The 72089-nt window shown below is 46.0% G+C and overlaps 3 pseudogenes; 1 reads left to right on the top strand and 2 right to left on the bottom strand.

The window, feature by feature from the left end:
- Positions 1-28821: 28821 nt before the first annotated feature.
- Positions 28822-40122, top strand: LOC120841276 (annotated as a pseudogene).
- A 1902-nt stretch (positions 40123-42024) lies between these two features.
- Positions 42025-43404, bottom strand: LOC115325894 (annotated as a pseudogene).
- Positions 43405-48277: 4873 nt separating this feature from the next.
- Positions 48278-48902, bottom strand: LOC121835318 (annotated as a pseudogene).
- Between the last annotated feature and the right edge of the window lie 23187 nt (positions 48903-72089).

Here is a 72089-nt window from a genome sequence, read left to right as displayed (position 1 = left end):
CCGTGTTGCAAACACGCCACTCAATAAATGCGGAGGAAACTACAAGCACCAAAATCTCCATTTAGCGGCGGAGGCGCATGCCCGCGTTAATGGACGTGCGGTGGGAGACACAGGTCGAAGCAGTCGATGCTTCTACGTCCGCCATATTGATGACTGTTGTAAGTGAAAACGCTTCATTCCACAGGTACGACGACGTGAATTCTTCATACCATACGCATTGCGTCGAGGTGAATTAGCTGGAACGCGCCTTTGCAGGTTATAGCGGTAATTCTGCTAAATTCTTTATAATCCGGAAGAGTTAGTCGGTCTCTTAAAGCTTGAATTAGAGACAATCGATGCACTTCGGCCGACGGCGTGACGTGAGATCCTGAACAGGCGTACTCCAAAGCCAAGCACATGAACGTCATCCTGCACACAATCGTCTCCCGATCGAGTCCTGCGTCGAGTTAGCGTAGGTTACGGACGACCTAGAGGGAGCTTCGCTTTTTAGGGCAGTTAGGCTGTGACAACGGCGGTACACTGCTCGAAGCTTAATCGAATACCTTGAAATGTAACTGCTTCAACGGGATTCGCTCGACAGAGGTGCATCGAGGCAATGCGCTCCCCAGGTAATCAAACACCTGTTGAGAGCCGAGTGATAGGTCAGTAGCAGTGCGTCACTATAATAGCCTTCACTGGGGAAGCCCACGACCTCTTGGTATTGTAGGGAAGAAGCTGCGCATTTCCATCCAAAACAGTTTTCCCAACTCGGGAACTTAATGTTTCCAATTTTAAACTTGCAACTACTCCGATCGCAAACGATTTCGGAGCTGGTCGTGCTAATGGAGCATCATATCGGCGACGTAGCCTTTCCACAAACATTAAAGGCTCTTGGAGAAAAAACAAACAAACTAAGGGTATATAAACAGTGGAAGGTAGCGATGCACCTTGATAAGCACGGATCGTTACTCCGATTTTACCAGCTCGTGTACAATCCGGCCTGATTTGGTTCGAAGCTAAGGTACTCACCTCGCAGTACGACGTCGAGAGAGGAAGTTAGTCCGCCGGGGAGTCGAACGCACCGCGATCTGGGGGCAGTCGTCCTTGGACGGTGTATCGGCGGCGCTCGAACGTGGCCTCTGGCTCTCCCCCCTCTGCGTCCCTTCCACGCACTCAACCCTCTCTTTCCCAATCTCTCTTCTTGACCCTCTGGATGGCGTCACACCTTCCTCCATGGACTCCTGCCGACGCTTCGCTGTGACGTCACACCCTCAATCAGGAATCGGCAGCAGCATGGCAACAGTTACCACCCCTATACTCGTCGTTACACCGCTCGGTCTACTAGAAAGGGGTTCATGTGCACCTCTAAGAACACCCTTAATTACCGCATGGGGTGTGCAGGTACTCATTTATTTATTTAAATACCTACAACGCCTAAAAAGGCATTACAGAGGGGGGGGGGGGGGGCATACAAAACACAGTATACATGATCAAGAAGAAGAAGAAAGGGGGATCGGTGGCCGAGTGGTCTAGCGCACACCAGCTCGGAGCACGTGGAGCGAAAGCTCGCGCTGCAGAACCCAGGGATCCTGGGTTCGAGCCCCACCCCTGCCCGTTTCGATCTGGATGAGCATCGTACCGGCGTGCGGTCGTGTATCACTACTGCGTGATGCACGTTAAAGACCCCAGGCTAGCGGCTGTACCGCACTGGCTAAATTTCTCATCTACAGCTGCGAGACTCGTCGCCCCTGTGAGGCAGACCAAGTTCTAGGCTGTATAAACACACACACAACCCAATTATTATTAAGAAGAAGAAAATAGATGGTGCTATGGAGAATTTGACATGATAAAAAAATTAGAACAAATATGAAATGCCATTACACACGAAAAAAAAAAAAAAACACAAGTCTATGAGACATCTGAACACGAGTTTTAAACATACAACTGGACTTCGTCAAAAAACAGCTCTGGCCTTGAAATTTCTACAACCTCATTTGGTAATTTATTCTACACATCAATTGACCGCAGAAAAAAAAAATTAAAAATATCAGTTCTACATTTATATGGACGAATTTTTTAAAATTATATTTTCTGAGCGACACTTAAGCAGGCTGTAAAAGAAATGTTGATTTAGATATACAAGTATTTTCGTGAAGAATGTTAAATAAAAGTTTCAAATGGAGGCATTGACGTCTCGGACTCAGAAACCTGCAACCCAGAGACGACTTAAGTCCAGTAACATAATGGTTAAAAAGCGCGACAGGACAACGGACACAGAAGGAGACACAGACACAGCTCTACTTACAACTGAACTTTATTTCCGCTCCAGCTCGGTATATATTACCGGCAACAACACAAACAAGTTAGGAAGATATAAGAATACACATCGTAAAAATCTTTAAAAACAGCATAAAAAGACTAAAATTCCTGCATCAATCATCGGCACCCACCCAAAACTAGTCATGCTTGGTCAAGAAACTGCAATTCTTATTCGGATAATGATAAAGAGGGTGCGCTGACACATTGCAGCCCTATCTAGCAATTTCTCGAGCCTCGAGTATTTCCCTTGTGGTTTTGTTTCTGTTTTTGCTCAGTACTGTACAATCTGTGAAAATCAGAGTACACCCACAATCCCGGCAAAGCACACCGAGGTGTCCTGATATGACGGCATCAACGTTGTAACGGTGTTCCCTCAATCTTTCATTTAGGCAGCGACCAGTCTGCCCCACATAATGACGCCCGCACGATAATGGCACGGAGTACACAACCTCTTCTGTACACTCAACAAAGCAAGTTTTGTGCTTTTTCGTGCAGCCGGTTCTGCTTATGATGTTCGAGGGGGAATTTACCGTTTTACATAAACTAGCCAACTTGACAGGTGCTGAAAAAACAACGTTAACCCCTGCGTGCAAGCCCACTCTTTTCAGGTTATGGGACACTTTATGTAGGTGTGGTATGACCACTGGTTTCTCTTTTTTCTTTCTCTGTACTTCCGTTCTCTCCCTATTTTTATTCTTTAACTTCTTGAGAGTGTTCTCTGCTACGGCTGATAGAAGGGAGACTGGATACCCCGCGGACTTGAGTCTTGACAACTGATTTTTAAAACTTTCGTTGATCTTGAGAGTGCACGACTTCTTTAGAGCGTTACCGAAGCAGAGATTGATTATCCCCCTTTTCACGAGCTTTGAGTGCGCCGACGCGAATGGCAGGATTGGCTTGTTCCCCCTTGGTTCATAAATCCAACATACATGCCCCGGTAGGAAGTCAAGCCTCAGGTCTAAAAACCTAATGGAACCCCCCTCCGGCGCTTGATGGGTTAGCACCAGGGGCCTCAGACAGTCACTAAAAGTGGACAGGGTCACGGACACCAGCTCCTCAAAGACATTCGAGCCGCAGTCCGAGAGGACTAAAAATCGTCCACAAATCTAAAAATGCTTACAACGCTAGAACCCTCAAGTTTGCTAGCCAGGATCCGATCAAGGGCCGCTAGAAAAATGTCGCTAAGTACCGGTGCTATACGCGAACCGATACACACACCAGTCTTCTGAATGCCTTCGTCCCACGTGGCAAACGTAGACCTTAGATAAAACGCCAGGTGTGTATCGGTTCGCGTATAGCACCGGTACTTAGCGACATTTTACACAACATAACAAACCTGGCAGCGCGATTCTGGATTTTTTTCAATCCGATCATCTAAATTTAGTTTATAAGGGTCCCAGATTGTACACACATAATTAAGAATAGATCATACATGTGAAAATCACAAGTTTTCTTATAGCGATGATGAAGCAAACCTAAACTTACGTTTAATGAAACGGTAGCCTGCGGTAACAAACTTTCTATCAATAACCATAGAGCAGTTTGATTATGTGTTGCAATACACTAAAACCGAGACGGCGAGCAGCGAGTTGTGCGGCTGTGACGCGAAGACACCAACACTGTGAACGCTGCTCTTCCGAAGCTTGACGGTCACCGTTCGCGGCTTTCTTTTTAGAGCACTAGAGGCCAGGCAAAGCGCAAACATATCTTCATCACCCTCAAAAATATTCTGCCACAAACAGTAGAGTGGCCGGTGCCTAAAACGCGCTCGCTCACTACAAAGCTTCGCAATATTTGAGGTTTCTGCAACTTTTAAATAACAGCATGCTCATTTTCCTAACGTGCATCAGCATCTCTGTCACCTGTTATATGATCCCTCCTTAACCGCTTCGCATTTGTAGACAAATAAATAATTTTAGCGCGCTGAACAGCGTCAGCGAGAGCAGGCGCACGGGATATCCTGGAGAATCTATCCCTGTCTTTTCTGCCATCTTGGAACTACCGCCCCGCCACCTATAGGGCGTTGGAGTTGCGAATAGAGGACGCTATGTCAGTACACTCTTGCCGAGGCGACGCATGTGGACACGACCGGTCGACCACTCGCGTCGCATTCTCATGTTTAAACAAATGTAAAATGTCACTCTGAACCAAAAATCTTGTTTTTTCTCAAGTTACAGCATTTCGCGTGTGAAATAAAAATCGTGACTGTATCTTGGTGGCGTTGCAAGCGCGAGACGCTTGGGCTTTTGCGTCGCGGCGGAGAAACGTTATTAAAACTCTCTTGCGTCGCGTGCGCTAACGCAAACGCTAAATTTAGCGCTAGCTTGCGCTAAAATTGCGTACGTTATTCTAAAACTCTCTATTTAGTAAGTTTTGCTTGCCGCTGGTTCGAGGCGTTTACTGACAGTTGGAGGCATTTAGTGCTGGTTCGCGTGTAAGTCCGTTGCAACGGATTTATGACCGCATCATCACGTTTGCTCCGCATGGTGAAAGAAAGGGTTGAAAGTTATTGAGCTTGGTTTGGAGGCTTCAAGATTGGGCTGTTTGCCAACACTTCATACTGGAAATTATCGCATCGCGAAGAAATCTGCTTAAGGATGCATGCATTGTGGTCCATTTCTAATGCGCATGTCTGAAAATATTTAGCCGCGCGTGTTCCGTTTCGCCAGCGATCGCTTGATGTGAGCACTCTCGCTAATGAATTTTTGAGGGCTGCCGCTCGCTTATAATTCGTGCATGCTCGTGCGCGCAGCTGCTCGTACTAGGTTGTCGTGCCGGTATTTTGCGAAGAAATGACGTTTCGGGAGTTTTCGTAGATCGTTTCCGACTTCTTGCATCGATCTTCGCGATTTACTGACCCCGAACAACATTGCGGACAAGACTTTTGGCGCATGCGTAGTTGCCACGTCTGTTTTGCGGAGACCTTAACGGATGTGAAAAGACGGTTTGAAAAGTCCCTATTTATTGCACACTTTACAATCTTGCGGTGAATGGTCCCTCTCTTACTTTAAGTGCCTGAAAAAATGCGACATTTTTGTGGAAATAATTTTTCCAGACCTCTGGGCTACCAGGATTGAGGGTGAGCTCTTTCCAGTTCTTTGAATCTTAATATGACCTTTTTACGATAGTCTGCTGCTACGTAAGTTTTTCTGGGGAAGCTCCAGCTGCCTGCCGAAGTTTTATCAAAATCTTTAAAACCTCGGCAAATGCTCAACCAAACCAGAACGGACGGCAATAGCGCCTGCTGGAGACGAAAATTCTTCTGTAGATTGTATGTTATAACAGATTAGAGTTCTGCTGGGCACATGCACAGCTGAACTCTAGCTGGTACGTCCCATCACAGGACATGCCAGGTCAGCTTCAAGTGTTCCGGAATAAACAAACGGGTGTAGAGCTTTATGTTTAATTGTGCCTCGCACCTGAGTTTGCGCCGTGTTGCGATGGAACCAACTCACCTGAGTGAGGCCCAATCCATGCCAACAGATTCAAGCACAATTAGGACAGATTCAAGCACAATTAGAAAGGGTAAAAACTAATTTAATAATAATAATCATAATATTGATAATAATAATAATTTTTATTGCATGTAAAGTACACAAACAAATAGAGACCTGCCAAAGCCTCATTGGGCTTGTCTGGCAGCGTCTGGCAGTCGGCAAACGAAACACACACAAATAGAGTACATTAAAAAAAAAACGAAAAAAAAAACGAAATCAAAATTGAAACTAAAAAACAACCAAAGTGTGTGTGTGTGTGTGTGGGGGGGGGGGGAGGTTATACAGTAATGTTTCTCAGCGCTTTCTTCAGTTTGCTCTTTGTTGTGGCATCAATAACACACGACGGGAGTTTATTAAAGCATGCTGGAACATAATACAATTGGGTTCTTTTACCATATCTTGTAGAACTCCGAGGTGTCCAATATCGCTCTTTCGGTCTGAAATTACGGGCAGAGACGTAGGGAGTCTTAAAACTGCTATCCCAGAAATGTCTATGCACGACAGTTTCAATGAATAATGAGTTAAAATTTGGCTTAGATAGAGTCGCGAACACATCAATGTTTTTATCGAAGCCTAAGTCATAGGAAATGTTGTATAACATAGAACGTAGTATTGTGTTAATTCTGGTATGGCAACGTTGGGCACAATGACCGTACACAGATATGCCATAACGAAGTACACTGTAGCCCAGAGCATGTATAATAACTTTTCGGACTGATAACGGCATATAGTATCGAATTTTGTACATCAGACAAGACACTGAACGAATCTTCTTACAAATATAACCAAGGTGGGAGTTCCAGGAAAGATCACCGTCGAAAAAAATACCAGGATACTTCACAGTTGATGTATATTTTACCGGCTCACAAGCGCACGGTAAACAATTGGACGCATGCAACAGTAAAGGATAGGTGGGTCTAACATTTTTTAAGGGGTTATGAAAACAAATGAGCTGCGTTTTCGAAGCATTAACAATAATTAAATTAGCAGCAAACCAGTCCATAGTTTTATTCGCAGCAGCTTGCAGAGAAGAGATTGCATCTAAATAATTGGTAGCTCTGGATAAAATAACCGCATCGTCAGCATATTGAAATAACGAAACTGGCACAGCGTTGTGGAGGTCACTAACATAAATATTGAACAGTAATGGGCTCAAAACTGACCCCTGCGGTACACCAGCTTTGATTGACGAAAATGGGCTCTGAAAACGCCCAATTGAAACACACTGTCGTCGATCGCTTAGGAAGTTTTCTAGGAGCACTAAAAAGGAGCCACGAAATCCTAATTTAGAAAGTTTTATTAGCAAAAGTCGATGGCATACGCTGTCAAATGCTTTGCTGACGTCCAAGAACAGTGCGCAAGCAACCTGATTCCGTTCAAAAGTTGAATTCAGTATATCAGAAAAATCCTCTAGAAGCGTCTGTGTCCCTCGACCTTGAATGAAACCATACTGATGAGGTGAAAGAATACTGTGCTTGTCTACAAAACTTTCTATAGAAATGTACAGATGTTTCTCCAACACCTTACTAATACAAGGCAAAATTGAAATAGGTCGGTAATTTTCTGTTTTTACGCGCACCACCCTTAAACAGCGGAGTAACCACCGCAGTTTTCATTTGTATCGGAATGATTCCAGTTGAGATAACGTTGTTCAAAAGCGAAATCATATGAATAGCCAAAACAATAGAAGTATTGCAGCAGCAATCGGGCAATTATCGGCTACGGTAGTGCCTCTTCCGAGGGGTGTAGGTTGCGGCAAATTGCGCCGCTGGCTTCTTGATGTCGGCCACCTTGAGAAACTGGTGGATGCACAGCCAGTTGTCCAGACCGATCTGGTCGTTCATGTTTAATCGTGTCTCGCCCCTGAGTTTGCGCCATGTTACCGTGGAACCAACTCACCTGAGTGATGCCCAATCCATGCCAACAGATTCAAGCACAATTAGGACAGATTCAAGCACAATTAGAAAGGGTAAAAACCAATTTAATCATATAAACAGTCAAAACAATAGAAGTATTGCAGCAGCAATCGGGCAATTATCGGCTACGGTAGTGCCCCTTTCGAGAACTGTAGGTTGCGGCAAGTTGCGCCGGTGGCTTCTTGATGTCAGCCACCTTGAGAAACTGGTGGATGCAGCCAGTTGTCCAGACCGATCTGGTCGTTCATGTTTAATCGTGTCTCGCCCCTGAGTTTGCCCCATGTTGCCGTGGAACCAACTCACCTGAGTGATGCCCAATCCATGCCAACAGATTCAAGCACAATTAGGACAGATTCAAGCACAATTAGAAAGGGTAAAAACCAAGTTAATCATATAAACAGTCAAAACAATAGAAGTATTGCAGCAGCAATCGGGCAATTATCGGCTACGGTAGTGCCCCTTTCGAGGACTGTAGGTTGCGGCAAGTTGCGCCGGTGGCTTCTTCATGTCGGCCAACTTGAGAAACTGGTGGATGCACAGCCAGTTGTCCAGACCGATCTGGTCGTTCATGTTTAATCGTGTCTCGCCCCTGAGTTTGCGCCATGTTGCCGTGGAACCAACTCACCTGAGTGATGCCCAATCCATGCCAACAGATTCAGGCACAATTAGGACAGATTCAAGCACAGTTAGAAAGGGTAAAAACCAATTTAATCATATAAACAGTCAAAACAATAGAAGTATTGCAGCAGCAATCGGGCAATTATCGGCTACGGTAGTGCCCCTTTCGAGGACTGTAGGTTGCGGCAAGTTGCGCCGGTGGCTTCTTGATGTCGGCCACCTTGAGAAACTGGTGGATGCACAGCCAGTTGTCCAGACCGATCTGGTCGTTCATGTTTAATCGTGTCTCGCCCCTGAGTTTGCGCCATGTTGCCGTGGAACCAACTCACCTGAGTGATGCCCAATCCATGCCAACAGATCCAAGCACAATTAGGACAGATTCAAGCACAATTAGAAAGGGTAAAAACCAATTTAATCATATAAACAGTCAAAACAATAGAAGTATTGCAGCAGCAATCGGGCAATTATCGGCTACGGTAGTGCCCCTTTCGAGGACTGTAGGTTGCGGCAAGTTGCGCCGGTGGCTTCTTGATGTCAGCCAACTTGAGAAACTGGTGGATGCACAGCCAGTTGTCCAGACCGATCTGGTCGTTCATGTTTAATCGTGTCTCGCCCCTGAGTTTGCGCCATGTTGCCGTGGAACCAACTCACCTGAGTGATGCCCAATCCATGCCAACAGATTCAAGCACAATTAGGACAGATTCAAGCACAATTAGAAAGGGTAAAAACCAATTTAATCATATAAACAGTCAAAACAATAGAAGTACTGCAGCAGCAATCGGGCAATTATCGGCTACGGTAGTGCCCCTTTCGAAGACTGTAGGTTGCGGCAAGTTGCGCCGGTGGCTTCTTGATGTCAGCCACCTTGAGAAACTGGTGGATGCACAGCCAGTTGTCCAGACCGATCTGGTCGTTCATGTTTAATCGTGTCGCGCCCCTGAGTTTGCGCCATGTTGCCGTGGAACCAACTCACCTGAGTGATGCCCAATCCATGCCAACAGATTCAAGCACAATTAGGACAGATTCAAGCACAATTAGAAAGGGTAAAAACCAATTTAATCATATAAACAGTCAAAACAATAGAAGTATTGCAGCAGCAATCGGGCAATTATCGGCTACGGTAGTGCCCCTTTCGAGGACTGTAGGTTGCGGCAAGTTGCGCCGGCGGCTTCTTGATGTCGGCCACCTTGAGAAACTGGTGGATGCACAGCCAGTTGTCCAGACCGATCTGGTCGTTCATGTTTAATCGTGTCTCGCCCCTGAGTCTGCGCCATGTTGCCGTGGAACCAACTCACCTGAGTGATGCCCAATCCATGCCAACAGATTCAAGCACAATTAGGACAGATTCAAGCACAATTAGAAAGGGTAAAAACCAATTTAATCATATGAACAGTCAAAACAATAGAAGTATTGCAGCAGCAATCGGGAAACTATCGGCTACAGTAGTGCCCCTTTCGAGGACTGTAGGTTGCGGCAAGTTGCGCCGGTGGCTTCTTGATGTCGGCCACCTTGAGAAACTGGTGGATGCACAGCCAGTTGTCCAGACCGATCTGGCCGTTCATGTTTAATCGTGTCTCGCCCCTGAGTCTGCGCCATGTTGCCGTGGAACCAACTCACCTGAGTGATGCCCAATCCATGCCAACAGATTCAAGCACAATTAGGACAGATTCAAGCACAATTAGAAAGGGTAAAAACCAATTTAATCATATGAACAGTCAAAACAATAGAAGTATTGCAGCAGCAATCGGGCAATTATCGGCTACGGTAGTACCTCTTTCGAGGACTGTATTTTGCGGCAAGTTGCGCCGGTGGCTTCTTGATGTCGGCCACCTTGAGAAACTGGTGGATGCACAGCCAGTTGTCCAGACCGATCTGGTCGTTCATGTTTAATCGTGTCTCGCACCTGAGTTTGCGCCATGTTGCCGTGGAACCAACTCACCTGAGTGATGCCCAATCCATGCCAATAGATTCAAGCACAATTAGGACAGATTCAAGCACAATTAGAAAGGGTAAAAACCAATTTAATCATATGAACATTCAAAACAATAGAAGTATTGCAGCAGCAATCGGGCAATTATCGGCTACGGTAGTGCCTCTTCCGAGGGGTGTAGGTTGCGGCAAATTGCGCCGCTGGCTTCTTGATGTCGGCCACCTTGAGAAACTGGTGGATGCACAGCCAGTTGTCCAGACCGATCTGGTCGTTCATGTTTAATCGTGTCTCGCCCCTGAGTTTGCGCCATGTTACCGTGGAACCAACTCACCTGAGTGATGCCCAATCCATGCCAACAGATTCAAGCACAATTAGGACAGATTCAAGCACAATTAGAAAGGGTAAAAACCAATTTAATCATATAAACAGTCAAAACAATAGAAGTATTGCAGCAGCAATCGGGCAATTATCGGCTACGGTAGTGCCCCTTTCGAGGACTGTAGGTTGCGGCAAGTTGCGCCGGCGGCTTCTTGATGTCGGCCACCTTGAGAAACTGGTGGATGCACAGCCAGTTGTCCAGACCGATCTGGTCGTTCATGTTTAATCGTGTCTCGCCCCTGAGTCTGCGCCATGTTGCCGTGGAACCAACTCACCTGAGTGATGCCCAATCCATGCCAACAGATTCAAGCACAATTAGGACAGATTCAAGCACAATTAGAAAGGGTAAAAACCAATTTAATCATATGAACAGTCAAAACAATAGAAGTATTGCAGCAGCAATCGGGAAACTATCGGCTACAGTAGTGCCCCTTTCGAGGACTGTAGGTTGCGGCAAGTTGCGCCGGTGGCTTCTTGATGTCGGCCACCTTGAGAAACTGGTGGATGCACAGCCAGTTGTCCAGACCGATCTGGCCGTTCATGTTTAATCGTGTCTCGCCCCTGAGTCTGCGCCATGTTGCCGTGGAACCAACTCACCTGAGTGATGCCCAATCCATGCCAACAGATTCAAGCACAATTAGGACAGATTCAAGCACAATTAGAAAGGGTAAAAACCAATTTAATCATATGAACAGTCAAAACAATAGAAGTATTGCAGCAGCAATCGGGCAATTATCGGCTACGGTAGTACCTCTTTCGAGGACTGTAGGTTGCGGCAAGTTGCGCCGGTGGCTTCTTGATGTCGGCCACCTTGAGAAACTGGTGGATGCACAGCCAGTTGTCCAGACCGATCTGGTCGTTCATGTTTAATCGTGTCTCGCACCTGAGTTTGCGCCATGTTGCCGTGGAACCAACTCACCTGAGTGATGCCCAATCCATGCCAATAGATTCAAGCACAATTAGGACAGATTCAAGCACAATTAGAAAGGGTAAAAACCAATTTAATCATATGAACATTCAAAACAATAGAAGTATTGCAGCAGCAATCGGGCAATTATCGGCTACGGTAGTGCCTCTTCCGAGGGGTGTAGGTTGCGGCAAATTGCGCCGCTGGCTTCTTGATGTCGGCCACCTTGAGAAACTGGTGGATGCACAGCCAGTTGTCCAGACCGATCTGGTCGTTCATGTTTAATCGTGTCTCGCCCCTGAGTTTGCGCCATGTTACCGTGGAACCAACTCACCTGAGTGATGCCCAATCCATGCCAACAGATTCAAGCACAATTAGGACAGATTCAAGCACAATTAGAAAGGGTAAAAACCAATTTAATCATATAAACAGTCAAAACAATAGAAGTATTGCAGCAGCAATCGGGCAATTATCGGCTACGGTAGTGCCCCTTTCGAGGACTGTAGGTTGCGGCAAGTTGCGCCGGCGGCTTCTTGATGTCGGCCACCTTGAGAAACTGGTGGATGCACAGCCAGTTGTCCAGACCGATCTGGTCGTTCATGTTTAATCGTGTCTCGCCCCTGAGTCTGCGCCATGTTGCCGTGGAACCAACTCACCTGAGTGATGCCCAATCCATGCCAACAGATTCAAGCACAATTAGGACAGATTCAAGCACAATTAGAAAGGGTAAAAACCAATTTAATCATATGAACAGTCAAAACAATAGAAGTATTGCAGCAGCAATCGGGAAACTATCGGCTACAGTAGTGCCCCTTTCGAGGACTGTAGGTTGCGGCAAGTTGCGCCGGTGGCTTCTTGATGTCGGCCACCTTGAGAAACTGGTGGATGCACAGCCAGTTGTCCAGACCGATCTGGCCGTTCATGTTTAATCGTGTCTCGCCCCTGAGTCTGCGCCATGTTGCCGTGGAACCAACTCACCTGAGTGATGCCCAATCCATGCCAACAGATTCAAGCACAATTAGGACAGATTCAAGCACAATTAGAAAGGGTAAAAACCAATTTAATCATATGAACAGTCAAAACAATAGAAGTATTGCAGCAGCAATCGGGCAATTATCGGCTACGGTAGTACCTCTTTCGAGGACTGTAGGTTGCGGCAAGTTGCGCCGGTGGCTTCTTGATGTCGGCCACCTTGAGAAACTGGTGGATGCACAGCCAGTTGTCCAGACCGATCTGGTCGTTCATGTTTAATCGTGTCTCGCACCTGAGTTTGCGCCATGTTGCCGTGGAACCAACTCACCTGAGTGATGCCCAATCCATGCCAATAGATTCAAGCACAATTAGGACAGATTCAAGCACAATTAGAAAGGGTAAAAACCAATTTAATCATATGAACATTCAAAACAATAGAAGTATTGCAGCAGCAATCGGGCAATTATCGGCTACGGTAGTGCCTCTTCCGAGGGGTGTAGGTTGCGGCAAATTGCGCCGCTGGCTTCTTGATGTCGGCCACCTTGAGAAACTGGTGGATGCACAGCCAGTTGTCCAGACCGATCTGGTCGTTCATGTTTAATCGTGTCTCGCCCCTGAGTTTGCGCCATGTTACCGTGGAACCAACTCACCTGAGTGATGCCCAATCCATGCCAACAGATTCAAGCACAATTAGGACAGATTCAAGCACAATTAGAAAGGGTAAAAACCAATTTAATCATATAAACAGTCAAAACAATAGAAGTATTGCAGCAGCAATCGGGCAATTATCGGCTACGGTAGTGCCCCTTTCGAGGACTGTAGGTTGCGGCAAGTTGCGCCGGCGGCTTCTTGATGTCGGCCACCTTGAGAAACTGGTGGATGCACAGCCAGTTGTCCAGACCGATCTGGTCGTTCATGTTTAATCGTGTCTCGCCCCTGAGTCTGCGCCATGTTGCCGTGGAACCAACTCACCTGAGTGATGCCCAATCCATGCCAACAGATTCAAGCACAATTAGGACAGATTCAAGCACAATTAGAAAGGGTAAAAACCAATTTAATCATATGAACAGTCAAAACAATAGAAGTATTGCAGCAGCAATCGGGAAACTATCGGCTACAGTAGTGCCCCTTTCGAGGACTGTAGGTTGCGGCAAGTTGCGCCGGTGGCTTCTTGATGTCGGCCACCTTGAGAAACTGGTGGATGCACAGCCAGTTGTCCAGACCGATCTGGCCGTTCATGTTTAATCGTGTCTCGCCCCTGAGTCTGCGCCATGTTGCCGTGGAACCAACTCACCTGAGTGATGCCCAATCCATGCCAACAGATTCAAGCACAATTAGGACAGATTCAAGCACAATTAGAAAGGGTAAAAACCAATTTAATCATATGAACAGTCAAAACAATAGAAGTATTGCAGCAGCAATCGGGCAATTATCGGCTACGGTAGTACCTCTTTCGAGGACTGTAGGTTGCGGCAAGTTGCGCCGGTGGCTTCTTGATGTCGGCCACCTTGAGAAACTGGTGGATGCACAGCCAGTTGTCCAGACCGATCTGGTCGTTCATGTTTAATCGTGTCTCGCACCTGAGTTTGCGCCATGTTGCCGTGGAACCAACTCACCTGAGTGATGCCCAATCCATGCCAATAGATTCAAGCACAATTAGGACAGATTCAAGCACAATTAGAAAGGGTAAAAACCAATTTAATCATATGAACATTCAAAACAATAGAAGTATTGCAGCAGCAATCGGGCAATTATCGGCTACGGTAGTGCCTCTTCCGAGGGGTGTAGGTTGCGGCAAATTGCGCCGCTGGCTTCTTGATGTCGGCCACCTTGAGAAACTGGTGGATGCACAGCCAGTTGTCCAGACCGATCTGGTCGTTCATGTTTAATCGTGTCTCGCCCCTGAGTTTGCGCCATGTTACCGTGGAACCAACTCACCTGAGTGATGCCCAATCCATGCCAACAGATTCAAGCACAATTAGGACAGATTCAAGCACAATTAGAAAGGGTAAAAACCAATTTAATCATATAAACAGTCAAAACAATAGAAGTATTGCAGCAGCAATCGGGCAATTATCGGCTACGGTAGTGCCCCTTTCGAGAACTGTAGGTTGCGGCAAGTTGCGCCGGTGGCTTCTTGATGTCAGCCACCTTGAGAAACTGGTGGATGCAGCCAGTTGTCCAGACCGATCTGGTCGTTCATGTTTAATCGTGTCTCGCCCCTGAGTTTGCCCCATGTTGCCGTGGAACCAACTCACCTGAGTGATGCCCAATCCATGCCAACAGATTCAAGCACAATTAGGACAGATTCAAGCACAATTAGAAAGGGTAAAAACCAAGTTAATCATATAAACAGTCAAAACAATAGAAGTATTGCAGCAGCAATCGGGCAATTATCGGCTACGGTAGTGCCCCTTTCGAGGACTGTAGGTTGCGGCAAGTTGCGCCGGTGGCTTCTTCATGTCGGCCAACTTGAGAAACTGGTGGATGCACAGCCAGTTGTCCAGACCGATCTGGTCGTTCATGTTTAATCGTGTCTCGCCCCTGAGTTTGCGCCATGTTGCCGTGGAACCAACTCACCTGAGTGATGCCCAATCCATGCCAACAGATTCAGGCACAATTAGGACAGATTCAAGCACAGTTAGAAAGGGTAAAAACCAATTTAATCATATAAACAGTCAAAACAATAGAAGTATTGCAGCAGCAATCGGGCAATTATCGGCTACGGTAGTGCCCCTTTCGAGGACTGTAGGTTGCGGCAAGTTGCGCCGGTGGCTTCTTGATGTCGGCCACCTTGAGAAACTGGTGGATGCACAGCCAGTTGTCCAGACCGATCTGGTCGTTCATGTTTAATCGTGTCTCGCCCCTGAGTTTGCGCCATGTTGCCGTGGAACCAACTCACCTGAGTGATGCCCAATCCATGCCAACAGATCCAAGCACAATTAGGACAGATTCAAGCACAATTAGAAAGGGTAAAAACCAATTTAATCATATAAACAGTCAAAACAATAGAAGTATTGCAGCAGCAATCGGGCAATTATCGGCTACGGTAGTGCCCCTTTCGAGGACTGTAGGTTGCGGCAAGTTGCGCCGGTGGCTTCTTGATGTCAGCCAACTTGAGAAACTGGTGGATGCACAGCCAGTTGTCCAGACCGATCTGGTCGTTCATGTTTAATCGTGTCTCGCCCCTGAGTTTGCGCCATGTTGCCGTGGAACCAACTCACCTGAGTGATGCCCAATCCATGCCAACAGATTCAAGCACAATTAGGACAGATTCAAGCACAATTAGAAAGGGTAAAAACCAATTTAATCATATAAACAGTCAAAACAATAGAAGTACTGCAGCAGCAATCGGGCAATTATCGGCTACGGTAGTGCCCCTTTCGAAGACTGTAGGTTGCGGCAAGTTGCGCCGGTGGCTTCTTGATGTCAGCCACCTTGAGAAACTGGTGGATGCACAGCCAGTTGTCCAGACCGATCTGGTCGTTCATGTTTAATCGTGTCGCGCCCCTGAGTTTGCGCCATGTTGCCGTGGAACCAACTCACCTGAGTGATGCCCAATCCATGCCAACAGATTCAAGCACAATTAGGACAGATTCAAGCACAATTAGAAAGGGTAAAAACCAATTTAATCATATAAACAGTCAAAACAATAGAAGTATTGCAGCAGCAATCGGGCAATTATCGGCTACGGTAGTGCCCCTTTCGAGGACTGTAGGTTGCGGCAAGTTGCGCCGGCGGCTTCTTGATGTCGGCCACCTTGAGAAACTGGTGGATGCACAGCCAGTTGTCCAGACCGATCTGGTCGTTCATGTTTAATCGTGTCTCGCCCCTGAGTCTGCGCCATGTTGCCGTGGAACCAACTCACCTGAGTGATGCCCAATCCATGCCAACAGATTCAAGCACAATTAGGACAGATTCAAGCACAATTAGAAAGGGTAAAAACCAATTTAATCATATGAACAGTCAAAACAATAGAAGTATTGCAGCAGCAATCGGGAAACTATCGGCTACAGTAGTGCCCCTTTCGAGGACTGTAGGTTGCGGCAAGTTGCGCCGGTGGCTTCTTGATGTCGGCCACCTTGAGAAACTGGTGGATGCACAGCCAGTTGTCCAGACCGATCTGGCCGTTCATGTTTAATCGTGTCTCGCCCCTGAGTCTGCGCCATGTTGCCGTGGAACCAACTCACCTGAGTGATGCCCAATCCATGCCAACAGATTCAAGCACAATTAGGACAGATTCAAGCACAATTAGAAAGGGTAAAAACCAATTTAATCATATGAACAGTCAAAACAATAGAAGTATTGCAGCAGCAATCGGGCAATTATCGGCTACGGTAGTACCTCTTTCGAGGACTGTAGGCTGCGGCAAGTTGCGCCGGTGGCTTCTTGATGTCGGCCACCTTGAGAAACTGGTGGATGCACAGCCAGTTGTCCAGACCGATCTGGTCGTTCATGCTTAATCGTGTCTCGCACCTGAGTTTGCGCCATGTTGCCGTGGAACCAACTCACCTGAGTGATGCCCAATCCATGCCAATAGATTCAAGCACAATTAGGACAGATTCAAGCACAATTAGAAAGGGTAAAAACCAATTTAATCATATGAACATTCAAAACAATAGAAGTATTGCAGCAGCAATCGGGCAATTATCGGCTACGGTAGTGCCCCTTTCGAGGACTGTAGGTTGCGGCAAGTTGCGCCGGTGGCTTCTTGATGTCGGCCACCTTGAGAAACTGGCGGATGCACAGCCAGTTGTCCAGACCGATCTGGGCGTTCATGTTTAATCGTGTCTCGCACCTGAGTTTGCGCCATGTTGCTGTGGAACCAACTCACCTGAGTGATGCCCAATCCATGCCAACAGATTCAAGCACAATTAGGACAGATTCAAGCACAATTAGAAAGGGTAAAAACCAATTTAATCATATGAACAGTCAAAACAATAGAAGTATTGCAGCAGCAATCGGGCAATTATCGGCTACGGTAGTGCCCCTTTCGAGGACTGTAGGTTGCGGCAAGTTGCGCCAGTGGCTTCTTGATGTCAGCCACCTTGAGAAACTGGTGGATGCACAGCCAGTTGTCCAGACCGATCTGGTCGTTCATGTTTAATCGTGTCTCGCCCCTGAGTTTGCGCCATGTTGCCGTGGAACCAACTCACCTGAGTGATGCCCAATCCATGCCAACAGATTCAAGCACAATTAGGACAGATTCAAGCACAATTAGAAAGGGTAAAAACCAATTTAATCATATAAACAGTCAAAACAATAGAAGTATTGCAGCAGCAATCGGGCAATTATCGGCTACGGTAGTGCCCCTTTCGAGGACTGTAGGTTGCGGCAAGTTGCGCCGGTGGCTTCTTGATGTCGGCCACCTTGAGAAACTGGTGGATGCACAGCCAGTTGTCCAGACCGATCTGGTCGTTCATGTTTAATCGTGTCTCGCCCCTGAGTTTGCGCCATGTTGCCGTGGAACCAACTCACCTGAGTGATGCCCAATCCATGCCAACAGATTCAAGCACAATTAGGACAGATTCAAGCACAATTAAAAAGGTAAAAAACAATTTAATCATATAAACAGTCAAAACAATAGAAGTATTGCAGCAGCAATCGGGCAATTATCGGCTCCGGTAGTACCTCTTTCGAGGACTGTAGGTTGCGGCAAGTTGCGCCGGTGGCTTCTTGATGTCGGCCACCTTGAGAAACTGGTGGATGCACAGCCAGTTGTCCAGACCGATCTGGTCGTTCATGTTTAATCGTGTCTCGCACCTGAGTTTGCGCCATGTTGCCGTGGAACCAACTCACCTGAGTGATGCCCAATCCATGCCAACAGATTCAAGCACAATTAGGACAGATTCAAGCACAATTAGAAAGGGTAAAAACCAATTTAATCATATGAACAGTCAAAACAATAGAAGTATTGCAGCAGCAATCGGGCAATTATCGGCTACCGTAGTGCCCCTTTCGAGGACTGTAGGTTGCGGCAAGTTGCGCCGGTGGCTTCTTGATGTCAGCCAACTTGAGAAACTGGTGGATGCACAGCCAGTTGTCCAGACCGATCTGGTCGTTCATGTTTAATCGTGTCTCGCCCCTGAGTTTGCGCCATGTTGCCGTGGAACCAACTCACCTGAGTGATGCCCAATCCATGCCAACAGATTCAAGCACAATTAGGACAGATTCAAGCACAATTAGAAAGGGTAAAAACCAATTTAATCATATAAACAGTCAAAACAATAGAAGTACTGCAGCAGCAATCGGGCAATTATCGGCTACGGTAGTGCCCCTTTCGAGGACTGTAGGTTGCGGCAAGTTGCGCCGGTGGCTTCTTGATGTCAGCCACCTTGAGAAACTGGTGGATGCACAGCCAGTTGTCCAGACCGATCTGGTCGTTCATGTTTAATCGTGTCTCGCCCCTGAGTTTGCGCCATGTTGCCGTGGAACCAACTCACCTGAGTGATGCCCAATCCATGCCAACAGATTCAAGCACAATTAGGACAGATTCAAGCACAATTAGAAAGGGTAAAAACCAATTTAATCATATAAACAGTCAAAACAATAGAAGTATTGCAGCAGCAATCGGGCAATTATCGGCTACGGTAGTGCCCCTTTCGAGGACTGTAGGTTGCGGCAAGTTGCGCCGGCGGCTTCTTGATGTCGGCCATTTTGAGAAACTGGTGGATGCACAGCCAGTTGTCCAGACCGATCTGGTCGTTCATGTTTAATCGTGTCTCGCCCCTGAGTCTGCGCCATGTTGCCGTGGAACCAACTCACCTGAGTGATGCCCAATCCATGCCAACAGATTCAAGCACAATTAGGACAGATTCAAGCACAATTAGAAAGGGTAAAAACCAATTTAATCATATGAACAGTCAAAACAATAGAAGTATTGCAGCAGCCATCGGGAAACTATCGGCTACAGTAGTGCCCCTTTCGAGGACTGTAGGTTGCGGCAAGTTGCGCCGGTGGCTTCTTGATGTCGGCCACCTTGAGAAACTGGTGGATGCACAGCCAGTTGTCCAGACCGATCTGGCCGTTCATGTTTAATCGTGTCTCGCCCCTGAGTCTGCGCCATGTTGCCGTGGAACCAACTCACCTGAGTGATGCCCAATCCATGCCAACAGATTCAAGCACAATTAGGACAGATTCAAGCACAATTAGAAAGGGTAAAAACCAATTTAATCATATGAACAGTCAAAACAATAGAAGTATTGCAGCAGCAATCGGGCAATTATCGGCTACGGTAGTACCTCTTTCGAGGACTGTAGGTTGCGGCAAGTTGCGCCGGTGGCTTCTTGATGTCGGCCACCTTGAGAAACTGGTGGATGCACAGCCAGTTGTCCAGACCGATCTGGTCGTTCATGTTTAATCGTGTCTCGCACCTGAGTTTGCGCCATGTTGCCGTGGAACCAACTCACCTGAGTGATGCCCAATCCATGCCAATAGATTCAAGCACAATTAGGACAGATTCAAGCACAATTAGAAAGGGTAAAAACCAATTTAATCATATGAACATTCAAAACAATAGAAGTATTGCAGCAGCAATCGGGCAATTATCGGCTACGGTAGTGCCCCTTTCGAGGACTGTAGGTTGCGGCAAGTTGCGCCGGTGGCTTCTTGATGTCGGCCACCTTGAGAAACTGGCGGATGCACAGCCAGTTGTCCAGACCGATCTGGGCGTTCATGTTTAATCGTGTCTCGCACCTGAGTTTGCGCCATGTTGCCGTGGAACCAACTCACCTGAGTGATGCCCAATCCATGCCAACAGATTCAAGCACAATTAGGACAGATTCAAGCACAATTAGAAAGGGTAAAAACCAATTTAATCATATGAACAGTCAAAACAATAGAAGTATTGCAGCAGCAATCGGGCAATTATCGGCTACGGTAGTGCCCCTTTCGAGGACTGTAGGTTGCGGCAAGTTGCGCCAGTGGCTTCTTGATGTCAGCCACCTTGAGAAACTGGTGGATGCACAGCCAGTTGTCCAGACCGATCTGGTCGTTCATGTTTAATCGTGTCTCGCCCCTGAGTTTGCGCCATGTTGCCGTGGAACCAACTCACCTGAGTGATGCCCAATCCATGCCAACAGATTCAAGCACAATTAGGACAGATTCAAGCACAATTAGAAAGGGTAAAAACCAATTCAATCATATAAACAGTCAAAACAATAGAAGTATTGCAGCAGCAATCGGGCAATTATCGGCTACGGTAGTGCCCCTTTCGAGGACTGTAGGTTGCGGCAAGTTGCGCCGGTGGCTTCTTGATGTCGGCCACCTTGAGAAACTGGTGGATGCACAGCCAGTTGTCCAGACCGATCTGGTCGTTCATGTTTAATCGTGTCTCGCCCCTGAGTTTGCGCCATGTTGCCGTGGAACCAACTCACCTGAGTGATGCCCAATCCATGCCAACAGATTCAAGCACAATTAGGACTGATTCAAGCACAATTAAAAAGGTAAAAACCAATTTAATCATATAAACAGTCAAAACAATAGAAGTATTGCAGCAGCAATCGGGCAATTATCGGCTCCGGTAGTACCTCTTTCGAGGACTGTAGGTTGCGGCAAGTTGCGCCGGTGGCTTCTTGATGTCGGCCACCTTGAGAAACTGGTGGATGCACAGCCAGTTGTCCAGACCGATCTGGTCGTTCATGTTTAATCGTGTCTCGCACCTGAGTTTGCGCCATGTTGCCGTGGAACCAACTCACCTGAGTGATGCCCAATCCATGCCAACAGATTCAAGCACAATTAGGACAGATTCAAGCACAATTAGAAAGGGTAAAAACCAATTTAATCATATGAACAGTCAAAACAATAGAAGTATTGCAGCAGCAATCGGGCAATTATCGGCTACCGTAGTGCCCCTTTCGAGGACTGTAGGTTGCGGCAAGTTGCGCCGGTGGCTTCTTGATGTCGGCCACCTTGAGAAACTGGCGGATGCACAGCCAGTTGTCCAGACCGATCTGGTCGTTCATGTTTAATCGTGTCTCGCCCCTGAGTTTGCGCCATGTTGCCGTGGAACCAACTCACCTGAGTGATGCCCAATCCATGCCAACAGATTCAAGCACAATTAGGACAGATTCAAGCACAATTAGAAAGGGTAAAAACCAATTTAATCATATAAACAGTCAAAACAATAGAAGTATTGCAGCAGCAATCGGGCAATTATCGGCTACGGTAGTGCCCCTTTCGAGGACTGTAGGTTGCGGCAAGTTGCGCCGGTGGCTTCTTGATGTCGGCCACCTTGAGAAACTGGTGGATGCACAGCCAGTTGTCCAGACCGATCTGGTCGTTCATGTTTAATCGTGTCTCGCCCCTGAGTTTGCGCCATGTTGCCGTGGAACCAACTCACCTGAGTGATGGACAGTCCATGCCAACAGATTCAAGCACAATTAGGACATATTCAAGCACAATTAGAAAGGGTAAAAACCAATTTAATCATATAAACAGTCAAAACAATAGAAGTATTGCAGCAGCAATCGGGGCAATTATCGGCTACGGTAGTGCCCCTTTCGAGGACTGTAGGTTGCGGCAAGTTGCGCCGGTGGCTTCTTGATGTCAGCCAACTTGAGAAACTGGTGGATGCACAGCCAGTTGTCCAGACCGATCTGGTCGTTCATGTTTAATCGTGTCTCGCCCCTGAGTTTGCGCCATGTTGCCGTGGAACCAACTCACCTGAGTGATGCCCAATCCATGCCAACAGATTCAAGCACAATTAGGACAGATTCAAGCACAATTAGAAAGGGTAAAAACCAATTTAATCATATAAACAGTCAAAACAATACAAGTACTGCAGCAGCAATCGGGCAATTATCGGCTACGGTAGTGCCCCTTTCGAGGACTGTAGGTTGCGGCAAGTTGCGCCGGTGGCTTCTTGATGTCGGCCACCTCGAGAAACTGGTGGATGCACAGCCAGTTGTCCAGACCGATCTGGTCGTTCATGTTTAATCGTGTCTCGCCCCTGAGTTTGCGCCATGTTGCCGTGGAACCAACTCACCTGAGTGATGCCCAATCTATGCCAACAGATTCAAGCACAATTAGGACAGATTCAAGCACAATTAGAAAGGGTAAAAACCAATTTAATCATATAAACAGTCAAAACAATAGAAGTATTGCAGCGGCAATCGGGCAATTATCGGCTACGGTAGTGCCCCTTTCGAGGACTGTAGGTTGCGGCAAGTTGCGCCGGTGGCTTCTTGATGTCGGCCACCTTGAGAAACTGGTGGATGCACAGCCAGTTGTCCAGACCGATCTGGTCGTTCATGTTTAATCGTGTCTCGCCCCTGAGTTTGCGCCATGTTGCCGTGGAACCAACTCACCTGAGTGATGCCCAATCCATGCCAACAGATTCAAGCACAATTAGGACAGATTCAAGCACAATTAGAAAGGGTAAAAACCAATTTAATCATATAAACAGTCAAAACAATAGAAGTATTGCAGCAGCAATCGGGCAATTATCGGCTACGGTAGTACCTCTTTCGAGGACTGTAGGTTGCGGCAAGTTGCGCCGGTGGCTTCTTGATGTCGGCCACCTTGAGAAACTGGTGGATGCACAGCCAGTTGTCCAGACCGATCTGGTCGTTCATGTTTAATCGTGTCTCGCCCCTGAGTTTGCGCCATGTTGCCGTGGAACCAACTCACCTGAGTGATGCCCAATCCATGCCAACAGATTCAAGCACAATAAGGACAGATTCAAGCACAATTAGAAAGGGTAAAAACCAATTTAATCATATAAACAGTCAAAACAATAGAAGTATTGCAGCAGCAATCGGGCAATTATCGGCTACGGTAGTGCCCCTTTCGAGGACTGTAGGTTGCGGCAAGTTGCGCCGGTGGCTTCTTGATGTCGGCCACCTTGAGAAACTGGTGGATGCACAGCCAGTTGTCCAGACCGATCTGGTCGTTCATGTTTAATCGTGTCTCGCCCCTGAGTTTGCGCCATGTTGCCGTGGAACCAACTCACCTGAGTGATGCCCAATCCATGCCAACAGATTCAAGCACAATTAGGACAGATTCAAGCACAATTAGAAAGGGTAAAAACCAATTTAATCATATAAACAGTCAAAAGAATGGAAGTATTGCAGCAGCAATCGGGCAATTATCGGCTACCGTAGTACCTCTTTCGAGGACTGTAGGTTGCGGCAAGTTGCGCCGGTGGCTTCTTGATGTCGGCCACCTTGAGAAATTGGTGGATGCACAGCCAGTTGTCCAGACCGATCTGGTCGTTCATGTTTAATCGTGTCTCGCACCTGAGTTTGCGCCATGTTGCCGTGGAACCAACTCACCTGAGTGATGCCCAATCCATGCCAACAGATTTAAGCATAAGTAGGACATATTCAAGCACAATTAGAAAGGGTAAAACCCAATTTATTCATATGAACAGTCAAAACAATAGAAGTATTGCAGCAGCAATCGGGCAATTATCGGCTACGGTAGTACCTCTTTCGAGGACTGTAGGTTGCGGCAAGTTGCGCCGGTGGCTTCTTGATGTCAGCCTCCTTGAGAAACTGGTGGATGCACAGCCAGTCGTCCAGACCGATCTGGTCGTTCATGTTTAATCGTGTCTCGCCCCTGAGTTTGCGCCATGTTGCCGTGGAACCAACTCACCTGAGTGATGCCCAATCCATGCCAACAGATTCAAGCACAATTAGGACAGATTCAAGCGCAATTAGAAAAAGTAAAAACCAATTTAATCATATGAACAGTCAAAACAATAGAAGTATTGCAGCAGCAATCGGGCAATTATCGGCTACGGTAGTACCTCTTTCGAGGACTGTAGGTTGCGGCAAGTTGCGCCGGTGGCTTCTTGATGTCGGCCACCTTGAGAAACTGGTGGATGCACAGCCAGTTGTCCAGACCGATCTGGTCGTTCATGTTTAATCGTGTCTCGCACCTGAGTTTGCGCCATGTTGCCGTGGAACCAACTCACCTGAGTGATGCCCAATCCATGCCAACAGATTCAAGCACAATTAGGACAGATTCAAGCACAATTAGAAAGGGTAAAAACCAATTTAATCATATGAACAGTCAAAACAATAGAAGTATTGCAGCAGCAATCGGGCAATTATCGGCTACCGTAGTGCCCCTTTCGAGGACTGTAGGTTGCGGCAAGTTGCGCCGGTGGCTTCTTGATGTCGGCCACCTTGAGAAACTGGTGGATGCACAGCCAGTTGACCAGACCGATCTGGTCGTTCATGTTTAATCGTGTCTCGCCCCTGAGTTTGCGCCATGTTGCCGTGGAACCAACTCACCTGAGTGATGCCCAATCCATGCCAACAGATTCAAGCACAATTAGGACAGGTTCAAGCACAATTAGAAAGGGTAAAAACCAATTTAATCATATAAACAGTAAAAACAATAGAAGTATTGCAGCAGCAATCGGGCAATTATCGGCTACGGTAGTGCCCCTTTCGAGGACTGTAGGTTGCGGCAAGTTGCGCCGGTGGCTTCTTGATGTCGGCCACCTTGAGAAACTGGTGGATGCACAGCCAGTTGTCCAGACCGATCTGGTCGTTCATGTTTAATCGTGTCTCGCCCCTGAGTTTGCGCCATGTTGCCGTGGAACCAACTCACCTGAGTGATGCCCAATCCATGCCAACAGATTCAAGCACAATTAGGACAGATTCAAGCACAATTAGAAAGGGTAAAAACCAATTTAATCATATAAACAGTCAAAACAATAGAAGTATTGCAGCAGCAATCGGGGCAATTATCGGCTACGGTAGTGCCCCTTTCGAGGACTGTAGGTTGCGGCAAGTTGCGCCGGTGGCTTCTTGATGTCAGCCAACTTGAGAAACTGGTGGATGCACAGCCAGTTGTCCAGACCGATCTGGTCGTTCATGTTTAATCGTGTCTCGCCCCTGAGTTTGCGCCATGTTGCCGTGGAACCAACTCACCTGAGTGATGCCCAATCCATGCCAACATATTCAAGCACAATTAGGACAGATTCAAGCACAATTAGAAAGGGTAAAAACCAATTTAATCATATAAACAGTCAAAACAATAGAAGTATTGCAGCAGCAATCGGGCAATTATCGGCTACGGTAGTGCCTCTTTCGAGGACTGTAGGTTGCGGCAAGTTGCGCCGGTGGCTTCTTGATGTCGGCCACCTTGAGAAACTGATGGATGCACAGCCAGTTGTCCAGACCGATCTGGTCGTTCATGTTTAATCGTGTCTCGCCCCTGAGTTTGCGCCATGTTGCCGTGGAACCAACTCACCTGAGTGATGCCCAATCCATGCCAACAGATTCAAGCACAATTAGGACAGATTCAAGCACAATTAGAAAGGGTAAAAACCAATTTAATCATATAAACAGTCAAAACAATAGAAGTATTGCAGCAGCAATCGGGCAATTATCGGCTACGGTAGTACCTCTTTCGAGGACTGTAGGTTGCGGCAAGTTGCGCCGGTGGCTTCTTGATGTCGGCCACCTTGAGAAACTGGTGGATGCACAGCCAGTTGTCCAGACCGATCTGGTCGTTCATGTTTAATCGTGTCTCGCCCCTGAGTTTGCGCCATGTTGCCGTGGAACCAACTCACCTGAGTGATGCCCAATCCATGCCAACAGATTCAAGCACAATAAGGACAGATTCAAGCACAATTAGAAAGGGTAAAAACCAATTTAATCATATAAACAGTCAAAACAATAGAAGTATTGCAGCAGCAATCGGGCAATTATCGGCTACGGTAGTGCCCCTTTCGAGGACTGTAGGTTGCGGCAAGTTGCGCCGGTGGCTTCTTGATGTCGGCCACCTTGAGAAACTGGTGGATGCACAGCCAGTTGTCCAGACCGATCTGGTCGTTCATGTTTAATCGTGTCTCGCCCCTGAGTTTGCGCCATGTTGCCGTGGAACCAACTCACCTGAGTGATGCCCAATCCATGCCAACAGATTCAAGCACAATTAGGACAGATTCAAGCACAATTAGAAAGGGTAAAAACCAATTTAATCATATAAACAGTCAAAAGAATGGAAGTATTGCAGCAGCAATCGGGCAATTATCGGCTACCGTAGTACCTCTTTCGAGGACTGTAGGTTGCGGCAAGTTGCGCCGGTGGCTTCTTGATGTCGGCCACCTTGAGAAATTGGTGGATGCACAGCCAGTTGTCCAGACCGATCTGGTCGTTCATGTTTAATCGTGTCTCGCACCTGAGTTTGCGCCATGTTGCCGTGGAACCAACTCACCTGAGTGATGCCCAATCCATGCCAACAAATTTAAGCACAATTAGGACATATTCAAGCACAATTAGAAAGGGTAAAACCCAATTTATTCATATGAACAGTCAAAACAATAGAAGTATTGCAGCAGCAATCGGGCAATTATCGGCTACGGTAGTGCCCCTTTCGAGGACTGTAGGTTGCGGCAACTTGCGCCGGTGGCTCCTTGATGTCTTCCACCTTGAGAAACTGGCGGATGCACAGCCAGTTGTCTAGCCCGATCTGGTCGAGCTGGACCCCCCCCCCCCCCCCCCCCCCCCCAATCAGTGTTAGCGCACACCACAGCGCCCCTGACAACCCAACTTTCAGCCAGAAGTTTCGGTCGAGGTAGTTCTTGTGACTTCTCACCCTCTGTGGCTGCCTCTTCAGACTCCGAAGCATACTTCATCACCTCCTTCATCAGGGTGGCACTCGCACAGACCCAATCGAAGGCATCGGCGCAAAATCTCCCACGGCAGCCCGTCACAAAAAGTACCGCACGGTACAGCGTTGACCAGTTCCAACGTGTCAACTCCTGGAGCTAGCAGGTGACGGGATAGTTGGCTAGCAAGGGAATCATGTGAACCCGAAGCAAGTGGTTGTTGTCAAGCAGGTATTTGGGTAGCAGTTCTAGCAGTGGACTTTTCTCGTTTTTTTTTTTTATGTTTTTGTTAAGCATCAACTCCCCCCCCCCCTCCCCCCCCCCCCCCCCCTCCCCCGGTTCCGTCCCATCCCTTGTAGTTTGCCCCAATAACTTGTTCCGAGTATGAGTCAAGTCGCCCATGTCTCTTGCTACAAGTTTCTTGTGTTACTTATCGCATATTTTTTGCCCTATTAACGTTTTTCTATGTATTGCCTTTCGCCGCATCTACATTTGCATCGTACATATAATAAATACAAACGGGGGACACACATTGAAATCATTAGTTAGATCTACTAATTATCGAAACGCAAAAATCGACCGGAGTGATATATACATCATTGTCTTGGTCGCCCAAGCTGCCGCCCTTTAGAGGCATGGCAGCCTGATCCATTCGTTCGGTTGCGTTTGCTCTTTTTGTGAGAAAATGTTTTCAAGTAGTGCAGGTGTGCTTAATTAATCATATTATTAATAAGTAAAGTAAGTAAATAATAATAATACAATTATATAACAACCACTGCCTTGCGGCAGAATTATCTTGATTTTATTTCTAGAATTACACCTGAGAACCTTAGGCCTCTGGAAACAGTGATACAAATGTTTGAGACGCAGTCGAGAACCCTGGCCAAAATTAATGAAGCGATCACCCAAAGGAACCAACCTCCTCGGTTCGTATCCACAAGTGACTTACCCCTGACTCTTCCTCTGCATGCATTTGATGAAATGGATGCATTGGAACATTATCTATGCACCAAAGAAAACAAAGATAGCCCGGTAAATTCTAAAAAAATTCTTGGGCCTAGCACCTTGTCATTAAATCACCATAATCTCAATCTTAATTGTCCATAAAGTGCCAAAGCGGTAAAAATGTTTTGTTAGCTTGCGAAAAAAAAAAATAGTACCTTTAGAAGCCTAAACCTTTGCTAAGCTATATACGACAAGAAAATAAGTATCAAGTTCCTACGAGCGCGTCTATCTTCGCAAGTTTAACCGAAACCCTGGAGTATCTGTAAGGCTGAATGTGATTATGTTTTGTTTGTTTGTAGCATCGCATTCTTATCTTGTATATGTTATCTCTTTTTTTTTTTTAAGATTTAAGTTTTTGGTTTGGTTGGTGGGAACACGATCGCAGATGCAACTCACCGGATTTTGCGCCGCTGCATGGTGGACGATGTGGGGAAAATGTACTGCGTGACGGGACGAAAAGAAAAGAAGTGTTTCGAGGCGCTCACCCTGTTAAGAGTTGTCCAAGGTATGTACCAAAAAAAGTCACTTTTGAAATTATTAAAGGGATTGTCCGGTCAAATTTTGTATTCGAGAAAACAATTGCACATCATTGTTATTGCCTCGAGACGCATCGTACGTGCAATATCTGAATTTTATATGCCCCTCTGCATGAGTAATAGGCTCTTCCCGAAAGTCAGTCAAGCAACCTTGGCAAAGTTAGCCGACGCCATTACTACGGCGTCGCCACGAAAGCGATGGCTGCAGCTGACTGTGGGCCAACCGCTGACAGCGGTTCAACAGAACCAGGAGCTTCATCGTGGAGCACGAGTCTATCTAAAATACCGCAGAGCTTCGATGGAGATAAAGTCGAATCGTACCGCACGTCCAGGTTGAGGTCGAGCCGTCAGGCTGCACGAAGCTACAAGTTCGTGACGGAAGCCTACATAGACCCGTCGTCGATTCGAGTGTCGAGGTGAGCATTATTCTTTTCTTGGGCGTTTGACATGCATCATATTATCTCTATACTCCGTTTGGCCGTAAGTATGAGCGAAGCCAAAGCTACAAGCTCGAGCAAAACGCCGTAAGCGATCTTTGTGCGCAGTCGTGCCGTCCAAGTGCCGTTAAAGGTACCATGCTGGCCGCTTACGCTTTCGACTTCGCTTGCGCTTGAGATGGAAGCAGGGGGAACGGAATGCTGTACTTTTTATTTCGGAGTTTGTTTTTGGTTTACGTAACGTTGCGAAACTCAGTAACGTGGTTCTTCGGCGGGGCTAAAGGGCCACGTCAAGACGGGAGTCGCTCGTTGCGTCGTGTCGGTGGATTTCGCTGCTCCACGCCATGTACTATCGGAAACAATATGAGCGTGAATGCGCCTCCGCTTGTCGCCGCGGAGGCGCGTTGACGCTCATATTGTTTCCGATAGTACCATACTGTGGATTAGCTGTTCTACCAGTCACAGTGCAAGCTGTCTGTTTCATTCGTCTTGTCCTCATTGCCGGCACGTTAGATTTCGCGGCGACGGCCAATCATGTATTACGCTGCAGGCCTAGGCACATTGTATGAACTATCGACGTGTACGCCATGAAGGTTCCCGAATCAATAAAAGCACGTAGGGCATACGACCGTATACTGTCAGAAGTGAGAGTATGCTGGCGAGCTGGTTAGTGAACGTCTTAGACTGAACCCTAAGCATTGCACATTTCTAAGCATGAGTAATCACATATTCTTTGTTTACAACTCAGCATAATGCCATTACAGGGTGAAAGGTGGCATAACTTCCACACAGCTGAGTGCCAGAGGCAGTGAAAATGCAGAAGCCCGAATGCTGGCTGTCTCCTCGGAACACATTCTATGCAACAAAAATATGTAAAACAAGAATGCTGATTTTCTAATTTTGATTCTTTCAAATTTATTTCAGTTCCACCGCCAAAGTATGTGTAAAGGCAAGCTGCTTTAGAAGCCAGAAGAAGAATCCAAGGCCGTACCAAGTTTCTTGTGGCATCCTCTACAGTGGACTTGTGTGCAATGCAAGCTGCGAATGTGCCGCTGGAACTAGTGGTGTGTGTAATCACTCACTAGCCCTTCTGAAACTTCTGGCTCTACTGCGAGCTAAGGACTATGCTGAAGCTCCGCCTGTTGTTGCCTGTACTGAGCTGCCCCAGCAGTGGCGCCGCCCACGGGGAGAGGCAGTTGCATCGACAAGCCTACAGTCTGTTGACTGGAGAAGTGTTCGAGAAGATGGCAGTGACGTACCCATCTCTTCAAAACTTTACGATGCGCGAAGAAAACCGTTGGACCAGAATGAGACAATGCTATCCATTCGGAAACTTGGTGCGGATCGTTGTTCAAGTGATGTCACGCCCTTTGCCAAGCGCCTTCGAGAAGCCACTGCGGACTCGGTCGAAACGAGGTTTGGCCTGGCTTTTGTTGGTAGTCCCCTATCGTACCAGCACTCACTCGTTCCATTTGGATATGAGACATACATCAGCCCGGAACTGAGCCTCGTACAAAGGAGGACCACTGCACTGCCTTCTGACCCGGCATTCTTTGAGTCCGGCGTGGCCTGGGATACCTCCGGGCACAACTTTCCCTTGCAACAGGACCTGCTTCTCAAGGTACCATTATTGTTAAGCGCAGTTCAGTTACAGCACAATACTTAGATTGTCTTGGTGATCTCGGCAAGCTTAGTCGAGGAGAGACTGAAGAAATAATCCACTTCTATCTGTACAAATCACTGCTACATACAAGCATCGGGCCCTGTGGTATTGGCTGCAAGTATGCCCGTTTCACACTTGTGCCAGTATGCTTGTGTAGAGTATGTAAAAATGACTCCTAATATTGATTCATGTCACCTGTAAGGCTTCACTGCTTCTCACAACTTACGAAGGCTGCTATTTTTGCAGTCTCTGCTGGTGACTTCGACTCAAGCCACAGTTTTGGAGAAAAACACACGGCAGCAGTCGAAGAGTCCGCTATGGAGGGCAGCCCGACGGAACAGGCTGACAGCGTCATCCTTCGGGGAAGTTGCAACACGCGAGAGCTGGTCTTTAAAAGGCCTCAACAACCTGACATCAACCAAGGACATCTCGCACGTCCGTGCGGTCAGGTAATTTGTATATTCCCAGCTAGAGAACAAGCAGTGTTCCACCCGATAATGTCAATATTATGCTGTCCCTAGCCGCCGACGTGTATGCTGGGTATCGACAGTGCAAGGTTCTGGTTTCAGTTTCTTTTGTTGGCGCTACACTCTAAGAAAAAAGCGTGCCAACTAGCACCTTTTAGGGTTCTTTCGCTTGTCCAATGGGCGGCACCCTTAAAGGTGCAGAAAAGAACCCACAAAAAGGGTTCTTTCTAATGAACCCTACTTCGGGGTTCTTTTCGGATCGTTTATTGGTTCTTCTTAATGAACCCTATTTTTGGTTCTTTTCAGAACGCTTCTGGGTTCTATTTAACGAACCCTATTTAGGGGTTCTTCTAGGATCCTTTTTTGGTTCTTCCTAATCAACCCTATTTCGGGTTCTTTCCCGAACCCTTTTTGGTGCTCTTGATGAACCCCATTTCGGGTTCTTTCTAGAACCGTTTCTGGTGCTCTTAATGAACCCTATTTCAGGTTCTTTCCAGAACCGTTTCTGGTGCTCTAAATAAACCCTATTTCAGGGTTCTTTTCGTATCCTTTATTGGTTCTTCTTATTGAACCCCATTTGGGTTCTCTCCAGAACCCTTTTTCGTGCTCTTAATGAACCTTATTTCGAGGTTCTTTACGGTTCCTTCTTTGGTTTTTCTTTATGAACCCTATTTCATGTTTTATTTGGAACCCTCCTTGGTTCTTTTAATAAATCCCGAGTTCTTTAGATTATGTTGGCGTTATTTTAGTAAACCATATTTTGTACTTCTAACCCTCTCTTATGACAAATTAGTTTTTTTTACATTCCTAGTTACTTTTTAGTAAATCGTATTTCGTATTTCTTGCTTTACAAGGTGCATTTTTTTCTACCAACCAAAGTGTCTTTAGATTGTTCATTAATCGCTAGCACTGGGCCTTTTCGACAGATTGACAAACATCAGTCTGACCAGAGTCAACACACTTCATTCCTGTACGTCATTAACTAGGTGACAGACAGAACAGTAAACATCATGTCCAATCATATACTTTATTGGAGTAGCAAAAATTGATTCTTCTGTTCGCAGTAAAAAAGCTAACAAAATTCGAAACAGTTTCAAGACGAGACGGATATCACTGCCAGCAATGTGCACACAGCTTCTACTGTCGTTCTGATGTCGCTCACTGTCAGGACACCGTCCAAAAAGTTGTCAAATTCATTTTCCTGGAGATGGATGAGTGGCATCAGTGTCCGGACTTCCTACAACAAGAAAGCAAGAATATGAACACATGTATTTTCCTCTGTATTATTATGCTGCGAGTTGCTCATTCGCCGCGCTTTCAGATCAATTATAATTGTATAGGTTTCACTAAGCATTTTATTTCTCGTTTAGCCTTAGGCTCTAAAACATACCCGCAGATATGATTTCCTTCAAAACATTTAGTGGGTCAATCAGTGCGATCTAGAGAGCGCGACCAGCGGATGACGAAGCGTCCCCTTCTAAGCCCCCTTCGCTACAACAATGTGTAAAAGCGAAAAATGGTACGCAGCATCAAGCGTTCCCTTTCCATCCAAGAAGTAGTAAAGGAAGAAGATCGGAAGTCAATGAATTACAATATATGTGCAGTACACACGTAAAACAATGCCCAACGTGCCACCGAATTTTCTCTGCTTTTAAAAATGCCCGTGCGTCCACTCGAGGGGCCGATCAATGCAATCTATGAAGAAAACTCGGCCAATGGAGAAGCTGAAAATATGATTGACTTAAAAATGAAGTCTGTAACGTGACACTGAGCATGAAGTCATACGTGAACCGCCATGCTCAGTGACATCTCTCGCTTCATTCATATGTCTAAACACGCTTTGGCCTTTTTATTCGCCGAGCTCTCTTCGTGGATTGGTGTGATTGGCTTCTCGAGTGTTCTGCGGGAAGTAGATGCACAGGAATTTTAAGCATGTTTCTAGAAACGTTGGTTCTACCCATATTTAATCCTTCTTGCCCTACAGTCAGTAACAGGTTAAGAAAAAATTTACGAGCTGGAGAGGAGGAAGCGGACAGAAGCTTGTAGGGGAGAGGAGAAACCTTCGCTCCATTTCAAGCGTCCATCGGCTTTCTTCTTTTAGATTTTTCTTAACCTGTCATTGACTTTAGTCGCTTATATTTTCTCTATATTATTTTTAGAAAATAAAGCAAGGATATGTTTTATATTACTAGCTCGTATATTGAAGATATAACCCTGACAAGTTTGCATTACCATCTGTGACAATGCACTATACTCGGGGGTGACTTGGGCAACTTTTTTGGCAATGTGTAGTCGAAGTTAAAAACGCCCGCGCATCTTAAGCAATCAAGGCTATGCACACGCACTCTTCACTTCAGAAACGCCACAGAAGTTGTTTCTGAGTATAAGTTAACCCTGTCTTAAACGAATGGCCCCGATAAGCGGTCATCAGTTCGTAATGATGTAGTAAGTTAACCCAGCATATTTATGGTGGACGAAGGTAAACCTCTGCGTCGTCGCAGTCTGAAACTTGTGCTAGATTACAAAAACACCAATACCTTCAAGCAGCTCTTCGAGGTTCAGAGTGACGTTCTTTTCTTTTGAGGAGCACCTGTGTAGAAGCTGTAAATGCCTCAATCTTGGCTCCCATGTCCTCCGGATGTCTTTTCCGAACGGCAGTTTAACGTCTTGTAGTAACTGAAAAATAAACAACGAATGGACAGTGTTGCTGGTTTACAAAAGTACATTTATGCGCTATGATTTTGTACACAATGATTGTTTACACACACACACACACACACACACACACACACACACACACACACACACACACATATATATATATTAACTAAATGACCACTTACTGTCACTATAGTGGAGTAGGGCTTGGCGTAAATTAAAATAATTTCGATTTACGTTTTCTTTTATATTGACTAGTTAATCAATTTATAGGTCGCGCTGATCTCGAGGAAAGATATTGTGTCCAGAAAAGGCCTAGAACAACCGATTTTTTCTTTGACAAGTTTTTACTACGTCTTATAGGCTTAGTACATAACAACTTGTCATTGTGCCTCATACAGAAGTAAGGCATGGCTAACATTTAAAATAAAATATATGTACATATTTGTACAATAACAAGTTCAAATATCAACTTGCCGTTGTGCTCATACACAAGAAAAGCATGGAAAACATTTAAAATAAAATATTTGTACGTTAAAACGGGTAGTAAGAAACTTTTGAAGTCCTGATGATCTGTAAAAATCTCGAAACTTTAAGACTAAATATAAAGAAGATAATATTGAGTTACCATTCCGGGAATCGTCATTGCCGGAAATTCCTCAAGGACTGTGAGGGCTCCAGCATCGCTGAGGATCCATTCTTGGCAAGACTGAAACGTCCGCATCATGCGGTCTTGTATCAAGTCGACGTTCAGGGGCGCTTTAGTTATCTCTTCGTTCATGAGCAAAACATGACGGCGAGCACTCACGGCGTCTTCACATTTGTGAGTATCAACGAATCCCTAAAACAAAAACAATTTGTTACGTTGATGCGCCGTTTACGCATGTAAGCTATTTACATAATAGTTGCAGCACTGAATATAGGACCAAATATAACAGTTATTTTTATCAAACATACATCCACATTTGTGCAAACACAAAATGCACAAAAAGTTCGCGCCTGTCGATTTCCGCACAACACTCCGAGAGCCAATCGTTGCAACCTGCGAAGTCCTCTCAGCGAATGACGACGCGGAACATACGTTTAGACCAAGAAATGCAATCTGCGCTGTTACATTAAGCAAAGCAAGCGGGACGTTTTGCATTCCCTGATGTCGCAGACAGCATCTTTGGGTCTAACCAAATGTTCGGCATCCTCATTAGTTGAGCGGTGCCGTAAATTGCAGTGATTGGCTCTCAGAGTGCCATGTCCCTGGCCGGTCAAAAACAAAAACGTTTACAGCACCGATTCGCTCACGTTTATTGGGGCCATAAATACGGATACATTAGCTAATTAAAGCCCGGTAACATACGTTGTTACATTTACGAAGAGATATCATTGCTCATTTCATTCGCGCTGTAAATTCGAAGTTCTGTTCTTGAGATCTTTCTGGCGGAAAGCTTGAACTCAGCATTTTGTCATATTATATATAGTCAGTATTGTAGTAATGAAATCAATGTTCGCTTCAAAAACGTTTTTTTCTTGTGTAGTTCAACATACAAGACTGTAAAATAATGTTTTTTTTTTTTGCAACGTGCTTGTTTGGACAACTCCAAGTTAAAATAGCATAAAAACGAATTTCAAACGACAAGTAGCTTAATTAATAAGAAGCCGCCCCCTGTCCTACTTATTCTGCCTATGCATCAAACAATTTCCGGCCATTTTGAGCACTACTGTACTTATAGCAATTTTCAAGATAAATTATAAATATTGCCTGATTAGAAGAAGTTTTACCTTGAAATGATGAACAGGCCGATTGCAGTTCGTTTTCAAAAAGCCACCAGCAGACGTCTCCAATCGTCCATGTGCTCATGTCCGCTGACATGTTGCAAGTGATGGCTAAGAGGAAAGGGAGGAAGGTACTTCCTTCTAGAGCTTCAAACCCAAAGGGAGAGCAGGTCAAACATTGTTCCGATCCGCCACTCGTACGAGCGAGTGTGGCACTCCCTCGAGCAACGAAACTAGATCCTACCGAAGAAAGGGTAAAAGCACAGGCGAGCTGGTGAAGAACTTCCATCGTAAACCGGAGACACGGAAAAATAAAAAAAACCGACAAAGCAACAACAACTAGATCCTGTTGTCTCCAGTGACCTTCAGCGACCCATTCCTGTTCACCGCTAAGCTGACAGCGCGGTGGAAGCTACGTGCTTGCCGGACCAATTAGTCGCCTGGTTTTTATCACCTGACACCTTTCTCTGCGGTTGTGATCACATGGTGCAAGGCAGAAGGTTCACTGGTCAAACGAGCATGACGTTCCCAACGAACTGTCAGCCTAGTGGTGAGCAGATTAGCCCCCGAAACGTCGCTTTTGAACACATTACGGCTTATGTTCTGGGGTGCCGTTGAGCTGACTGAACCATGGTTCGCTGGCGAAGATAATATGCAGATGTCATCGCTTTTCCGTCCTTGTCTGCCAGGAAACACGGCGATCACGTCACCAAGCATGTCCGTCAGCCGCCGGTAAAATTGTTGGCAGTTCACTCTCTTGCCAAAAATAAACACAAAATAAACAAGAGCGAAATTCTCGATTCGGCGTGACACCTTCCGGCAACGGAAACAATCAACACACTGTGTTGAGCAACGCGTGTTGGCCTATTTGATGGCTGAGCGACTTTTGTGCCGGCAGTACGACAACGCACCTAGATTCGATGATTCAGTGTCCGGTCAGTGACGTGTTTTTTATAGGAATTTATCAAAATAGAGGGCTTGGAAACAAGATTGAATGATAATCGAGCCTATTTTGGAACTCGAAGGAGAAGTGATAATAAATCAATCAGAGAGAGCGAATTGATGTCGCTGACAAAGAATTTTTCTTCCAATCGGAGCCACCTCCGAACCGTCGATTGCCATTTCTGAACAAATATTCGCTCAGTTAAGCGCCACGTCACGGAAATGCTGGGCGTGCAGGCGGCGCTTATCCCTTTTACACTAGAAATGGGAATCGAAAATATAGAACCAACCCAAAAACCGGAAAAATGGCCCCGGACAAAATTTTTCGAATAGAAAACTCGGACAAAATGGTTCAAATAAATTTTTTTCGTATTTTTTCTCGCTCCTTATTTTTATTAGCTTTAATTGGTACAATCCCAACATATAAAAAGATCAATATTCGTATAATGCAATACATTTTTTTTGTGAAATAAACATTTCATTACACAAAGAAACTAGTTGTAAATGTGTGCTACGTTTGGCTTCACTCAAAACGTCTTCTTGTAGCTCTTTTCAACAGAGCTAGAAGAGGGAACTCCTTTAAAGTAAAACATCAAGTTCACAAAATGTAACTGTACGGCATCAATTTAAAGCTTCGAGCGGGAGATCGGAAAGAGTCGTATCAAACAGTAAAATAGATTGTTGGGCTAGTTGGTTGATCGGCATAATGAAAAAGAATGCAAAATAAACGATACAAAGTCGAAGAAAAACACGCACGAGACAGGTGCCTGCCCTGTGTGTGTGTTTCTCCAACATTGTCGCGTCTATATTGAGCTTCTTTTTTTTATAGTCTCTACAAAAGTTGCATTATAAGAGCATTGAATGTACTTAACAGAACTTCAGAGTAGCACCTTATTAAAAGATGAGTGTCTAAAAATCACTTGGGACCATTCTCTCCGGGATTGCACTTGGGACCATTTTGTCCGGGGCCGTTTCGTCCAGGGCCATTTCGTCCGAGGCCATTTGTTCTGCATCCTATCATGCCATATTGCTCGCGAAAACTACGAGAACAGCAACGACCACGTTTCTGTGTTGTTGTTTTTTCCTCATGCCATCCCATTCTCCTAACTCTTGGTGGGCGACCTCAAAGTAGCGAGCGGGGTTCAACGGCGGACGGAGCACTCATTTCTTACACTGCACATAAATTTGAACGCACAGCATATCGAAGTTTAGTTTTGCTTCACTCAAAACGCACTTATAGAATATGCCTATGGGATTATTTCGGGGTATCCTTCTAGACATAACTGCTCCTTGAAATCGAAAAACCACCATTTACAGACTGATTTATTTTTGAAGATAAAGATGACTGCAACACATCACTTGAACCTTCCGCGCAGCAGGATTTTTGATGCCCCTCGCGGATGGGTCCCAACTCTATTTGTGCGGCTCGACGCGTGCCGCGAAACAATCAGAGGCGCCGTATTGGGAGACGGGTGGTGTCATGACTCATGACCACAAGCTAGGACAACTGCATTCTATACTAAAACAAAAAAACCAAAAAACGTTCCTCTGTTCTATTTTTTTTTTCATTCACACGCGCAGTTATACGTATATTGTTTAAACACGAAAGCAAGTTAAAAAATAGCTTTTGTTACAAAAAAAAACACGACGCCGCTTAATCACCGTATCACTCATTCATCGCAACATGCAGTTTTTCGTGTGTGTTGCTCATTCATCGAAGTTTTGCACCTTTGAAAATTTGTATGCATTGTTTGGGGGTTGGGGGAAATAAACTACACAATCGATTTCCGGAGGTACAGATTTCTTCAAATAAACTTTAATTCAATGACCCGTTTGGTTTATACAAATGAGTACCTAAGAGTAGCTTTATACTAACATTTCTTACTAAATAAAACACGGCGAGCAGTTACGCTTGCAAACGAACGCCAGTGTTAAAACCGCTGAAGCAGGTGGCCCGGGAGTCAAAGGCATCGAAGCCTGTTTCATCTGTGGTCCGAGGCGAAGATTATCTCGGTGTGGTAAACAACACAATGCGACTTGGTAAATAACTACGACATTCCACCTCTCTAAGCTTTCAAGGACTTGACAGCTCGCACGGGCAGCTTTGTTTCCACAGAATGGCGCACCCAATTTCTCGCGTGCAAAGCCTTTCGAGCCTGGTCATTGTGTCCCTCTATCCGGTAGAAGACTTAAGTGACCTCCTTTTTCCAAAGATCGCTTTATCTCTTTCCTGGCTGCAACAAGAACCCTTTTCGCTCTCTCCAGGCCGGAAACTAGCTCTGCATTTCTTTTTTTACTTTGCGAGGGGTGCTTTTGGTTGAGAAAGCACGCTTCTAAAGGATCTTCCCCGAAATCGGTTCTTGTTTAGCGAAAAGAACCCTTTTTTGCTCATTTGGCTCCTTTTTTTCTGAGAGTGTACCTTCGTGAATTTATTGATTTGATTTGCTGTACTGTAGGGAACAGGCATTACAGAGGAGAATGGTGAGAAAAAGAAACTTGTACAAGAGCTAAACAGTAGGAAGTGTCTGGTTACCAACACTTGCACAAAAAGGACCACAGTCGGTGCACAGTCAACAGATGCAAGTTACTGATTCTAGTAATTTCATATACTTTGGGGTGACGGACACACACAATGTGTCAGGGCTTCAGAATGAAATGCCCCCTTTGTGACAATGATCCAGGCCTGCAATGTAGATGTCTGATCCATACGTGCCATGACTGTGACTGATTAGTTGGCGTGACTAAAGTCGCTCGGAATGCATGAGGACCTGTTAAGTGTTCATATATAGCGGAGTCCTATTTTGATGCTTTTGTGGCAACTGGTTTGTGACACGTACATAAAATTGAAAGAATAAAACACGTAGGACAAGCACGAGACAACCACATTCTTTCATGGTTGTCCCGTGCTTGTCCTCCGTGTTTTATGCTTTCAATTTTACGTATTCATGTTCAACCCGCTCGCCTTTACCAGACCAGTGGTTTGTGACACCTACGCATTTATCTTTTTTCCCAATAGACACGGTATCAAGTACGAGCCAGCGGCTGTGCAACGTTACGAGAGTGCCTTGGGGGTCTTGGGACATGATATCCAGACATCGCACTGCGGCATTGTTGTTCAACCTGACTGTTCCTGGCTCGGAGCGTCTCCTGACAGGACGACATGGGACCCGACCGAAGCAACTGCTTATGGGGTTGTCGAGGTGAAATGTCCTTATCCATTGAAGGATGGAGGCCTCGAGACTGCGGTAGACTTTTACATGGTGAAGGATACTTCAGGGGTGTACCGCTTGAACCGGGAACATAGGTATTACTACCAGATTCTGGGTCAGATGGCGCTTTCTGGCCTGCTGTGGGGGGATTTCGTTGTTTATTCCCACAAGTTTTTGATTGTTGTGAGAATTTATTTTTCTCAAGAGAAGTGGCTAGAATGTAAAATTACACTAGACAAGTTTTACTTCTCTGGTTTGCTGCCATACCTGTCCGAAAATCGCACATAATTGTTTACTTATGCGACTTGTGGCCTGAATGTTTTCATTGAACATTGTCCTACTAATATGACATTTCATGCTGCACTCATTTGTGTACTCTTGTATTTTAGTGTCAATTAATATATATGTTCAAAGGCTGTCTTATAATATTGCAGTCAAAATTCACAAAAAAAGTAGAAACTTTCAAATTAAGGCCACCTTCTTTAGGACGTGTGAAGCAATCTGGTTGTGAAGCTTATATGATGTGGAACTTAATTGTTACTGAACACTTGCAGATGTCAACAAGATTTATGAGAGGGCTTCTTTTTTGTTGTCAAAAGATAAATGTACACATCACGCAAGAAAGATGAAGTCTAGTGAAATGAAGTAGACGGAACAAGGGGGCAAGTGGGGAATCATGTTGAATGCAACATATGTGCAAGAATGCAATGTCTTTTCTATGTAAATGAGCATAAGTCTGGTCAACAGAGTTATCTACGCACGCCTTTTTCGCGTCGACTTTTAACAATTGTGACTGTTGCGTCTGTTCTGCTTTCAATGACTGTGATGTTTTTGAAAATGGGATGACATTTGTGAACTATACGCCCCTGTCATGGATCGAAGCGATCAGTCGTTCTTGTGCATCCTTTCATTTTCACTCAAACTTGTTTGCCCGATGTAAACCACTCCAGAGGCCAGTGAAACCACGTGAACCATGGCAACTGCACAATCACTTATTCTTATGTTTCATGTGACATTTGCTCTTATCCTTACCCTTTTCTGCGACTATAGTGCAGTGGCGTGTTTCCAATAAATGTTTAGCTGAGAGTTCAGCACTTGTGTCTATGTCACTAACAAACTGCCCTTGTTTGGAAAAGGAGTATCAACTTTATAGCAAATGAAACAAATAAAATTGTCAGTTACCAGGGTTAGTGTTCTAAAAGGGGTTCTAGGTCATAAATACAAATTTCCTTCTGCGAGGTTCTCAAAACGGATAAGGATGGGGGCTTGACGCTTGCAGTTTGTTTTGTTTAAGGGGCCGATGTGGTACACAGCAGGCCACCAACTGCAGCCGCTTTATCCTTCAGGGCCGGCTTGCTCAAAGCAGCATCTCGGTTGAGACTGCTCAAGGGAAGCGTGGGAAGACTGGGGTGCCCAGCGGCCGAGATTCGAATAAAACTCGAACGCTATCATTAAAGGGACTTTCTTTGCGCATTCTTAACAGAGACACTTCTTTGTGCAAAGCTCCAGTAGTCGACAGCAGCACCACATGCAGTCTGCTTTTTCTTGCCTCAACACCTTTGATTGAAAGCAGCCTTGGGAACAGGTTAAGAGTGAACCAGAAGTTTAACACATGCGCTCGTTACCCCTCGTAGTGTTTCAGCTGCACGCTTGAAGTTGACGCAACACAGTGCCAAGGTAGAACGCTCGCACTGGAGGCAGAGGCTCTGGCACATGCTTAGCCTGTGCCTGTCTATGGAACATTGCACCAGGGTGTTCTGAGCTATGTCCACATTCAAAATTACGAGCTGATATGAGGGTAACAAGTATGGCTAAGCTTACTTACTGAGCATGAAAAAATTGATTACCTGTTCTCCTTGTCTTTCAGATTTAAAATCTTGGTCTAAATACCAGTGTAGTGAAATGCCCATATACAGCGCTCTAACCTAGGCGGTAACATATGCTCGACACTAGGCTTAATGACTAAAATGTGAAAAGCTACATTCTTGTATTCACACTCACTCTGCTGTGCTGTGTTCCAGAGTTGATACAAGTTGTATGTAAAACACGTACAAACAAGTTGAAGGAAAGCTTTATTATCTGGCATAACTGCCAATGTCCTTTAACACATATGCACAAGTGATGCAAAAGAAACGCAGCTAATCTACGTCCCTGCTTCCATCTTCATGCTGGCGTAACAGGGGGCTCTGAAGGTTCGTCAGAATTGTACAGATGGTCCATATCTCACTTGCTACTGGGCCGAGTGAGAGAGGGATGGCTCGATCAAAAATACGGAAGCTCTTGATTCGCTGTATTCTCCTTTCAAGGTGTATACGCAGTGATGCAATCTTCTCAGTTTCCTTAACTTGGCTCTCTGTGAATGTCCCCTGGCCAAGGAACGGGGGGATATTGAGCCTTACATTGATGTCCCCCAGGAGCTCAGAAATCAGAAATCCCTTATCAGCCATTACCGAGTCATTCTCATCGAAGGGGAGTGCCAGGAATCCGCTCTGCCGTACGCATTCTTTGTCCGACATTGACCCCAGAAAGAGCTGCGACACGAATGTCACAGTTCCATCTGGGGATATCCCGACAAGTCCCTTAAAGGTGTTTGACGACTTGTATGTCGAAAAACTTGCAGACTGAAGTACGAGGCTGGTGGGAACTTGGCACTTGACTTCCGTTGCATCGAGGATCACCCTTGTTGTTCGGTACTGCTCTGTAAAAGCAGGTGGCATATCCTCGTCCACTTGCTGCCGTGTCGCCCACAGTTGAAGTCGTGACAGGTGCTGATAGAGATAGCTAATCCATGTGATGCAGAGTCGTGACACTGCAGAGGTCGAAATCCCAAATCTGAACGCCAAGTCCTTCTCGAGGAGGCCTAGCCGAAGGCGAACCAATATTAGGAACAGTTCGTCGTGAGGGTGCAAGCTTCGTGGCCGCCCTAGTTTACTACCCAGAGAGTAGGAGGTTGACCATATTTTGATGTTTTCCCCATTGATTCCAGGATTCACATACCGTAGTAGGTCAAGGTAGGCATCATAGTTTGGCAGTCCTGTATAGAACTGCACATCCTTAGGGCTGTCCTTAAAACATTCTATAGAAAACTTCCGGCTCAGTTTCTCTTCCATTTTCTTGTTTGATTCTTCTAGAAGTTCAATGTGCCTTGTCAACTTTACGACTTCATTTTTGGCTTCGGCAAGCTCTTTTTGAACCTCCTGAAGATCAGACACAAGCTTGCTCACATGTGCAGCTTGTTTGGCAACTTGCCCTTGAAGTGTGGCTACCAGCACGGATATCTCTGGATCTGGTGGGGGCTCGCTTCCAGAAGCTGTTGTGATGTCGTTCTCGTCATGTGCGAGAGCAGCTCTCATGTCGACGGGGCTGCGGTTGTTCACTGGTTGAGCGTTATGCCTCTGAAGTTTTCTTCTTGGCACTTTCTGAGCTGAGAATCTGAATGTGCTGGGCACAATCCCTTCCTTTAAAAATTTCCTGCCATTCACGTAGCCTGGAAAGAAGTCTCCGTCCCTGAAGTGTTTAGAACACACTTTTGTCGACTGGGTCACCTTAAAATGCTTTCCGTCATCTCTCCTTATTGCAATAATCCACCTCTTGAACTGCTCCTTATCCTTTGGAAAACCGAAGTAGGCAACCTGCGAGTGAAATAATGTGAGACATTACCTTGTATCACTGTTCTACTTGTCACAAAAAGCAAGCTGCTGAAAGTGCTTAATAAAGTCATGTTTCCCATCCTGCCTGTGCGTATGTTTGAATTACTTTAGTGTTATATAACGGCACACACACATGACTTGTGTGTAACTGTGGCATGCAGTGTCATATAGTTGTGACCGAGGGGGCTCTATGCTAGGAGTCTCTTCTAGTCTTCACGCAGTGTTTAAAACTATGAATGTGCACCTTACCAAAGAATGTTGTCCCCGGATAGAACAGATTATTTTAGTTTTTACCTTTAGGTGAGGATCCCGAAGCATGCTTCACACTGCTTACGCACCGTGAAGCATACCAACAATAAATCCAGGGGTGTGGCGTAACAAGCACGGGCGCGAGCAGTCCTAGCGTGAGTGCTTGTGCGGACAACGTATTTGTGAAAACTACGCTCATGTTCATGCCTTCGATCGAACTTCGCACCACAAAACGTTGTCGCAAATCAACTCTGGGTGCTCGCCGAAGTTTTTCGAATACGCACAGTTATGTTTGCCTTACGCAAGATCACTCGTGCAGTTCAAACAAATTTCGAAACAATGTTCCGTGCACGCGAGTTATCCTGTCACGATTATCTTTTCGCTATGAATACTAGCGACTACGAAGCGCCGCACACGCGTCCAATTCTTTCGAAAGCGTTGACACAGACGAGATCGAGCAGCGCAACTAAACGTGCAACGTAGGAAGATTGATCTTGATTTGTTAGGCCATTAGCGTCCTAGTCCTAGTGAAGCTCGTCCCCCCGTGCGCACGGATGAAGGCTGCCTCTTCCGCGCGGATCTGCCTCACCCAATTTATATTATTCACAGTATTGTTGGCATTCAACTTCACAACAGTGACTTACCTTGTTTCCTTGTTCATCTTTCGGTCCTCTTTGGCTGCATAGGGGGACGCAGCAGTGAGTCGGCATCGCACCGATTAAGCACTAGCCGAACGGTACGAAAAACCGACGCCGTAGTAATGGCGGATTTTGTGCAGTTCGCGCGTTTGGCACCAGAGGCGCTTACTTTTGGGAAGCCCCTATTGAATTTATACTGCTCCAATCGCACTCTAGCGTAAACGCTGTTTTCGGTGGCAACATGGGAGCTCTGACGTCACACAACACAAAGCGAGCAGGCGAGCATTTCTGTCTCGTTTACCTGCGAGTGAACGCCTCAGCGTGCTTCGTTTATGTTGTTGTGCTCGACTTGTTTCATGGTTGGGTGAGATTTTTGTTGCGCTGTTGGGTGCCACAACCACCGGGCAGCACATGTAAGCCAAAACATTACGTTCCACACTTTTCCGCGAGAGGTGCAGTGACGAGCAAAATGGATCTTCGCCGTGCGTAGGGACTGGGTTCCCGTCAAGATCGAGATCCCGCTTATGCAGCAGTCATCTCACAGAAGAGAACTGCGAGCTGGGCTCTAAGCGGACAGAAGGCTCATAAGCTGAGGTGTGATGCTGTGCCAACGATATTAAACTATGTCCATTCACTCCTCACCCAAATCGGATCAATCAATTTGTTTATGCAGCGAAACCGAAACCAACAGCTAGACCACCTGGAAACGATACCAGAAGTTGTATTTAGCACCCGTGCATTCAAAGTCTGTTTGACCCGCATTTGTAAATAGAGCGTGGCTACGATTTACCAAGCTCGTCCAAGTCAAGTGACGCATTTGAACGATTCGCCGATTGCCTTCGACCCGCGGTCATCGCCTCTGAGGGAAGGACCCGCAGCCTCATCACCGATCCAGTAGATCCGCCGATATGTGTACCTAGATACCGCTTCGTGTGCCCAGTTGCCGCTTCAGAGGCGAAATCTGCATCCTTTGCTTTGCAAGCGCTCCTAATTCGATCGGTGGCCGTCGCAGTTGTGTTTGCGCGAAACGACATACGTTTGCTCGAAGCTTATGGCTGTTTTCGAGTAATATCCTGCTAAAAGGCGTGACTTTTTTTGCACACGCTTGGGAACTGCAATAAAAGAACCGCATTTCAGTAGGGTACAGCCTAGGACAGTGGTTCTCAACCATTGATGTTTCGCGGACCCCTTGTGGATCGGCGGAGATGATGGAGGACCCCGTTCGTGCTGAGAGGAGAGGAAAGGTGTAGGTTAAATATAATAATGATTTAATAAATGGATACAACTAAGGGCTAGTGTGAAGTAGACCTCTCTTGTTGACGTTCACACGAGAGAACTCACCCGAAAACTGAAACATTTATTTTCGTCCTTAAAAAAAGAAAAAAAAAAAGAAGAAAGAAAGACAGCTTTTATTGCCGGGCTTGACTGATGAGGCAGGGCTTCGCGGACCCCTGGAAGGCCTTCGCGGACCCCCATTTGAGAACCACTGACCTAGGAGACCACATAATTCGAAACAAAATACAAGATATCCATCAACCAACGATGGTTATCCCGACCACCCGACAAACCCTTGCGTTTTGTGACGTCACGCACCGGCTACGGATGTCAACCATTGACACTGGCGAAATTCGGGGTGCAGTTTCGTACATACGGTCATGAAAGGTTTAGTTAATAACGGGAGATCATATATCAAAATAAAAGTGTTGTTTGTCTACATGAAGGCTCCCTCAACGTAACGAGCGCAAAAACTTAAGTACTTCCGGTTTCGACCGGACAATCCCTTTAAGATAACAGCTTTTGTGGGCACCAGCACAATTTTATTTGTGATCTGCTTTCGATGCAAAACCAGCTGGTATCATAATATCATTATAATGCAATTAAATGCAAAGGTGCAAGCGAGCTGGACAAGAATGACGAAAGTAATCCCTGGAGAAGGGGAACAAGAGGGTCAAAGGACAAACATGAATCTCCAAAGCTGTTTTGCCAACAATGTTTTAAAGATTGAGTGTTAACACTTCAGAACTAGCTCGTTATGAAACCTAACAATCTTACCGAGCATCGAACATATCACACTGCGCAATATGTGATTTCACGTTCATAGCTTTACAAAACCAAGACGGATAATCTCATGACGTATGCAGCTACTACAAGATCGAAGAATGAGCAGAGCATATTTCATACCAAAAAGTTACGGCGGAAACAAGCTGGTGATAGTTTAACATTATTAGAAAAACCCTGGGACAGGGGGAACGGAAGGGCAACATAAACGAGGTTGTCCTTTCGTTGCCCCTGTTTCGGGGTTTTGTCGAATAATATTACATGCCATATGTTTTTCGTTTGACTACATCCAATTAGCCATACTACCACGAGCGCAATAGAATAAGTGACTATAGAATAAGTGACTAGTTCGCCGAGTAACGAGTTGATAATTAATGGATCTACAAAGACAAGGTATACGATTTTCAGACTCTAAGCATGTTGGAAATGAAACAACATATGGCGGTGAAGTTTCTGCTGTTTCTATCTGTATAGGCCCATTTTGTGTTTACAAGCGCGAGGCACCTCTTGCGTCCCAAACGGCTTCCGGTCGCACTTTTGTGGTAAGCTATTAGAGCTGGGTGTTTTAAGATAAGTTCGGCCGACCATGTCCGATGACCATTTTTAAATCTTACGAAAAAAAATATTTTATAGACTCAATGCTTATCAAAACAAAACCGAAACTTGTTTTGCGAAAAAAAAGTTTGTCTTGCGGAAAAAAATTAGAAGCACACACCCAGAGCGAAGCGGTTCCCGCGAATTGCACGAAGTCGGCATTTTGGGCACCTCTCCCAAAAAGTGGGTCATGGCTAGAGGTTCCAAAATATTTATTAACAAAGTATGTGTAAGGAGGATTGACTCGAAATATTTATCGTTAAGTATTGACGTTGCTAATTCTTATAAAAAAATTGCAAACATGGCACATTCCGCAAAAATACTTACATTTTATTAATATTTTTCTCCGCATCTATAAACACCAGAACTTTAAAACTTTGCCAGCGTGTTATCCTGTATTCTGTTAATGTTGGCGCATAACATGGTTGTCCTGGGCAGCGAAATAAATGTATGAGAATTGCTGAAATTGGGTCATTTTAATAATTACACGTTATTTTAAAACTCAATTAAAAAAAAAGCCATCTTTAATTTTCTTTAAACTCTCCCACATTAAGGCCAATGATAGGTACTAACATAACCTGCAAAAACATGTTGATTTATTTTTGTGTATTTGAAATTATAAAGCTAGAAATATGACCAAATATAGGCTACCGCAGCACCGTGAATGGGATGCGTAGGGATACCCATAGATGACAAATTCATTAATTTTACAAAGTGTAATAATGCTCGAGGGTGGTCAAAAAGAAACAAATTGACGGCACACAGACGGACGGTGGTTTTAAAGTGAAAATTCTTAGTGCGTTTATGTATAAGGGTCGCAGAAAATCCGTTCTGTCCGGAGCGATCAAGGGGCTCTCTCATGTCGCATGCTTCGCATTACCTGTTTTCAAAAGCCGGCGTGTAAGGTTTCTGTGTACGCCACATAAAGGAAACGAGAAACGACCGAAGCGGCTCCGCTTAACACATGTTTATCTCAGACATCGAGGCATCCTAGCGCTCTCCACATGACTCTCCTTCGCGCGTTGGAGTAAACAGCGGGGCGCGCCGACCGGGCCCACGGTACCGGGCCCGAGGGTCAGGTTTCTTCCCCCCGTGCGCAGTCGCCTTCAGACGGATAATAAAAACTCAGAGCCGTTTCACACCACGGAGTTGGACTGCATTCTTGAAAAGGTACCCGCAGGCCGTAAAACGCGAAGAAAAAGATGAATACTGAAGGGTACCCGGTGTGTAAAATTGTTTCTATAATTCTTTGTCATCAGATTTTTATGTTTGTTGTAGCCGCTTTGCACGACACTGCTCGCACACGCTGGTGGAAGCGAGTCTTATATCCGAAGGGGCTTCTTTGTTGACGCTCGCGTTCTTGATACCAGCAATTCGTGCCGCTGAGGGTCGACGCGTGTGCACTGCCAGAAGTGCCAAGATTGAATTCCAGGCACGGGCCGGACGGAATCTCAGTGTCTCGTTTTCATTTTCCTGAACACCTGCACGTCAGGCCTCGGTAGGTGAATTAGTGCAACATTCGGTAATTTTGTCTTGAGGAGGTCCACCATATCTGACGCACACTTAATAGCTGATGTGGCAGACCCTCGGAGATTGAAAAGAGTTGCATGGTGTTTCACAAGGCCTCCAATCCCATCGCAGGCTTTCTTGCCATGCCCAGCAGCTGAAAATAGCCATTTGACCGACAGGTACTTGGTTTTCGTGAGCTCATGGAGTTGATACCGGTTCTTAAAATGACTTGCCGCACCGTCACTGACGTACGTCACATGCGCGTATAGCGGAGCAACGTCCTCAAGTCACTCGTAAATTTTCGCAACGGCGTAGCATGTATATATGGGTAGTGTCATCACTAATGAGGGCGCAGCTACGGGTTCCTTTTCCAGTTGTCATCACGCATGTGAAGATCGAAATTTGCGTCTTTTGCCAGTGTAATGACTGAACTTCTTCAGGCAGTACAACTGTCCAGTTTTCTGCGAAATCAAAATGGAGTAGGACATTACCCCAGTCAACGCAATGGCATCCTGAGGATGTACTGTGGTCTACCTTGTCTACTACGGTCTACTAAAACTCTCTATTAGAGAGTTTTAGTAGACCGTTTTCATTTTCCGCTCCGCTCAAGGGTGCCAAACTGCGCATGCGCGGCCTTCTTCGCCGGAATGGAAAGCGACGGTCAAAAAACGCGTTTTAGTAGAGCGTTTTTCTTCAGCGTAACCGCTCATTCACACTGGGAGCGGATCCGCGTTCGCGAAGCGGTTGCGAACGCGGTTGTATAAAGATCCAGTGCAATTGCACGCGCACGATCCGCGTTCGCAAAGCGGTTGCGAACGCGGTTGTATAAAGATCCAGTGCAATTGCACGCGCACTTGATGTCATCGAGTGCGCGTGCAATTGCACTGGATCTTTATACAACCGCGTTCGCAACCGCTTCGCGAACGCGGATCCGCTCCCAGTGTGAATGAGCGGTAGGAGCGTTTTGAGCGGGTTCGAAAAATTTGCTTGCGTAGCCCCACAAGTGGACGTTTATTCGCGACTCCAGCGACCTATAGGGGGCGCCACCACCAAACAAACATGGCGGCTGAGTCCAGGTCGCGGCGGCTCGGCCGGGCCGCCTGAACAGGTGGCGCGTTCAATTTCACAGATTTTCTTTTGTTTAATGCCCAATTTTATAGGTATTTGAACTGAGACGGTTAAGTGTAGCCGGTGCAGATAAACTTGCAAAGCATAGTTTTGTTTTGCCGGTGTTTTTTTGTTCTTTTCGTGTCAAACTTTCGTTTCGGAGATTTCGTTCAAAACCGAAACTATGGGCTCCGGAGAGACGGTAACATACTAATCAGTTTTGATCATCTAAGGAAAGCGGCGATGATTATAGAATTGTTCCACAGAGAGTAACTTTTCAGCTAACTCGCATGCCTCGACCATGCGACTTATCTGTCCGCGAAATCGAGCTTTTGTGCGTATCCGCGTTTACGAAACAGCTCCAGTCGTCTGCTCGGCCAACAACACAGGCTGCAGGAAAATTTCGAAAATTAAGCAACCGCTTCTTGAGCCAAAGATCCTGTTAACCCGCCGGCGCCCCACTAAGCAGCTGATACTCGTATTTCAATTCAGGTTTTAGTAGCAATCGAGAAGTCATTTTGACGAGCAGGTTATGTATTATATTACGTACTATGGGGGGGGGGGGGGGGGGGGTCCCACTAAAGCGATATTAGTATATCCTTCGGGTTGAAATATGAGCTCAGTTGACTAGCTATTAGGTGAGCTGCTGAATAAAAATATATTTGACAGACGGAGACATACTATTTAAACTTAGCCAAATGGTTCTATAGCCGGCAGCACGGAGACAAACTGAAGAGGGTCTTCATTGAAGATCCACGCAGAACCTCTCTGCATTGAACTTCGCTTCGAATCCTGAACGGAGAAAATTAGTACTTTTTTTGTGGCCGGTCAACCTGACCATTGTAGACGTATATTACTGCTGGCTTCGACGTCCTCGTAATATAAATATTGGAGGCGTGATAGGTCAAAATGCCGTGACAGCATCTAACGTTGCGAGACTTGTCTTCCACCTTTTAAAAACAGATAATTTCCCTCATTCATCATTTGCAGCGAGCAGGTTTTCCTGAATCAAGTAATTGCGAAATCAGCCCAGCTCCTTCAGTGTGGTCCAGAGGCTTTTTCGGCGAAAAGCAGCCAAGATGAATAGCCAACGCACCGACCGGCGTGGGTGGCTCAAACTTGAAGCTAACCGAACACAACCAAACTCAAGAAAAGCAGCTATCGAACCTTCCCATTCACTTGACTGCAACATTGATGTTTTCTCCAGTATAAGTTACCAAGCAGTCGTCACTTTGAATGTGATTCGAGACAGACAAGAAATCAAAAAGGTTTTCCGTGATTCCTCCCCATCCAAGAAATCGAAAGCACGTGACCGTGTGCTGTGGAGTAAACGGGCTTTCAAACACGTAATAGAAGAAAACAATCTACTGAGGCTTCACCACACTAATGATCACACAGGCAAACTTAAGAAATATTCGGACCTTCGTCAAATTACATTGTTCGCCACCGCGCCGACAACACGTCTCCGCGAAAGCCACCAGAGACGCGGAGGGGCGCGGAGCGACCTGGACCGGCTGGTTCCCGGTTTTCCCGCTTGGCGGCGTCCGTTTTGCTGGAGTCGCGAATAGTACTAGTAAGACAAAAAAACCTAAACGTTAACACCAAGAGAGTGAAAGGGAGTGTGTTTGTAGAGGTAGTAAAAACGAAGGCGACAATAATGAACACAAAAGAGTAGGCACACACCTGAAGAAATATTAAGCTATAAAATATAAATATAATCGTTCCACCTTGTGTGCGAGTGAAGCCGAAGCTATAGACGCTTTGCAGCTGCTGTGCATGGGCGCCGCCATAACTGACCTTCAGTTTTTGTTTCCCCTTCTTACGTTTACTTCCCTTCATTATTACCATAGCAGGCTAGGCCATTGCTATCCTAGATTTTATTCTGTCTTTCTCCCCAGCATTGGCTTTTGTGGAGGCTCGTCCACACCAATTTCAGTGGCTCGGTATCTCGGTAAAACAGCAGAAGGTCAGCAATGGCGGCTGTATTTTGGCGCGTGTGCAAAGCATATGAGCATGTTGCTCTAAACGGTGCTTGCACTGCACGAGCGCACGTGCTTATCAAGGACGCTGAAAGGCCGGCACTCGCTCTTGTAGCTTCTGCTCCACTCGAATTAAAACTGAAACAGATTTACTTATTCGAAGTAGAAAAATAAAAGAAAAGGACGAAGTTTGCGCATCGCGAGTACATCCTTTTGCGTAGTACGAGTACAGTGTTGCTCAAAGCTAGCAAGGCATCTGCACGATGAATCCCCGCTGTTCTCAAGGAAGGAGACTTCTACTAACGAGATTAAGCTGGCGAGACATCGAATCTATGATTCGTATCCCTCGTGCCATCAAGCGCCGAAGCTTCCTTTCCGAGAGCGGTTTGCTGTATATTTCCAACGTAGAAAAGAAACCTTTTAGGAAGCTATCCTGCTTAAAGGAGGACCTGGGGTGCGATGTTGCGCTTTTTGCACTCCCAGGAGACTTGGAAGAGGGAAGTGACGTCAACGACTAGAGCAAATGCAGATTGGATGTTGACAGAAGAAAACAAAGTCAACATCCAATCTGCATTTGCTGCGTTGTTGACGTCACTTCCCTCTCCCTAGTCTCCTGGGAGTGCAAAAAGCGCAACATAGCCCCCCTGGCTGCTCTGATGCGGGCCTCCAAATACCAGCACCCGACAGATCGGCGCAGGGTGTTGCCAATCTGGCGAGACGCTTTGCATGGTTCTTTGTCAACTGGCCTATCTCAACCGTCTGTTCGTACTTGGATGAGCGTTTGGGCGGAACTTGTCGGTGTTCTTCAGTTCTGTGAACCTCATCGTGGGTCACATCAACGAGAGGTTCGGCCACCAGCTCGCTGACATGAACAAACATAGGTGGTTGACCCTGGCGAAACTAGAGCTGTGCTCACAGGTGAGACCCTGCATGGTTTGTGTAAATTTCGCGTTTCCATTGTTTCTAGCACAGCTGCTCTGTCTGGTGAAAAGTTACTTTTTTCTATACGCCAAAGGTGTACATAGGCAGTGTCAGGACAAGTCACGACGAGGCCGTTCGTAATCTATGAGTATTAGTAGGCCACTTTTATGAGCCCTCTTTGCTCTACTTTACGCTCTGCGAGAAGCATCGTCCCCACCGCGCATAAAGTGAACTAGAAGAGGGGTAGTGTGGTCAGAGCGCGCTGACGGCAGCCGCACTTCGTGTCGACGGCACGAGAGGGTGTCGCGAATGCATGGGCTGCATGGGCTGGATGAAGCGGGTGGCCAGGGCGGCTCGCATTGCCTTTGCTGCGCGACTAAACACTCTTTGTTGGAGCGTTTCGGCTCGAAATGTTTCCGTTTTAGGTCCGACCCCCATAAAAGAAATACGCGACACAAAATTAGACAGTTTTAGTATAGCGTTGCTGGCTCTTGCGTACGCAATACGCAATAGTATAGCGTACGCTAAAAATGACCTTTTCGGACCGAATTTAGTTGTGCGTTACGTTTTTGAGTGAACGCCGCGCATGATCTTGGTTAGCGCACACCAGCTCGGAGCACGTGGAGCGCAAGCTCGCGCTGCAGAACCCAGGGATCCTGGGTTCAATCCCCACCCCTGCCCGTTTCGATCTGGATGAGCATCGTACCGGCGTGCGGTCGTGTATCACTACTCCGTGGTGCACGTTAAAGACCCCAGACTAGCGGTTGTACTGCACTGGCTAAATTGCTCATCTACAGCTGGGAGACTCGTCGCCCCTGTGAGGCAGACCAAGTTCTAGGCTGTATAAACATACACACAACCCAATTTTTTTTTTTTTTTTTTTTTTTTAGATTTGCTAGAGCTGCAGATTTCCGCGTGCTTATAGCCCAACCATGCTCCTGGAAAGAAATATTGAAAATGAAAACGTGTCCAATAATTTTATTTCAAATTAAACCAAGCCGCAGCTGCCTCGTCAAGCATGCTTTTCTGCGGGGTACAGAGGCTACGAGTAAAGGCCGGTTCAGACACTTGCGTTTGAGTGCGTTTGACTGCGTTGCATTGAGAACCGAAAGCGAGTCACCGGCACATCTGTGCTTCGTATGAAGCGTGCAATCCAATTCAAAGAATCATCTTAGCACACGATATAAGTAGAAGGGATGTCCTGGTTTCTCGCTGCCGCAACGCAGTCAAACGCAGTCAAACGCAACTGTCTGAACCAGGCTTAAGAGTGCGTAGCCAAATTCGAACACGGAGCCTCCGTCAATCGTCCCGTTGAAACGGTACCTTTTATCAATGCTATCGCGGAATGAAATTCATGACCCTGATGTCCAGTGCATACCGAGATCTTCGGCGATTTCTTTTAGAATCGTTCGTCCGTCGGCGATGAACTGTGCGAATAGGCTTAGCGTTGAGCAGATCGCAGCGTTGTAACATATTCCGAGCGGCGAACATTTTTACTGTGCACTCCTTCAGCTGTACGACGATCTGATTTGACCGCGGTAGGTCCCAGAAAGAATTGCCGAGCTGAACACCACGCAATTTCACGTAACACAGAACTTCGAAAACACCACGTCGCCCTTGCTGCGCCAGTCGAGGTAACCGCCATCTTGAAACTGGCGCTCTCGTTGGGTCCAAGATCTCTCGAGAGCGTCCCGCAAACCCCGCTAGCCCGCCTCGCAAAATCCCCAGCGTTGCGTGCGTACGCAATACGCTAGCCCTTCTATTGCGTTCTGTGCAAGCGCACTCACGACCCGCAGTTTTATTGTGTACGCAAGGCTTTAGCGTACGATCTACTAAAACTGTCTATTGACGCAATTCGTCTGGCCGTGTTCGCTTTAATGCGCGGGGTAAGAAGCAGAAATGCGCGACGAAGGCGATCACCGCCAGTTCAATTTCCCGGGCGGCGTTTCAAAACCAAAATGTTCGTGCAATTTTTTTTTTTTTTAATGGCGGGTGGGTTTTAATGGGTCTCTCCTTAGAAACAGGGTGAAGCTATTTAATGGTCAAGAAGTCCTTCATTCGTGCGCGTAAATTGCTAGTTGAAGTTTTGAGACAGGATCATATTGATGTACATTTAAACAATCACGGCTCAAGCCTCAAAAATGGCATGCAATCGTTAACAGGGCATTCATTTTATACCTAGTATTGAAACCGTGCATAGCTAGCCCCAAGGTTTAATCTCCTTTATTGATTCACCATCATGTGTCTCGTTAAGCCAATTTCAAAGAAACCTGTTGGGTAAATACTACTGGACAAAAGGAACTCGTGTGACAGCAAATCCTGTCATTTATACATGAATACACTTTTTATTGGTTTAACTCAGCAAAAACACAATACTGTAAACAACGTATTTTTCGCGGGCTCAATATTTCGCGATTTATAGGTCGAAGCTGAAGTTTCGAAATGATTCGCGGCTTCTAATTTTCGCGACGAGGTGGGTTCCTACTAGGTTCCAATGTGTTTACATTTTACCGGAATCCTTTGCGGGACCTATTTTTCGTCGGCACCGCACCTCCACTGAGACGACAGGAGTCAACGCCTCAGGAAAGAACCTCCGCTTCCTCGCAGCTGACGACACGCGTCCTCCTTCAGCCATGCGGCCACAAAGATGAACAGTGTATACAACACCAGGCATGCTGTCTCGTGAAAAAATCACTACTCTCTCGGATAAAACTTCATTGTCAGACATTTTAAGTTTACAATACACGAAACCACTGAGGCTGGGAACTCGGTGACGGCTCCAGTACTCGGAGGAGACACGCAGCGTGGAGTATTCTTCGGGCATACAGGCTTCATTAAACGCCCCGGTATCGGCTGCAGCCGGTGTGGTGCTGGCAGTGCTGCTGCAGGCAGTTGGAGAGGCAGTGTGTGGCCTTTTTTTTACCGCCAACTGAGGAAGCATCGACGTTTTTTCGCTTTCTCGTGGGCCTTGGCTGCGACGCTTTCTTTGATCGGTAGCTCGGAGCATTCGGTAGCATTATCGGTACAACGCCCGGCAAGAGCTGCGGCTTTCCACGCGGAAATGCGAACCTCTTCATCGTTTATAATGTGAACGATGTCTCGCGTAATAAACGATCGGTCGAAATGAAGCTCACACACCGAATACGTTTCGTCCAGGAGCTTATCCTGGCGATGCGAGTACCGTTCCCAAACTTTTACTTGCTCTTCCTCCTAAGGCACTGAGAACAGCTACGGCTGCTCACCTTTCCGCCAGCTGATAGCCCCTCTGATACCCCGGAGCGAAGCAGTGGCGTTGTCGACGTCGATTCGGCATGGCACTTTAATGACCATAAACGACAGCAGACACGGTTAACACGGGGTAAAGAGCGGTTCAGAATGGGGCCACTTCGAGCTGCCAAAATGCAAGCCAACTGTCCTCGGCCAGGGCCTTCAGAACGCTCGGAAGCGGTCGGATCCTACAGCCACTACGCCCGCAGCGCCACCGCGTACATCCGGGACCTTTCCACACGCGCCGTTTCACAGCAATGCATGGCGCGCCTCGGCGCCTGATCTCACTACCCTTCCTCTAGTTCACTTTAGCTCCGCTTCACAAGTTGTAGAGCGGACTGCCCTCAGCGTCCTTAGCGTGATCGCTTAGATTTCAAGATGGCTGCACGTACTCAATACGCGTCGATGTTTTTGACCGTGACCTCAGCTTGAAAGAGGTCGAATCAAGAAGAAAAGCGTACGCCCCGCGCGTAAAAAGTAAACCATTCGATTGGAGTTCTATGTAACACAAAACAGCATAATCAAACGAAGTGAACGAGTATCACTTTGCAACCAGCACGGCTTCGGTAAAGTCGTCGCGTTTTGTGGACGTCCTATGGCTATGCAGTCAGATGTACGGGTGCGCGTGCTTGAAAGCTGACAACGAGCATAGCGCTCGCAAGCTGCACCAAAGAAACCATTCCTCTCAGCTTTATTTATTCACACTCGCTCGCAACTTTTGAATTGTTTAACTTTCCTCAAGAAATGTTTGCATTGGATTTCCTTTGTAGATTTAGAAAATAATAGAAACTTTAATGCAGCCTTTTTAGAAGTGCAACCCATGGTGCCGCTAGTCTTCGAGGCCGCCTTATTTTGGCCAAGTGTCTAGGGAGCAAGAGAGCTACGTCACTGTTTGTCGCGGATGCGAGTCTAAATGTGTTAGACACGAATGCTGCGTCAATACTGAATATGAAATTGGTTCTAGTCACAAGTCTCGCACTAAAAGCGATGCCCAAAATATGGCGGCCCAATATGTTACCTGGTGGTGTTTTGAAAAGAGTTACCAATAACGGTCGAAAGAATATTCCACGTCAATTTTTTTTGTCTGATGAAAACCAGACAGGCATAAACAATGCAAAATTTAGCAAACACAACCCTGGACTTCTAAGCAATAGTGGTAGATTAGAACATTTTTCAGAAGTTTCGTTTGAATTCCGGCGTAGCGGGCCTCGCATGCACAGTTTGACGGCCTGAAAACTTAGCAGAATTAAGGAACAACTATATATATATATATATATATATATATATATATATATATATATATATATATATATATATATATATATATATATATATATATATATATATATATATATTAATTTACGATACCCAGTTTTTTACAACCCTACAATGGAAATACGCTTTATCTTAGAGGAGTAACAAGTCCCATATCACATGTTTTGGTAGTGTTTAAATACTGCCGTGTTGTAAGAGTGTTTTTCTTTGTCTTTTTTATTAGGCCGTCAAGGACAAGGGAACACCCCTGAACAACTGTTGGGCTTTTGTTGACCGCACAGCATGCCCACATGCCGTCCATCAAAAAAATCAGAAGACGACCACAAGAGGGTGCTCGTCGTGAAGCACCAGGCAGTGATGTGCACAGACGGCATAATTTGTCAGCTGGACGAACCCAACAAAGACCATAAGCATGTTTTTTTTAAATATTAGAATGCATAAAGTGATCACAGTAAATCACATTCAAGCTTTTGTACTGAACGAAATACCTGTCCAACTAGGCTGAAAGGCATCTAGAAATATTTTAATAAAAAAACATTTACTAACTACTCCCATTTTACTTCTCAGATGTGCGTGTGAATATTGCATCTATCCAAATTACAGTGTTACTGTTGAATTCAGCATTGTAAGAGTAGCCTATCTTGCGTGGCCTTCTATTGCAAGAAAAGACCGTAGCACAAGTGAGGCAGACGCTTATATTCGCAGTTTATTTCTTTGACAGCTATTGAAAAAGCTGAAAATTTGTCGCTCAGATTAGTGCCCCAAACGAGCGCTTTATTCCACACCAATAGGCAAATGTCAGCCCCTCGAATTTAAGGTGAAAAATGAAAACAGGATATTGAATGCTCCCGCTAACAGTGTCGCGCAGTGTACATAAACAGACTTGTACACGTTACTGAAAAATAGTAAGGAATTACATTTACAATTACTCGAGGTAAAATTGTAATTTATTACAATTACAATTACCCTCCCATGAAAGTAACTGACCGTTACCCCAAAAAGTAATCCGTTACTTTCGTGGCATTACTTTTAACATTATTGTCCTCAAGTAAGAAACATAGGGAAGAGGGCGATTCAAGTTCTTGTTGTTGCCACCCGTTCCATTTAATGACCTAGAGTATTTTGAGTAAAAGCTGGCTCTCGAAAGTCTCGTCAGACATTTTGCATTATTTCTTACTCAATATGTCGACTGCTACGCTGAACACCATTTGAGCTGAGGCACTGGATGGGACTGCCATATTGTTCCTCACGAATGCTTCATGCTCTGCATTGAGATCTTTCAGCGAAGCACGATAAGTACTATTTACCTCGAATGCACAGCAAAGCTTCGTCGTTGCAGCCGTTGCCTGCTATCCGAGAGATTTAGTAAATCCTTCCGATACCTCCGATACCCGCGATAACGGTACCCGATTACGATATGATGCATACGCAAAGACGGCGGCGAAGTATCTGATATTGTTTTTTTTTTGAGTCATTGGACCGATCTACTAAAATTCTCCATTGTCTAAATCGCGAAGCTGTAGAAGTCATCATGGATGAAGAAAGAATAAACAATTAAAACAGGGACAACACAACTACATGAAAGATGTAGTTGTGTTGTCCCTGTTTTAATTGTTTATTCTTTCTTCATCCATGACTTAAACCAACACGCTCTTCTACTAAGCAAGAAGTCATCAATAGCAAAACATAGTTGTAACACTAAAGTGATCATTAAATGATACATAAGGTTTGGCTCGATATTCTTCTTCCTTTGGTTCTGAACAGTTCGAGCCTCACTTGAGACGTTGGTGAATAAAAAAAAGTTTCCACTATATAAATATAAGTAATAAAAGAAAAAGGAGGACACTCATAACAACAATTAATTAGAACGTCGGTTAAAACAAAGAAATGTAAACGCACGTTAGCCGTGTGTACCTTTCTTGGTGTCGTTCAAGAATACACGGAGCACGGACCGACTGCAGTTTACTCCGGTGTTCTTCAGGTAGACGTCCGCTGATGCCACGGGCAGCAAAGGGTAGAGAGTTCTAAGTAAGCCGCGCTATGGCCTCACACACGAATTTCACTCTCTCCTCAAGCCCAGAATATCAAGTCTACGTCAGCCACCATTATGTTTTATTTGTAAAAATATCTGCTTGAGATAAGATGCGTCCTGCTGGGGCAAAACAGGAAGAGGAAGTAAGGAAGACTATTTCCATTTTCTAAATGCTCGCAAAAAGCTGACTCACAAAAAGGATAGGGTAGACGGAGCGTTGTCTCGTGTTGTGGCATTATGAAAATGGTCGTAGTCACTATAACCGAGAAGGACATTGTTAATTCTTTTCAGTGCACTTACCGCCTCGAGCTTCTCGAAGTGGCGCACAATCACTTGGTGTCCTCCTCTCCCCGTCTTCGATCGCAAAGAAAAAACAAAGGGACTAAAAAAAAAGCAGAAATAAATTGCCCCCCCCCCCCCTTTTTTTTCTTTTTGTAGAATGGTTCATTTGGATTTTTTGACATTTATGTTAGGGTCTAAAAAAAAGATAGAGTCAGGGGCTTGGTGTTGCAAAAAAGGGCTTTGCGGAACTGAAGAGTGCCAAGCCTCCCTTTGCGCTGGTCGATTCGCGTGACAGTGTCACTGCGCTCGACTTTTCAAAAATGAAAAAAAAAAAAAAACTTTATTTAGAAAAAGCGGGGGGGGGGGGGGGGGGGGTTGGTTCTGACAAAAAAATGTAACGGATTACAAGGAATCCGTTACGTAAAAAATGTAAGGGAATTACTTTAAAATAACTCTAGCAAATATGTAATTATTCCGTTACTAAATTACTGATAAATGTAAGGAATTACAAGTAATTTCGTTACTTGTAACGGATTACGTACAAGTCTGTACATAAACACCAAGGCACCATATCACAAACCGAAGCACACGAAGAAGAAAAGACTCATTTCATTGGGAAAAAAAAGTAGAGATATAAATGTAGCACTCGCTTTCGCTAATTTTCACTGTCTTGCTGCCTGAAGTAACCAAGCAAAATATCTGTCCGTTTGCCGACTGCTTTAGTCTTTGCATCTTTAACCATTAATTTTTGGCTGTGGAGAGCCGCGGCACCGAGGAAAGCAGCAGCCCGTGCCACCGAGGCCCGCAGTGCCGCGTCTAGGGAATATGGTAATGTGATGAGTATATACGTGCAAGATGACGACGACATGGGTTGTTGGTATTGGGGTGGGTGGCAGTCCGATTTGCAGAAGTCTAGACTTCGTGGAGGCGGGTTGGGCGGGTGAGCAGCGAGCTATGAGGATCTTGCACGCCGTTCGATCAGTGCATGAAGGAGCACCAGGAACATAATGGCGCTATTGCTCACTGGGGTCCACTGGGGTCAAAGAATCATGCTCCAAGGAGGTAGTCCAGCCGAAGTAGAAGCTGCCACCTCCGAGGAACCGAGGCCCAGGGGGGCTATGTTGCGCTTTTTGCACTCCCAGGAGACTAGGGAGAGGGAAGTGACGTCAACAACGCAGCAAATGCAGATTGGATGTTGATTTTGTTTTCTTCTGTCAACATCCAATCTGCATTTGCTCTAGTCGTTGACGTCACTTCCCTCTTCCAAGTCTCCTGGGAGTGTAAAAAGCGCAACATAGCACCCCTGGGCTCAGATTGAGACACCGCCGTCGCCCGGTGTGTCATCCTCTCAACGTCGTCGTCGTCATCTCGCATAGAAAAATCGAGCCCGCTGGCTTAGACAAGGCAGCACCTGTCCCCACCGTTCAGGGGCCGTGAAAGGATTGCGGCCAGCGATTTCTCGAAGCAGCCAGAGGTTCTTGACCACCGCGAAACGTCTTCTGGGGGACGCCTTTTCAAACAAAGTCTGCGCAGCTTCTTAGTGCAGCGAGGTTCGTAACGGTCAAGCGCGCTCCCAAGCATGATTTCAAATAGCGAGCTCCCACCTTTCCAGAGAAGCACCATCTACTGAACCTTTACTGAGAGTGGAACGTACTTCTTAAAATGGCGACGATAGTGGAGCTGTCGCTACACGCTCAAATCCCAGAGCGGGTCGCGCATGCGCGATGGCGACTCCGCTTTCCATTGCGCGGAGCGGGAAACCGAAAACGGTCTACTAAAACTCTCTATTGACAGCTGAGGGTGCGCCGTCGGTAGCTCTGTCACATAAAAAGATTTGTTTTTTTGCGAGCTAATATGAATAGCGGTGTGTGAATCGCTTGAGGTCCAAATATTGCGTAGTGTCTAATAGATAAGTAGATGTTTGTTAATGTAATCAGTGTCGGCTAACGTTGTTTTCTTTCTGTTAATTTCACTAACAACAAAACTTTAGTTGCGAGAACAGCTTCGTCGTGTCGTGTTTGTTGTCTTCACTCCGTCGTCGTCGTTTGAGCGATTTTCATCATGTATAGCGTTTACCAACTCGCCCAATTCGCTACCTACCTTACAAATGACTAGTTCTTATATAGCTCACGAATAACAACGGAGACAGTGTGCACCTCTGAAGGTCATGATAGGCGCACCGTAGAAGGACACTATCACACAAAGGGAACGTGTGGAAACACCAGCACGAACGGTTAGAAAGCGTGCATTTCCGTGGAAGAAAGAAGCCTCGATATCATATTGACTGTTTTATCCTGTTTTCAAATGTTAACAAAAGCTTCAAAGAGAATTTCAGGCACCGCGGTGTAGCGCGTGCACCTTTTAATTTTCGGCATTTACAAATTACACCTATGATTTTTAGGTTTTAGGCAGTCATCATTACGTTTTTTTAACTTTTTCCTGTTCTTCAAGTTCATAAAGATTTTAGTTAGGCTTTCGTTGCCTAGAGAGTAAGCCACAAAATACACTGGCCCGCAATTATTAATTTGGGACCAATATACCCATTAAGCTTAACAAATATTACAAAAGAGGACATTTTATTTTTTACAAAGCTGACGAATTTTATGATAATAAATTGATATATGTTACGCACGAACCAACAGCCTCCATATAAAAACAAGAAAAAATATCGGTGAGCTTTTCTGCGCATACGCTCAATGGCCGGTGAGCTTTTCTCCGCATCCGCCGGTTTCGCGGTGAGCTTTTCTCCGGTGAGCTTATCTCCGGGATTCGCGCTTCACACGTTTCCATTTGGAAGTTGTGAAAGTCTCGCGATGAAGATTCTTTGTTTGACGCAAACCAACTAATTCTTGATTCAGTATTTTATGAAATAGAGGCGAATGTATTAGTCAAGAACCCGCACACGTTTTACTATGGTGTTCGTCGATTGCACGTCTTGGCTGCGATGAGCCCTTGGTCGGCTGTTACTGTTGGGCGGCGAAGAAAATCTCACTGGAGAAAAAAGCTTGCCGGTAAATTGCTCACCGCAAAACCAAGAAATGCGAAGAAAAGCTCAGTTACGAAATAATTTATTCAACATTTAAATTTTAATATTCTCGGCATTGTTCGCACTGCGGTGTTTTTATTTAAAACTCACGTCCGCACGTTGCTCACCGCTCATGCTGCGCTTTTTGCGTGTTCGTATAGTTGTAAAACCAAGTGTTCTTGTTCAGTCCCGAAAGAATAGCTTACTTTCTAAGAAAAATGGGGAAGGGGCAGACGAATCCACAGTTCTGCAGAATGCGAACAATAAAAAAAGTGGGGAACTAGTTTTTTTTTTTTTTTTATTCTTTACATGGAGACAGGACATTGCCTCGAAGTTGAGTATTACGAACAGCCAGTCTTGGGTAAGTTACTTTTAAAAAGTAATTCGTTACAGTTACAGTTACTTTCAGAAAAAAGTAGCGAAGTTACCTTTACAGTTACCGAAAGAAAAAAGTAACTCGTTACAGTTACAATTGCTTTTAAAAAGTAACGACGTTACTTTTCAGTTATTTTTTTGTAACACAAAAAATAGGAAAAACTATAAAACGCCCCTCACCAATTTTTTGCATAAAATTAAACAGTACGGTTTTTACTTCATATTTTAACTTAGCAGAAGTTGCTTCACGAAATTAGTGTTTGAAATTTCCTCGCCACGCAAATCAAAATACGAAATATGCGCAGTGTGGAGTACTGGCGCTAATCAAAATACGAAACATACGCAGTGCCCTCAGCGTGTATTGTTGTTTCACGGTTGATTTACCGGATTAAAAAGCGTTTTTAAAGTTTTAAAGGAAAAAACACTAAATCGATAGCTTCAAGACACTAAGATGTAAGTGTTCAGTCACAAAGTTCAAGCGCATGCCTAAAGATAACTAGATTTTTTCTCATGATATCTACACGTGGCTATATTCGAGTCGTGACTCGTGAAAAAGAACGTATTCACAGGCTTGTGAAAGGCCAACTTGACACTCGAAATGTCGGAATAGACGATTTGAAAAGTGCAAGGAAAATCTAAATTGTACTCCGATCAGTGATATATTGTTCATAAAACACCGGCAAGTAACGACGAAAGTAACATTGTTACTTTCATCGTTACCTCAGAAAAACGTAATGGAACTACAGTCACAAGTCACATTTTTAAAAAGTAACTCGTTATAGTTACAAGTTACCAAAAAGTAACGAAATTACAGTAACGCGTTACTAGTAACGCGTTAATACCCAAGACTGCGAACAGCAACACTGTGACCTCCGTCTCGGCACCCGACTACTCCTGACCTCCCAGAAAGTATCAAGTCCGTCTTAGGCCACATCACCGAAAGTGGTCATTGTTTACTACGAAGCAAAAGAAAAACGGAACACAATATTACCGCGTGCGCAGTTAGCCAGGTAGGCAGCGCGCCCATGGCCTAACGGTTACCGTGCTCGCCTTCCACGCAAATGGGCAAGGTTCAATGCCTGGCCACGGATACGCTTTTTTATTGTGTCTGTAAGGTCGCGTTCTGGTAAGTTCTAGAACCTTGTTGCTTATTCGAGGTTAGCTGGTTCTACTGCCGAACCTTCATATATACGCCGATTGTTCCAGAAGCCCCTGCGTGTACATAAGGGGCTCCGCGTGTCGAGCCGCAGTCAGTCTCGATCCTGCTGTTTCGCCGACATCGACGCCTGCGACGCCAACCTTCTATTTTGTTCACCCGATTAAACTTTTAGTTTCTAAAGTTATTCACCGCCTCATCAGTTGTCATTCGTGACATTATATTTATCCTTTGAATGCAAAGAAAAAACACTATTTACAAAAACGAGAAACGATCTGGCCAGAAACCATGATGTTCGATAAAACGGCGTTCTACTAAACGGCTTCGATGGAATTGGGTTCAAATAAATGGCGTTGAAATAAATATCTTGGAAAGAACAGAGCTCGATAAAATATCGAGAGCTGCGAAGAAACAATGTGAGATCGGTATGTAAAGGTGAGCTTTTCTTCGCATGTATCAAAGTTTGGTGAGCTCTTGACCGCATTCGCCGGATTTCTGTGAGCTTTTCTCTGCCGGAGAACAGCGCAACACTGAGAAGCTCATGGGAGAAAAGCTCACCGCAAAGCTGACAGGTGCTGAGATATATCCACGCAAGAATTGTACGGTCAAGCCTTTGAGTATTAGCGGCTCTACTCTGGGGGCCCTGCGGGGAACACAAACGGAGATATATGCAAAATTCGTATATCACAGACACCAATAGAAACGAAGAAGCAGAAGTTCACAGTTATGCAGGATGGGAACAATTAACAAAGTTAGAGACACGTATTTTTCTATGAAGACATTGCCTCAACGTTGAGTTCCATAACAAAGTGACCTCGTCATTGCACCTGACGACCACAGAGAGCTTCCAAATTGTGTCAGGACCCATCCGCACCAGAAATCATAAGTTACTACAAAAAAAAAAAAAACAAACATAAATACGGAAAAGATCGCTGCTATTATCCATAAACCAAACGAATGCCATTTCCGAAAACGAAAATCGTTGGGTGAGTTTCCACCGCATTCATCAAGAGGCCGGTGAGCTTTTCTCCGCGTCGGTCGGTTTTGCGGTGAGATTTTCTTTTATTAGCTTTTTTTCCGATATTCGTGACTTTGGCATCGACCTTCACCTTTTGTTTTATATCGGAACCGCAAAAAGATCGCACGGTGCCGGTTTTCAGTCACCATATTTTCACAAAGAGAGGCATCTGAGGTTATGTTGCGCACTAGAAGATGAACCGCACCTGGGACCGGACATTTCACCGAACGCCGTTTCACTGAATGTATCAGAAGTTTCTGCCAATAATATTTTAAAATTTATACTTTCTTTGAAATCATTGAATCTTGCAAACTATGAAGTCATTTCTGATTTTCCTCTCGTACGACAGACGCTTAGATGGCACGACGGAGGACACGCCTGGAGTTGTAACCGAGCGGATGGATTCGGGGTCTGCAACACCTCCCCCCTCCACGGGCCCCAAATATTTTTTTTTTTTTTTTTTGTATTGGCAACGTTATTTTTTTTTGTTTCGTTTTCTGGCTATTAGGATTTTTTGTTTAAAATACCGGCCGATTATTGCAATTGCAACTTTCGGTACGGGATGACCACTTTTTTGATGAACCGGCGTTCAATTAAATGTACTAAAACCCTACGCGTTTCCCGTTTCTCTTTTTTTTTTCTTTTAACTTCGAGGGTATTTTTTCGGTTATTCATTTGCTCGACAACTCAGGCGCAAATTTGGAGCCCCCCCCCCCCCCCCCCCCCTCTTTTTTTTCTCCCTAAGGACAAACCGGCAAAACACAAAGGAGTTCCAGACTCTTCGGAATGCAATCCAACGACGCCTACTCCAGCCGCAAGCCAGTGGACCCCCTCTAATTAACTTTGAGAGTAGCGTTATGCTTAAGGACAGAACGAGCGGGTTGGTATAGGATGCAAGAAAACGTGAAAGGGCGGACAATCGTCCTTTCTCGTTTTCTTCCTCGTGTTTAATTAGCGTCATCCCCAGCGCAAAGAGGGAGCCGGCCCGAAACATGCCAGAAACCGTAACTCATCTAATTTTTTTCTGAAATTCGGACTATATCTGTCGATGCATTGATCTCATGTTTTTAAACTGAAATTGGTCATATTATGCGAGAAAAAACACTGCGGAGGTGACCGCGGTACATGGCCTCATTGCTTTACTGATACTGAAACATTTCACATTTATCTCAGTTTCGCTTGACATAGAATTGGCTCACTCCGAAAAAAAAAAAGTTATTTTCTTATGATCTCGTAATAAAGACAGTCACACGACCCAAAAAGCGCCCAGCGCCCCTTGACGCTGTTACTTGGTGCCACAGCGTTTACTTATTTGAGTGATTAGCGGAGGCCCTGTCTCGTCGGGGCGAACAGAACAAAACAACAACAAATGCGGTGCTCAGTAAAAGATGCTGGGGCCCTAGTGGCAATTCAGTTTTGTCAAGTGATGAATCGGAACACGTAATTATGAAAATTAGTTAGAACCTTTTTTTTTTTTAAAGATCTTTTTGACAGTAGAACACGCTTTGATCAGTACGACGCAACACTATCTAAACCTGTGGTAATTGATTTTTGGGCATTTCGGCAGCACAACATATAGTTCTGCTTCCGTGCAATTTATAAATCGCACACCTATTTAGAAATCAGGGTGACCGTTGAAATAAAACGACATCCGGTGCTTTGGAAGAAAAAAAAAAAAAAAAAGAAACAAAGCTGGGACTCTAATGGCTGTTGATTGCATCGCGAAATGGTTAATTTCGTTTCTTTTTTTTCTCACAAGGAGATCAGACACTTTTTAGAGTAAGTAGCTTTATTTTCAAAGCACTGCTTGACTGGAATGAAAAGTAGGCTCTGAGGGGCCGCTATTTAGAGCGCAACGCCATTCCGACTTGTGGCAGATTATTTTTCAACATTTTAGCAACAAACTGCAAAAAAAAAAAAAAAAAAAAAAAAAAAAAAAGCCTTTTCGCAGCTTGCAGGGCGGGGTGACGGGATGGGTGCGTTAGGTGGGGCGCTTTCAGGGTCAAGCCGTCCGCTGATAACCGGAACAAAAAGTCAAGCTTTTTCTTTATTTTTGTTTGGAAAGAGCCCTACATCGCGTAAGCAAGTGAGTGCTCCGTTAGAAAGGCTTTCTCCCCAGCGCCATCTGGATTCCGGAAAAGTTCCTATCGGAGATGAAATTCTTCTGCTATATCCTCTTACGTCCTCCAACCGGATTTCGATAAGCTAGGACAAGGATGGAGTCGACGGGCCTGTTGTTCCCTTGTGCCCTTGGATGGGCATTGGCTCTCCTCTAAAGCCTGGTTCGCACCAAGCCGCACCGTCCCGTACCCGGCACCGGCGACGTGATGTGGTTTAAGTACAAAACGAGCGTGTTGGTAACGGTAATTAGACATGAGGAAGATACATAGAAAGGGGGGACGGACAAGAAAAACAAAAAAACAAAACAAAATGAAGACAAAAAAAAAGGCTGGAAAGGAGGAAGCAGGTCGAATGGTAAAAAGAGGGGGATATTTCCTCCTCTCCTCTCTAACGGTTTTCGCCAGTGTCAGTTGTGTCGTGACTTAAAGGGACCCTCCGGAGCATTCTGCGATGGTCTATTTATGGCGGTAACTCAATCTACGGGTCCTAAGGATCCTAAAAATCGTAAAATTACGGTCATGCGCGGCGGATTTCCCTATTAAAATTGCTATCAAAGTCCCCGGCACGCCCCCCTTTCTGAGATGACCCCGGAAAACGGGAGGGGCATCTCTTTACGCATCAGCCAATGGCAATCGAAGGATTCCAGTGTCACTGCGCGTCACCGACCGCCGACCCGCGGAGGAATCTCTCCAACACGCGGACACGCGCGGACCGTCGTCAAGGGGCCCGGACCAAAGTTGCCCGGACTTTGTGCTCAGCATTCGTCGTTCGTCGCACCGTCGCATCGCACGGTCGCGCTATGGACCTTTCGGACCTAACGTCTCTTGAGCTCGAAATCCTGGAACGAACAGCGGACATGGGTGCCATATCCTATGATTCGACCCCGATGCGCGACGTCGACGAGCGCAGCGCCGCGGGCACCGACTGTGGCAACGACGAACGGCCGCGCCGCGGTGAAGCGAGTCCGCAAGAGCTGGAAGACGCACCCGACGATGGAACCGGGCGGCTTGGGAACACGGACTGGTACGTGGTGCGCTCCATTATACCCCGCTTTAATGGGTAATTGATGCGTGTTTTCTGCGAAGGTGTCTATGTGGTTCCTGCGCGCCGATGGAGACCGTCGTCGAGTGTGTCTGCTGCCGCGAATACCCGGCCGTCGCACGGAAGCAGCATGGCCGGCAGGGCTGCGTAACGGGCCACCCGGACTTTGAGGCCCTGTGCCTCAACCCCGAGGTGTTGAGGTTGGCCTACCTCAACATGCGGCACTACGGGCAGCAAGGGATGGGCGCAAGTGCCAGCGAGTGAGTACGATGTCATGCTTTGCGCGTGAGCAAACTCACCATGTCTCGGTGAGGACCGTGCCCTCGGCAACTACGTTCACTGTCCGATTCACAGCGTACATACGTACTTGTAATAACTTGTTGTTAGGCTAGATGAACGTTTAGCACCATCCTGGGAAGCGGTCAATGAATTGTTTGTGTTGCCGATAGTGAAATTAATCATAACCCCCACTGTCCAGGCGCAATATAGCGCTCCAGGGAGGCTTTCAAGAGACTAAATGAGAAGCAGCCTGCCTATTTGCCACCCAGTCATTTGTTCAACACAGAAACACGAACACTTCCAACTGCTGTCACACTATAAACTACACATATTCTTATATGTTCTAAACGAACTGTTCTGATGAGACCGCCCTCTTCGAGCATTACACTTCTTCCCGTTAGGCCAGATCATGGAGAGCTATTTTTCCTTGCATTTGCGGTTATCAGTTTAGATATGTCATTTTCTTGCTCTGTTTAGATGCAATGTTATGCAACAATAGCACTATGAAATATATGACAGTCACATGGCCTCGTCTCTTGTCGAGATGGCCTCGTCTCGTCGAGAGCAATAGAAGGCGACACCTCGGATGTACATATGCTTTGGCGTTGTCCCCATGCCCAATGCTCCCTTACCTCCCTCTTTTTCACCCTTCTCGACCCTCTGACTAGGCAGGCAGGCTCACCCCCCCCCCCCCCCCCCCCCCAGCTTCATCTCGTTGATTCACTACTGCTCCTACTGTTACAGCATGTCCATGCTGTACCGGGTGAGCACTGGTGGCCCCAATCAAGCACCGGACTATGGTGTAACTAATAAAGGTTCCCTCTCTCTCCCCTTCTCTGTCTCTCGAGAGAGCAGTGGATATCCCACACGTTTGGCTTTGGCGCAAACGACAAAGATAACGCAGTCCGTGTCAGAAACCCAAGTCTGGCTCGCAGCTTGCTCAAATGGTGTTGTCTCTGAACAGAGCCGAATTAGCGCCTGAAGCCCCTCTACAAGCTCGCAGAGAGCAGGTGGCCGCAAAGGCTTGAAAGTCCTACTTTGTCAACGAGAGGCGAAGATTAACTCACTCCCGAGATTGTATTCGTCTCATGCAGTTTCCTTGCTTTTCTGTCTTAGCATAACTCAGCAAAGGGTGAAAGCTACTGCCCTTGTGGGCCAGTCTGAGCGACGGAGCTAAGCACGTGCCAAGATTCCACAGGAGGAGTACACTAAGACATTACGTTGTCACATGCATTGTTCTTACTCGCCCTGATTGGCTTGCTGATGCCGTAGCTTTTGCATTTTCCCAAGTTCGGAAAACCGAAGAATTACTGTTTCCAGATTCTTTCCTGCTAGCTTCATGGACTGGAACAGCACTATACTACAGAACAACACTTTCGAAGCAACAAATAAATAAGCACGAAGTTATGATATTGACGCAGTAATTCGCAACCGTGTTGGGGAAGGATGCTCCAGTCACTTTGTTTCTCAGAGCTAAGAGTTCAGAAAACTGCATACACCTACTTTATCTTGCGTGCATCAATGCCTTGTTGCTCTCTTAAAAATGAGCTTAGCTATGCCAGCTAAGTTGATGCTGGGCAATCTTTTTGAGAAGAAACAAACACCAACTGCTTCAAGTGCACTGTCAACGTCGACAGTACAGTTGCCACCTTCAGCTCAGACATCCTCGTCCTTTTACCTGGTCTAGTCTCTGCGTGTGACCTTCAAGCCCATCAAAACAGGGGCCGATATCAAAATGATGAAAATCAAAATGTAAAGGCCAAACATTGAAACGTCGAAAAATAAAATGACGAACAGCGAAACGCCGAAAGGTGAGAATGCATACATGTCTGGTCGCCATATTTGGTACGGTATTGGCAGATGCTAGCTGCACCAGTGTGTTGGAATCATGGAGGTGTCTTCCACCAAATTAGGAGCATGAAAATTGTGCAAGCTGCGCTCGAAGACGACATCGAGGCAGAAATCAGATTAGAACCTCGCCATCTACCACACAAGAAGCGAAGCATGCGAGAAGAGAGCCTGACAGTCGCTTTGGGCAACTGGGACAAGCTCAACATCCTTAGCTTTCTTTGGGAAATACGCACAAACTATCAGATCATATTCAACAAACCAAGAATTCCTCTGGCAGAACAAATGTTTCTTCCACTTTCTCAATCTAGAACCCTGTAGGTTTGTGTCGAACATAATACTTTGGAATTGTTTGGTCTCTGGTACCAGGTGATTCGGCTAATTGAGATTTCGGCGGTTTGTTCTTTCAGCATTTTTTATTTTTGGCATTTCGATAATGCATCCTGTCAATTTTTGGGTGTCCCAAGCGAGTGCAATGTTCTCTGGTCAAAACAATCAAAAACTTGAGAACGATGACATGGGCACAGATTGCTGTTGAGTCCATGGATGCCACTACGTCTTTCCTCTAGAAGGCAAGTGGAGACTTATATTCCAACCCTATCGGCAAAAGTCATATTCTTTACTCCAGTATCCAAATTGTCAGAAGGGGCTTTAGACGGTGTTTGCACGCTTTTTGGTCAAGAAACTACACAAAAAGGCAGTCATTGAGGGCTCATTGCTCTGGTTCGTGCACCGTTTACAATGCAATGGCAATGCGAACTAGAAACCTTCCGTTCGCCCAGCGATGCAAAGTATCCCCCCTCCCCCCCCCCCCCCCCCCCACACACACACACCAGCAATGTAAAACACCCCCCTGAAACAAATTTCTGGCTATGCCACTGCAGGCCATGCACTCCAAAAAATTAAAAATTTCCTCCTTCCTATACTATAATTGTCAAGGCAGTGCAGCCATATGGGGGCGTACCATACTGATTTACGATTTATTTTTCCGCAGATATTGTCCACTTAGGGGTCGGTAGATGTGTCGACCTCCTCAACGTAGTCCCCCTGGAGACGAACGCACTGGTTCCGGTGGTGTGGCAGCCTTTCCGTTCCGTTCCGGGACCACTCTTTGGCAGTGCTTCGCACCCACGCCTGGACAGCCGCTTCGAGTTCACCAGTGTCCATGAAATAGGGTCCTCATAGGTGGTTTTTTCATGGTGCTGAATGGCTGATGGTCACTGCGGGCTAGGCCGAGGGAGTAGGTGAATGTAGGGATGGGCATTGTCATGCTGCAAGAGCGTACCTGCCGGCCCTTTCCCTGGCGGCTTCTCATGAATCGCGCAATCACCTGAGGGTAGCCACATACGGGGCAATGTTGATGGTGGTGGCCGGTTACATGCAGTCAATGAGCATAATGCCCTCCGTATTCAGAAAGCCACGCACTCCAACTGCCACCAGCAACGATCTTTTTTGTGGATGCGTTCTAAAGCGCGAAACACATGTACGACGAAACCGTCCGATCCGACGTCCGACCGCGCAATACGACGGTCGGAGGCGAGGGTTTTCAACGCTCTCCAATGCTACGAAAACCCTCGCCTCCGACCGTCGTATTGCGCGGTCGGACGTCGGATCGGACGGTTTCGTCGTACATGTGTTTCGCGCTTTAGAACGCATCCACAAAAAAGATCGTTGCTGGTGGCAGTTGGAGTGCCCTCATAGGGTCTGGGCGAGAGCAGTTCGGGAGCTGCGGTTTCCTGGCTCCGGAGTTTCCGACGGCGTTCATGGTCCTTGGATGCTGGCGCGGGGTCCTGGCCGCCCTTCGACTTGGAGACCCGCGCGGCGACGGACAAAAGAGCCGGTAGGACATTTTGTTTAATTTCTAGTCCTGCCTTTAAGACCGACGAGCGAAACCATTTT

Source organism: Ixodes scapularis, unplaced genomic scaffold, assembly GCF_016920785.2.
Source record: "Ixodes scapularis isolate PalLabHiFi unplaced genomic scaffold, ASM1692078v2 PGA_scaffold12__126_contigs__length_90152505, whole genome shotgun sequence".
Lineage (NCBI taxonomy): Eukaryota > Metazoa > Arthropoda > Arachnida > Ixodida > Ixodidae > Ixodes > Ixodes scapularis.
This window is presented reverse-complemented; position numbering and strand designations above follow the sequence as displayed.